General features: G+C 36.5%; 3 protein-coding genes across 4 annotated transcripts; 2 read left to right on the top strand and 1 right to left on the bottom strand.

The window, feature by feature from the left end:
• Positions 1-2198: 2198 nt before the first annotated feature.
• Positions 2199-8672, top strand: LOC145044185 (uncharacterized). The gene is made up of 8 exons (XM_078993027.1): positions 2199-2461; positions 2582-2713; positions 3511-3600; positions 3809-4041; positions 4736-4783; positions 4975-5160; positions 7252-7332; positions 8220-8672. Exons 1-8 carry the CDS (start codon positions 2374-2376, stop codon positions 8376-8378), a joined length of 1017 nt encoding a protein of 338 aa, XP_078849153.1. The 5' UTR covers positions 2199-2373; the 3' UTR covers positions 8379-8672.
• Positions 8673-28767: 20095 nt separating this feature from the next.
• RCK (DNA helicase ROCK-N-ROLLERS) lies at positions 28768-37780 on the top strand. Its single transcript, XM_078988165.1, has 26 exons — positions 28768-28835; positions 29170-29353; positions 29603-29764; positions 29844-30081; positions 30164-30200; positions 30272-30318; positions 30842-30879; positions 31020-31041; positions 31142-31354; positions 31438-31594; positions 31678-31729; positions 32196-32267; positions 32356-32405; positions 32488-32605; positions 32686-32749; positions 32887-32970; positions 33055-33180; positions 33263-33459; positions 34163-34351; positions 34455-34706; positions 34787-34836; positions 35577-35594; positions 35701-35783; positions 35865-36063; positions 36473-36510; positions 36860-37780. The coding sequence occupies exons 1-26, from the start codon at positions 28768-28770 to the stop codon at positions 37426-37428; spliced, it is 3327 nt and encodes a 1108-aa protein (XP_078844291.1). The 3' UTR covers positions 37429-37780.
• A 5494-nt stretch (positions 37781-43274) lies between these two features.
• On the bottom strand, positions 43275-47956 carry CRK42 (cysteine-rich RLK (RECEPTOR-like protein kinase) 42). 2 transcript variants are annotated; one of them, XM_078993025.1, is made up of 6 exons: positions 46935-47950; positions 45498-45611; positions 44961-45311; positions 44609-44843; positions 44061-44205; positions 43275-43966 (listed from the first exon to the last, which is right to left on the bottom strand). In XM_078993025.1, the coding sequence occupies exons 1-6, from the start codon at positions 47770-47772 to the stop codon at positions 43586-43588; spliced, it is 2064 nt and encodes a 687-aa protein (XP_078849151.1). In that variant the 5' UTR covers positions 47773-47950; the 3' UTR covers positions 43275-43585. The 2 variants fall into 2 exon arrangements, with proteins under 2 accessions (XP_078849151.1, XP_078849152.1); XM_078993026.1 differs by lacking the exons at positions 43275-43966; positions 44061-44205 and having other exon boundaries at positions 44605-44843; positions 46935-47956.
• Positions 47957-60948: the final 12992 nt, after the last annotated feature.

The raw sequence follows: 60948 nt of genomic DNA, 5'->3' as shown, positions 1-60948 counted from the left end.
GATGGCGGGCGCAGCCCAATGACGGGCGCAACCCAATGATGGACGGGGCCCACTATATGTTTGATATGTATGGTATGTGGTATTTTAGGGAACTCGCTAAGCTTTGTGGTTACGAATTTCAATTTATGTTTTTAGGTAATTCTGGTTCGAAAATGAAGAGCCCAAAATGATTGCAGTGCATACACCGCCTCGTTCCACATTTTATGATCACTTTGATGTTTTATGATGTAGTTGATACACTTTGTCCCACCATGGTTTTATGATGATGTTTTGGATAATAGTTTTATTAATTTTAGACATGAAAATTTTTGGTCTTACTTTTGGGACGTTACAGCCTCAACCCAACCACAACATGTCGACATAAACATTTAAACAATATCAAGCAAACACAGGTAATCATAACAAATCTACATGCATATCATATTGCTACAACACAACAACATCCTATACCCAACGATACATAACATAATCAAGTAGGGGGACCTTGGTGCCTTAGACCCATATGCCCGAGATCAAAACCGACACCATGAGTGAAAAAGGTCCAGAGAATGCACACAAATAAAATGATGAGACTTGCTTGCTGAATCCACCCTCCAGTTCACATTCTTCTTCTCATCCAAACTCAAAGTTCGGATGTTATAATATCCATTGAACTGATGTGATACATGTACATATACATGTAATGTATATGTCATCAACAACACATGGGTTGGCTTAAAGTTTAGTGAGTAACAATATATTAACCCTTAACATAATGCGCAAAGTGCATAACAACACATTATAAAGTACAAGAATACCAACAAAATGGAATGATACACCACATGGATGCAATAAAATGAATATAACACCATGACAATTGACATAACTGTTTCAACTTGAATCTTAATTAAGCTAAGATTTACTTCAGAATAATCCGTAAGTACCACATTTGTATAAACAAAAGAATGATTCTCAAATTGACACATCATTTGTATACCATATTAAATAATGGTTACAGGTTCTCAAACCGTTACACATATCCTAACCACTACTAGATGTGAGAACTAACAACACATACCAAGAACTAAAGTAAATAATATCTATCACTACAACTTGCAATCATTACCACATGTATTATCTAGTGAAATAGGATGATAAGAATCATAAAAGTCATTAAACATATATGATAATGTATACAACATATATGATATATACTACTAATTACTTTTAGTTACTTACCATAATAACCTTTTTAAAAGTATGAATCTCCCCCCTTTTTTCTTATATACTTCAAGAACCTAAAATTACTAACACTATATGTAGCCACTGAAACCTTTGAACCACCATTTAAAAAATGGAGGGGCAATGAGTAATGTTGTAAGGAAGTGGTTTCCGATGGAGGTGTAGATATGAGACGAAGACCGAACAACAAAGTAGATATCCACTATAGATCGGTGTCAGAACATATCTCACAAGATGATGGTAGGTGGTGGCGATGAAGTAAATCTCACGAGATAGGGTGGAGAAGAAGGCATGGTGCAGGTGTTTTTTTTTTTTTTTTTTTTTTTTTTTTTTTTTTTTAAGTTAGATTTAATTAAAAAAATATAAAATAAATTAAAAATGGCCAACAACAATAGAAACTAAAACTATAAGGACCTCTTGAGCCATCTAGTATACCAAGGACGAGTCTCTTCGTGGTTTAAGTGATCACTAACCACGAATGTAAACACCATCCTCAATGTTTGTGGTAGTTAGTAGTCGTGATCATTTGTGGTGAAAAATCAATTTGTTTCTCTCTCTATCACTCTCTACATTTTAATTAATTAATATTTTTTATTTTAATAATAAAAGTATAAGAGAAATATATTGGTGTATCCCAAACTTTTAATAATCAAATCTAGTGATGATTTAACACCCACTATTATAATGGTTAGTGATGAGTATAACAGATGACTTGACACTACTAATAATCAAATCTAATGATGATTTAACACCTACTATTATAATGGTTAGTGGTGAGTATAACAGTTGATTTGACATAACTACTATAACGGTGATGGTTTGACACCCACTATTATAATTTTAATAGACCCAAATAATTAAAACCTCAATTTGATAAATTTGAAAAAAAAAAACATTTACGAAAGTTTGTCTTGATTTTATTAGAAATCCATTAAAAACAAATACGTATATCCCAAATACGAAGACAACGACTCGGTTACAGCCTAGAGGGCTAAGCCAAGGCTCGATGTTGTATCATGTATGACATGTCACAAACATACGCCGTTACCGCTAGGTCAGTTATCGTCTTCAGCGATTCTCTATGTTTTTGCCGAGATGAATTCATGATACGCAGTGCAAAATTACTTAGCCCTGCTAGTAGTTTAGGAAAAGATGGCGCACACTATAAGGTTTCTTCAGCTAATTAGAGCTGGAACAACGACAAAATCTCTCGCGTCAGTTCTTCCTCCTCGAATTCCCCGTAGGGCATTGATTTTTATTCTGTATTATATTGCCTTATGTTATTGAACATAAAGTTTGAATCTATGTAATCAATTTAGTTGATTCATGTGCTGTTTTTGTTTATTTGTTGCAATTTTAGTAAAATTTCAACCGTTCAAGAGCTTGATGGAAAGTTTCGAGTCAACATCTGGACGATGCACTCGTCCCTCGATCATCGACTGGAAGTTGCACGTGCAGAGATATTTTCATACGACGAAATCGTGTAATATAGGTAAGCTTTTGACTTGTTTGAATTATTGGTTACAACACAATGAATCGAGAGTGATTGGAAAAGGTCAGTTAGGTTTACTTTAAGTTCGGAGATTGTATCACCAAAGTTAAATATCGTAGTAATCGGCAGTGATATATAATCACTGAAGTGATTTTCATCTTTGTGAAGTATGCATTGCTTTTACACTAATCATGTTCTAAATGCCTTAAACCTTCCTTCCTTCCAAACTCAAACTTAACATATTACCTTTTATCTACAAGTTATATGGTTGTGATTCTTTTCTCAAACGATATTGTTAAATGTGAAGTTAAAAAAGAACTTAACTGACCTTCACAGGTCAAATGTGACTCTTCATTTGGGACATATGCAGTACAACTTATTAAACTGTTATGTTAAAATTCAATAGAAGGGATTAATATGTATTGGTCTTTAGAACTCAAGAACAGGGATGCAACAACTTTATGTGATGCTTTTACATTTCTCAAAATGCTTCTTTTAGTTATATTGTTTTTGGAGCTTGTGGTTCTTGATACAAGATTGTTTGTCAGAATAAAGGATTCTTCTTTGCCATGTGATCTTGAAGGCTGGAAGCAATGCCTAACTTTTTTGTTGAGAAATTATTTGTATATGTGCCTGTTATTTTATAAACTGTTAATCAGTCTGTATCCAGATAATATACTTCACAGTGGCATAACATCTCTTGTAGCTTATCATATTTATCAATTTGAATTTAAGTTTTGATGGAACCAAAGGAGTTGTTCTATGCTAATTAGCAGTTTCATCTATGGAATAATCAGGTCATGAATTTAGCATGGGGAGGCTATTAGGTGTATCAGCTGTACTAGGATCTTTCTTCCTTCGGCCACGCTTTGCACATTGTATAGATGGTAAGGAGCTCATTTTCTTCTTGTTTTGTTACATAGAACATGACAAAACACATTGTACTGTGCAAAAGACGAGAATGCCCTCCTCATCTTCATCATAAAAAATACCCCTCAAAAGTTTGTCCAGTCCTGTCGCGTATAATAAATGTAGCCCCCAGAATTTGAAAGACCTGAATGGGTTAAATTATATATATGATACTTGATGTTGAAGGTTATGCGAGTTCAGTAGATGATCATAATAGCATGGGGATGTTGGGTGAATCAGAGAGCGATGATAATCCACATTATTTTATGATATTTGCAAAGAAGCTGATGGTGCCAATTGCTCTACTCTTAATTGTGTGGATGAATTGGAATTATCCGGTTGCTCTTGGAGTTAAAGTGGTGCTCACTCTTCTCAGCACAAAGCCCAGCCCTTTCTCAGTTTATGTATTCATTGAACAGGTCAGTATACTATAGATACATCATAACTCCATCATCATTGCATGAAAGGCTGCATTTGTTATATATCTGAATAAGGGTTTTAAAAGCATATGCGTGACCACAAATTTACAAAAATATATTGGGTATTTTGTATACATACTAAACCCTAAATTCCGAATAGTCATGCAATTTATTTAAAAAAAAAGGAAATTGATGGAAAAAGCAACACACTTTTACTTTATTTTTACCAATATTGGCAATGTATTTTTTTTACTCATGAAAGCAATGTACTTACATTTTTACCAATAATAGCAACATAGTTACATCATTTCACAAATAATAGGTATATGTAACCCATAATAGCAATGCACTTTCATTTCTCAACCAATATTAGCAATATGTAATTACCTATATTGATAGCAAAATGCAAGTATGTAACTATTATGTGTAAAAAACATAAGAATGATGATGCTAATGTGGTAACAACTAGAGTCCATTGCTTTTATCGGTTAAGAAATTTACTTACATGTAAACAATATGTAACAAATAAAGTATAGTACGCCTCCATTATGTGTAAAGAAACACAGTACATTGCTATTATCTATTAATAAATATAACTACATGTTATTATGGGAAAACATATAAGTACATTGCTATTTTGTGTAAAAAATAAAGTGCATTGGCTCTAACTTTTGATTCTCTCACAATGTTTCAGTTGCAACAACAATACAGGGGCCAGCACCCCTTCTTACACAAATTCAAGGTCAGTACACGTTTGTTACACTGAGAATGAGAAGGGCATCTACGTAATCTGCATAGACAAAATATCGAGACTTTTTAACATTTTTTTGTCCCATTGACATTGGCGTTAGTCTGAGTCCGAGAATGGCTGCCAAACACAGTACAACCTGTTCTGTTCTGTTATGTTCTGTTGATCATGAATCTATTTTGCAGTCATTATATGCGAAAAAAGTGGAGGTTGATGATTACACGGTGTTGTGTATCGCAAAGGTTGAAATAGGAGATCAAAAGTATACCCTTCTTGGAATCCTGGGTGGCTGGTGGGTTTTTGAAATGACATCTTTGAGGAGTGCTCTTTCTGGATTTAGGACCAAAACCTTAGAAATACTACAAACTGCTGTAAGTAGTGACTCCTAGTTATTATATAGACTTATAGTAATAAAAAGGTTCATAGTGTGAAATCCGTATTTTGGACATTTAGAAATCCCGATTATTTGCCCACTTTTTACATATATGGAATCGATTTCTTTTTTACAAAAGAACAATACAACCATTGATGGTATTATTCCGGTTGAAATTGCTTTTTAATTTTTTGTTTTTTGTAGCCAAATATATCCAAATTTTAGTGTTTCTATTATCTTTTCTTCTTTTATGTGTTGTGACATTGAGGGCTGACAATGGGTGTCCCTGTCACCTACCCCTAAAAAATAATTGAAGGTAGTGTTTGGTATGAGGTAATCGAAGAGGGAATGAAATGGAGCATTCACCTGAATGAAAATATCCTGTTTTGTTTGGTTTGGTTGACTCAAAGGGACGGTATTGAAGCATTCTCTGTGGAATGTGATTCCTTTCCTTGGGCTGATTTTCATTCCATGGGGGAGGCGGCAAAGGTGGTGGTTGAGTAAGAAACATTATATTAGGGTTAGAACTTATAAGATGTTTCCCAAAACCAGAATGTTATTTTGTTTGTCTTCTAGAAAAATTGGCCATGCAAAACTTTTTATAACTCCAGTCTCTTAAAAAACAAGTAGTCTTTTGTTTTAATGCTTGCCCTCCAGTCGACATGCGTACATAAGAAATCTTTTAAAAAACAAATAGTCTTTTGTTTTAATGTTTGCCCTCCGGCCGACATGCATAAGATATAATGCAAACCTTTTTCTAAAAAGCAAATAACACTCGGAGAGTCTTTTTTGCAAATTTTTTACGTGGATAAATAAATGTTACGTTTATAATGCAAGCTTTCAGAATAACGTGAAATTTGCTTTGAAGTCGTATCTTGTTGTTTTTGATTTTCTATTATAAATTGTTTTTCACTTATAAATAATAAGTAGTGCTCGAGTTGTTTGTTTAATCTATCGTTTAACCGATTTATTAGAAACTAGGTGTGTGTGTATATATATATATATATATATATATATATATATATATATATATATATATATATATATATATAGGGTTAGGTTCATTTGAGACCAACTATATTTTGTGAGACCGTGAGATGCATTTTTTTTATTTTTTTTGTTTTTATTTTTTTATTTTTTTTAGTTAATTCATGTTCCGAAAATAATATTTAAATTTTTTTTTTGATTTTTCCATTTATTTTGCATTTTAAAATTATTTTTAGAATATGTACAGTGTAATATTCTATTTAGAATATTTCACGTATTTTTCAAAAAAAATAGAATTTTTTTTTTATTTTTTTTTAGTTAATTCAAGTTCCGAAAATAATATTTAAAAAAAGAATTTTTAGATTTTTCCATTTATTTTGCATTTTAAAATTATTTTTTAGAATATGTCAGTGTAATATTCTATTTAGAATATTTCACGTATTTTCCCAAAAAAAAAAAAAAAAAAACAGAATTTTTTTTTTTTTTAATTTTTTTTATATTTTTTATATTTTTTTTAGTTAATTCAAGTTCCGAAAATAATATTTAAAAAAAGAATTTTTGGATTTTTCCATTTATTTTGCATTTTAAAATTATTTTTAGATTTGGTCTCACGGTCTCACAAAATTAGAATGGTCTCAAATGAACCTTTTCCGGTTAACATTTTGTTTGGTACCCGACAAGAGAATGTGATCCCTCGAGATATTCGATGGTCCAAGCATAGGAAGTTCAAAAGTCTCTTTGAAATGCGTTTATTGATGTTGAGTGGATATGATTATTTATGTAAATTGTAGCACCTGGTTTCCGGTATGTGAATTTTATTTGAGCATTGCCCTAATTTAGCCTTAGACTCGGCGAGTCATAGGGTCCGACTCGCCGAGTAGGGACGAGACTCAGGACACGTTTTAAGTAGGCGACTCGACGAGTCCATATCCTGGACTCGGCGAGTCACCGCTGCGGGATGAAACCCTAAGTTTCAAGGGTTTGCACCCTATTTAAACTCTCATTCCGCCCCAACTCGTCCCCATTCACCCCCAGAACTCCCCCTACATCGTTTTCCCTTGTTTCCTTGAGAGTTTGAGGTGTTCTTGGTGTGTTCTTGAAGGTTTTGAAGAGTAAGAGGAGTAGATCAAGAAGAGGAGAAGGAGATCAGCCATCCTTGTGTCATTTCAACATTTCCTTTGAGGTATAACCCGTTTTCCCCTTGATTCTATGCTTAAAACTTCATTTGGGTCCTCCTTGGTCATTTCCCCAAGTTTGCATGTTCATTATATGTCGTAATAAGGCGTTTGGCCTTTGGATCTATGCAAGATTGAGCTCCAGGAGCTCAGATCTGTTAGCTTTTTGGCCCCATGAGGCTTGTTAGCCCTAGATCTACCCTTTTGAGACATTTTGAGCCTTATAATCCATATTGGTGAATATCCACACGTAAAGTTGGAAACTTTACGTGTGATTCGTGTCCTAGAAGTCCAGATCTATGAATGGCATGGACTGGAACCGAGCAAATCGGTATATTTAAGGAGTGCATGGCGACGACTCGACGAGTCGCATAGGTGACTCGGCGAGTCTGGTCGCGAGTCACCGATTTGGTCCCTTCTTCATGTATCGAGTTGTGCCTTGAGTCACAGGGGGTGACTCGGTGAGTTGGGAGCTGAACTCACCCATGTTAGGACTCGGCGAGTCAATGCCCTGACTCGGCGAGTCCAAGGCAATCTTCATAGCTCAAGAACAGACTCGGCGAGTTGTTCATACAACTCGGCGAGTCTTAGCATAAAGTGTTCATCGGATGAAGATGAACTCGACGAGTTGTTCATACAACTCGACGAGTAGGACGAAGGTGTTGAATGGCAGTTAGAAGGTGAACTCGTCGAGTCATAGCCTGACTCGACGAGTAGAACCAGGGACCCAGGACATCGGTTTGCTAGGGACTCGGCGAGTGGTGATCCACTCGGCGAGTCGGGTCAACTGAAAGTTGACTCCAGCTTTGGCTTAGAGCTAATCCAGGGGTAAAATGGTCATTTTACCTAAAGGACAGTTAGCAGTGTTTGATTGAGTATGTCGTGGAAATTGCAGCCGGAGGACTCCCGGAGCAGCAGCAGCCAGTTAGTTCCCGATCAGTTCAGCAGCTACTTTGAGGTGAGTTACCTTCCAGTAGCGGTGGGTCTAAGGCCACAATGCCGACCCACCAGTAGGAGTTGTATGATAGATGATTGTCTTTGTGATATCATCTAAGTTCGCTATTACCTGACATGTTATATGCTAGCATGATATGCTGTATGTGATAGTAGTAGAGTTTGGTTGTTCGGACCGAAGGGTAGTCAGACACCCCAGATACGTTTGACAGTATGTGATGATATGTATGCATGCTGGCTTGTTATGTTATATGTGATCGTAGTAGTAGGGGTGAAATAGTACCCGAGGATCGGTTGTTAGGACCGATGGGTAGTCAGCACCCCAGAATGGCTTGACACGGGTAAGACGGCACCCCAGAATGGCCGTATGGGTAGGTCGGCACCCCAGAATGGCTGTACCGGGTAGTCAGGCACCCCAGAATAGCCTGGCAGTATATATGTTATGTGTTTGTATGGTATGCGGTACGTTGGGGGAACTCACTAAGCTTTGTGCTTACGTTTACAGTTTTGTTTTCAGGTACCTCTGCATCGAAGGGGAAGGAGCCGGCGCGGTAGCGGCACGTCATACACACACTCTTCGGTTTCCGCATTTATGAGATTTACTGGGATTGTACTATGATATTTTGATGGGATGTACGGTTTGGCTTTTGAGAACATGGTTGCAATGTGTTATGGTGTGAACAAACAATGTTTCTTTTTATTTAGACAATGTTTTTATTTATTAATGTTTTCTAAAGTAATATCTTAAAAATGAAATTTTCGGACGAAAAAAAATTGGGTCGTTACAAGTTGGTATCAGAGCCCTGGTTTGAGGGATTCGGACGCGCCTTCGGGAGTGTTTGGACTCAAATCGAGGGATTGAAAGATTTTTCCAAAAGAAATTGTTCTTTAAAACCCGGAAAAGAGTCACGAGAAAGAGTAAAGTGTGTGACGTGCGCGACCGGCCGAGCTCAAGTAAGTATTCCCCATAGTACCCATACAAGTTTATGTTATGTTTATCAGCTTTATGAATATTGCATGCTAGAATAGGCTAAGGATCTAGGAGTGATGCCTTATGTGCCTGTTTATTTGTTACAGCTTATCGAATATTGCATGCTAGAATTGAGTAGACAGCAGTAGGGTAGCCTGTTTAGGTTATGCCTGATAGTATGAGCTTAGCATCCTATGTTGAGTGTCGTTTCTTGTTCTAAGAACAGTTTTGGCTTGAGTCTGTTTTTCCTTATCCGAATGCTGCTTGCTTCGTGCTTGGTGGGATTCCGAGTAATGGGAGTGAGCCATTAGGTAAACACGTCACACCACATGTAATCAGGGTTGAATAATCCCAAAGTGTTGGAACTGACCCTATTGAGCAGCTCTTGTTTGAGTCCAACCGTTGTAGGGACGGACCTTTTACTTGAAGGATTATCTAATCCTCATCACATGTGATGGTGTTTAGGTGGTGGCTAACTGGCATTATGAGGAGACCTACAGCAGCTGAGGACCAGTTGTATTGAACTTGAGTTTTCCCTGGGGCAAGCCTAGGATGAGAATAACAGAGAGTAGCAGTAGTAGAGGGAAGTTGGTGGAGTCGAGGAATTCCTCGGAGAAGGTACGGATAGATGTGGAAGGTAGTATGGGCCCGTACTACTGAAAGCAGAGGATCCGTACCCGAGCCGAGGAAGGCCAAGACGAGACCAAGGAACCTGTAAGTAGTTGAGATCCCTCAGAAAGTAGCAGTACCACTAATGATTATTATTGATGTTTTGCAGAATGGTGGTACTTCGACCGAGACCGACAGATGGCGGGTCAGGAGAGGGGTCAGGTTCGGGATCTGGCACCGAGCCGATTGAGGAGAGGCTACGTGAGTTCATCACGTCGGAGATCACTAGGGGCATCCTTGAGACGACCCCCATCATCTTTGGGTCGATCAAGGAAGGGATCGTGGAGATGATGGAGGATCGCCTACGGGCATTCAGGAGCGACTTGGCCTCTAGCCAGTCAGGATCTCGCACACTGTCCTTCAAGGACTTCAGGAGCAGTGGTGCGCCGGATTTCCATGGGGTGAAGGACCCCATTGTCTCCAGGCGGTGGATTGCGGATATCGAGTCCGCCCAGTTGATCAGCTTCTGCCCCGAGGGGTTGAAGGTGAGGTACGCAGCAGGGTGTTTACGGGACCGGGCCCGAGATTGGTGGGAGTCAGTGGGTGACTCGATGGGAGCCTCGGCTATCGAGGCAATGACCTGGTCGGACTTTGTGGCTAGGTTCAGGGCAGAGTTTGCGCCAGCGGTCGAGCTTCAGCAGCTGGCCAGGGAGTTCTTAGACATGAGGCAGACGACAGAGACCGTGGCGGAGATCACCGCCAAGTTTCGGGAGAGGGCTTTATTGGTGCCCCAATATGCAGGTGACGAGGATATGAGGAGGACTCGTTACCATGATATGCTACGAGATGACATTCGGGAGCATGTTAGCTTTTCGGCTTGCCCTACCCTGGACTCCATGATTGCCAGGGCTAGGGAGAGAGAGATAGATTTGGAGCACATCCGGAAACGGAAACTTGAGGATGGGCAGGCATCGGGGGCTTCGGGGAAGAAGCCCAAGGGATCAGATGGGAGGCCGAAAGGCCAGTCGGGACCGAGCCGCTGCAGGAGGTGCGGCAGGCCGCACGAGGGGGCGTGCAGGATGGGATCGTCAGGCTGCTACAAGTGCGGCAAGTTTGGGCATATCAGCAGGGATTGCACTGCTCCTGCGACCGTTATTCAGACATCGGAGTTGCTGTGTTTCCACTGCAACCAGAGGGGCCACAAGAAGGCCAATTGCCCCATGTTGACAGCTTCAGCGCCAGTGAAGGCGCCAGCTCCAGCGACCCTGCGGATCACGGATGGCCGTCAGGGCAAGGCAGAGGCTCCAGTGGTAAGGAGTCGGGCATTTCAGTTGACTGCCGAGGAGGCACGCGCCGCGCCCGATGTGGTGACGGGTATGATTCCTTCCTTCTACCTTTTATTTTACGTTGTTATGATATTGATATGTGCTCCGTGTGCATACATGTGTATTAGGATCGTTCCATGTGAACGGCATCCCGGTTCAGGTATTGTTCGACTCGGGTGCATCCCGATCGTTCGTTTCTCTTGCTCTTAGCAAGAGATTTCATGAGACTTCAGGCGAGTTAGATTGCCCGTTAGAGGTAGAGATTGCCGATGATCGATCGGTGCGAGCATCGATGGTGTTTCGAGATTGTGTCCTGCGACTGTTTGAGGAGTGTTACCTGGTAGACTTGGTTCCCATTCCATTGCGTGGGAACAAGGTGATTATTGGTATGGATTGGTTGAGCCCTAATGGGGCAGTGATAGATTGCGCACAGCAGCTAGTGCGAGTCAAGACCCCAAGCGGGGGAGAGTTAGTGATTCATGGAGAGCGGCCGCAGTGTGGACCCACTGTATGTTCAGCAGCGAGGGCTAGGCGCTACCTTCAGCAGGGATGCGCGGGTTATGTCGCGTACGTGATGGACACCCGGGAGGCGGGTAAGGCGACCGTGAGCGAGGTCCCGGTGGTTCGAGATTTTGCTGATGTTTTTCCGGAGGAACTACCTGGGATACCTCCGGAGCGATAGGTGGAGTTCAGGATTGACCTCGTTCCCGGTGCGGCTCCGATAGCCAAAGCACCGTATCGGTTGGCTCCTCCCGAGATGCAGGAGTTGTCTACGCAGCTGCAGGAGCTGCTGGACAAGGGATTTATTCGGCCGAGCAGTTCGCCCTGGGGAGCCCCGATTCTGTTTGTGAAGAAGAAGGATGGGTCGCATCGGATGTGTATAGATTATCGGGAGCTGAACAAGGTAACGGTGAAGAACCGTTACCCGCTTCCGAGGATTGATGACCTCTTTGACCAGCTTCAGGGCGCATCTTGGTTCTCCAAGATTGATTTGCGTTCGGGTTATCATCAGATGAGGGTCAGGGAGGAGGATATGCAGAAGACCGCGTTTCGGACGCGCTATGGCCATTACGAGTTTGTGGTGATGCCGTTTGGGCTCACCAATGCTCCTGCCGCGTTCATGGACCTCATGAACCGTGTATGCAGACCGATGCTGGACCGGTCTGTGATAGTCTTTATCGATGATATCTTGGTTTATTCCAAGACCCGGGAGGAACATGAGGAGCATTTGAGAGAGGTGTTAGAGACCCTGAGGAGGGAGAGCTTGTATGCCAAGTTCTCCAAGTGTGAGTTTTGGTTGCGCGAGGTGCAATTTCTGGGGCACCTCGTCAACCAGAACGGGATTCTGGTCGATCCGGCCAAGGTCGAGGCCGTGATGAGATGGGAGGTTCCGAAGTCCCCATCTGAGATTCGGAGCTTCCTAGGATTGGCAGGCTACTATCGGAGGTTTATCCAGGATTTCTCCAAGATAGCCGTGCCCCTGACGCGGCTGACGAAGAAAGCCGTGGTCTTTTGGTGGGGACCCGAGCAGCAGGCTGCATTTGAGACGCTGAGACAGAGATTGTGTGAGGCGCCGATCTTAGCCCTGCCAGAGGGAGTAGAGGATTTCGTGGTTTATTGTGATGCGTCCATTTCTGGGTTGGGCGCGGTGCTGATGCAAAGGGGGCATGTCATTGCTTACGCTTCGAGGCAGCTCAAGCCTCACGAGGCGAACTACCCGACGCACGATTTGGAGTTGGGGGCGGTGGTATTTGCCCTCAAGATTTGGCGACATTACCTCTATGGGGTTCGGTGTACCATCTACACGGACCACAAGAGCTTGAGGTACCTCATGGACCAGCCGAATCTGAACATGAGGTAGCGTCGGTGGTTGGATGTGGTGAAGGATTATGATTGCGAGATCCTTTACCACCCGGGAAAGGCCAATGTGGTGGCCGATGCGCTTAGCCGTAAGACGGCGCCGATCAGGGATGCCTGTTTGAGGATGACTGTGGTGACTCCCCTGTTGGAGCAAGTTCGGAAAGCTCAACAGGAGGCTATCAAGGAGGAGCATCGGAAGAGCGAGCGTGTAGTAGGTCAGGTTTCCTCCTTCGATTATGATAGCCGAGGGTTATTGACACTACACCATAGGGTGTGGGTGCCGTATCACGGGGGCGTGCGCCAGATTTTGATGGAGGAGGCGCACAAGTCCCGATTCTCTATTCATCCCGGGGCGACGAAGATGTATAGGGATCTTCGTCTAGACTATTGGTGGCCCTACATGAAGCGGGATGTGGCATGGTACGTCGAGCGGTGCTTGACCTGCAGGAAGGTCAAGGCCGAACATCAGAGGCCGCATGGCAAGATGCAGCCGTTGGACATTCCACTGTGGAAGTGGGAAGATATCACGATGGATTTTATGACGAAGCTTCCCAGGACCGCGCGTGGAGTGGATTCGATTTGGGTCATCGTGGATAGATTGACCAAGAGTGCTCACTTTATTCCGATTCCGGAGAGCATATCGGCCGAGAAATTGGCCGACATCTATATCAGGGAGATTGTGGCACGGCATGGGGTGCCAGTATCGGTGATCTCGGACAGGGATGTGCGTTTTACTTCCAGGTTTTGGAAGAGATTCCATGACGAGTTGGGCACTCGTCTGCATTTCAGCACCGCCTTTCACCCGCAGACAGATGGACAGAGTGAGCGGACCATCCAGACTTTGGAGGACATGTTGCGGGCGTGTGTTCTGGATTTCGGTGGTAGCTGGGATACCTATCTTCCTTTGGCTGAGTTCTCCTACAACAACAGCTATCACGCGAGTATCGACCGCCCTCCCTTCGAGATGTTGTACGGACAGAGGTGTAGGACCCCGATATGCTGGGGTGAGGTTGGCCAGAGAGTTATGGGAAGCACCGAAGTGGTGCTCAAGACGACTGAGAGGATACAGCAGGTCCGGAGCAGGCTTCAGACTGCTCAGAGTCGGCAGAAAAGTTATGCCGACAAGCGTCGATCCGATTTAGAGTTCCAGGTCGGGGATATGGTCCTCCTGAAGGTGTCGCCGTGGAAAGGCGTCATCCGATTCAGGAAGCGGGGCAAGTTGGGCCCGCGATTCATCGGACCGTTCAGGGTCTTAGCCCGGGTGGGCAAGGTAGCATATAGGCTGGATCTGCCAGCCGAGCTTAGCCAGATCCACAGCACTTTCCATGTTTCGCAGTTGCGGAAGTGCCTAGTGGACGATTCTGCAGTAGTACCTTTGGAGGATATTCAGGTTGATGACAGCCTGAACTACATTGAGCGCCCAGTCGCAATCCTCGACAGGAAGTCGAAGGATTTAAGGAACAAGAGGGTGGAGCTAGTGAAGGTGCAATGGCAGCACCGCAAGGGTTCAGAGTGGACTTGGGAGCCGGTAGACGAGATGATGGAGCACTACCCCGAGCTGTTTCAGGACCAGGCAGCAGACTTCGAGGACGAAGTCTAAAATAAGTGGGGGAGATTTGTAGCACCTGGTTTCCGGTATGTGAATTTTATTTGAGCATTGCCCTAATTTAGCCTTAGACTCGGCGAGTCATAGGGTCCGACTCGCCGAGTAGGGACGAGACTCAGGACACGTTTTAAGTAGGCGACTCGACGAGTCCATATCCTGGACTCGGCGAGTCACCGCTGCGGGATGAAACCCTAAGTTTCAAGGGTTTGCACCCTATTTAAACTCTCATTCCACCCCAACTCGTCCCCATTCACCCCCAGAACTCCCCCTACATCGTTTTCCCTTGTTTCCTTGAGAGTTTGAGGTGTTCTTGGTGTGTTCTTGAAGGTTTTGAAGAGTAAGAGGAGTAGATCAAGAAGAGGAGAAGGAGATCAGCCATCCTTGTGTCATTTCAACATTTCCTTTGAGGTATAACCCGTTTTCCCCTTGATTCTATGCTTAAAACTTCATTTGGGTCCTCCTTGGTCATTTCCCCAAGTTTGCATGTTCATTATATGTCGTAATAAGGCGTTTGGCCTTTGGATCTATGCAAGATTGAGCTCCAGGAGCTCAGATCTGTTAGCTTTTTGGCCCCATGAGGCTTGTTAGCCCTAGATCTACCCTTTTGAGACATTTTGAGCCTTATAATCCATATTGGTGAATATCCACACGTAAAGTTGGAAACTTTACGTGTGATTCGTGTCCTAGAAGTCCAGATCTATGAATGGCATGGACTGGAACCGAGCAAATCGGTATATTTAAGGAGTGCATGGCGACGACTCGACGAGTCGCATAGGTGACTCGGCGAGTCTGGTCGCGAGTCACCGATTTGGTCCCTTCTTCATGTATCGAGTTGTGCCTTGAGTCACAGGGGGTGACTCGGTGAGTTGGGAGCTGAACTCACCCATGTTAGGACTCGGCGAGTCAATGCCCTGACTCGGCGAGTCCAAGGCAATCTTCATAGCTCAAGAACAGACTCGGCGAGTTGTTCATACAACTCGGCGAGTCTTAGCATAAAGTGTTCATCGGATGAAGATGAACTCGACGAGTTGTTCATACAACTCGGTGAGTAGGACGAAGGTGTTGAATGGCAGTTAGAAGGTGAACTCGTCGAGTCATAGCCTGACTCGACGAGTAGAACCAGGGACCCAGGACATCGGTTTGCTAGGGACTCGGCGAGTGGTGATCCACTCGGCGAGTCGGGTCAACTGAAAGTTGACTCCAGCTTTGGCTTAGAGCTAATCCAGGGGTAAAATGGTCATTTTACCTAAAGGACAGTTAGCAGTGTTTGATTGAGTATGTCGTGGAAATTGCAGCCGGAGGACTCCCGGAGCAGCAGCAGCCAGTTAGTTCCCGATCAGTTCAGCAGCTACTTTGAGGTGAGTTACCTTCCAGTAGCGGTGGGTCTAAGGCCACAATGCCGACCCACCAGTAGGAGTTGTATGATAGATGATTGTCTTTGTGATATCATCTAAGTTCGCTATTACCTGACATGTTATATGCTAGCATGATATGCTGTATGTGATAGTAGTAGAGTTTGGTTGTTCGGACCGAAGGGTAGTCAGACACCCCAGATACGTCTGACAGTATGTGATGATATGTATGCATGCTGGCTTGTTATGTTATATGTGATCGTAGTAGTAGGGGTGAAATAGTCCCCGAGGATCGGTTGTTAGGACCGATGGGTAGTCAGCACCCCAGAATGGCTTGACACGGGTAAGACGGCACCCCAGAATGGCCGTATGGGTAGGTCGGCACCCCAGAATGGCTGTACCGGGTAGTCAGGCACCCCAGAATAGCCTGGCAGTATATATGTTATGTGTTTGTATGGTATGTGGTACGTTGGGGGAACTCACTAAGCTTTGTGCTTACGTTTACAGTTTTGTTTTCAGGTACCTCTGCATCGAAGGGGAAGGAGCCGGCGCGGTAGCGGCACGTCATACACACACTCTTCGGTTTCCGCATTTATGAGATTTACTGGGATTGTACTCTGATATTTTGATGGGATGTACGGTTTGGCTTTTGAGAACATGGTTGCAATGTGTTATGGTGTGAACAAACAATGTTTCTTTTTATTTAAACAATGTTTTTATTTATTAATGTTTTCTAAAGCAATATCTTAAAAATGAAATTTTCGGACGTAAAAATTGGGTCGTTACATAAATTTTCCATTATGACCCCTATGTATACATATGTAACAATAGATGTAAAATTATGTTCGGAGGATAATAAGCTTTTAGAGAAGTTGCAGCCTACTGTCTGGTAGTCTTATAGTTCTGCATGAATTTCACCTGGAATGTCACCTAATTGTGAGCCTCCGCAAAAGTAGGCACGTCGGGAAGCCAACAAAGGTTCATAACCACCCGACCTACCACCACCTCCGGAAACAGGACCAATAATAGATAAGGACAAAATCATAATGGAGTTATAAAAGCATCTTCAAGAATGTCAAAGGCAGTTGCTAGTACATGATATGCTACACGTTAGGGATAAATGTAGATCCTAATAATAAGGGTAGACAAACATGATAACACTGGGGTTGGGGTTGGAGGTACATTGTTATTTAACTTTGTGGTATACCGTATACATGCTATTGCATCGTTGATTATTTAATAATATGAAACCGTTACATTATTAATTGTAGGGTGACATGGTTACCCGCATGGACCCATTTATCATAGAGGACCGTAGAGACGTTACATGATGATGACTTTTGGACTTATAGGCTTGAGGTACATACATAATTAAATATGTGCTATTATTTGTTGGATTGTTAAAAATACTTAATTATACTTAATATTATCTTTTTCTAAGGTGACACCATTAATCTCATAAAGCACCCTACCATACCAGATGAGAGCCCATTACGAGATGACGGACTTAATCAGATGTTTTCCATACATATGACATACATATGACAGTGCACCTACACATGCATCCATAGAGTTGCCTTAGATCATTAAGCTTCCCCAATCAAATTATCAAATGCCACCATTAGCTCTTAGGCGTACGTAGAGAGACCTATGTTTCCATATGGTTGAAGTCTCCATGGATATATATGAAAAAGAAATACATTGCAATCGTATGCTTAACACCTTTAAATAGTTGTATAGACGATAACATTGGCAATCTATACCAAATCCAAAATGTTTCGCTATATTTTGTTATTCGGTTTCTCACGTATAAACCGAGGATGTAGTTTTAGATGATATAACTATATATGTGGACTTTGATTTGGGTTGGTTGGAGTGTAATGTAAGTTTTTTTTTTTTTTTTTTTTATCTATGCTATCATTACGCGCTAAACATTCAGTTAGGTTACTTACTCTATTGTATACATGTGTTGATTAGGGATGTTAAAAAGTCTCGTGGGGCCCCCATCCCGTTTGGGGATTTTTTTTAAAAAAAAATCAAGGGCACGGACGGGGGCGGGGGCAAGGTTAACCTACGTTTTAATTTCGGGGGTGGGGGCGGGGGTAGGCAATCCCGTCCCGAAACCCCCATGGGGATCCCGTTACTAAATTACACATATATTTACATATACTAATTATATAAATTACGCTCAACGTAATCCTAGACCCAACAACCTATAAATAGAAACCGAGATTAGCCGATTCTCTTGCCATTTTTCTTCCTTTTCTTTAGTTTTTGCCTCGATTTGCGTGCCAATTATATCCCGAAGCCCCGATATCATTCCCGAGCCCCGAAGCAAGTTCCGAAGTCCCGAAGATCCCGAGAAGTGAGATTCCCGAGCTGAAGCCCTGCCCGCAAGGAGCCTGGTTTTTGTGTAGATCTTCCAGATCTACCTAAGAATACTACTTCCACAAGTCGTAGTGTTGTCTGATCATCTTCTAATCAAGTGAGTGTGTGGTCACTTTCTTCTTACACATAAATATTAAGTATTTGCTATGAAATACGTATTATGTGTATATATATTTGTTGTTTATTTGAGATAATTGTGGAATGGATAAATTATATAGGTTTTAATGAGTTAAACCGTATATGTATTTTGTATCTACGAATATGTTGGGTAGAGCATGGGTAGATGAGATTCTTGGTATGGGATAAAAGATGATTTGGATTATAAGATATAAGGGTAAAGAGATAAACTTGTTATAGATTCGGGAGTATGGATTAGATCAAGAGGTTATTTCCAGATTCGGGAATATGGATTAGGTAATGAGGTAAATGTTAGATCCGGGAGTACGGATTATGTATTTTTGAACTAAGTGATCATCCGACAGGGTATCATGTGCATAATCCCTTTCATGTACCAGTTATGGTCCTATATGTGTTAAGATGTGTATATATTACTTAAAACTTTGTGTTAAGTATACTCGTAGTTAGCGTTTCCAAATGGAGATAGTATCGAAAATTGATTATAGGCATCGTAGGCTTGCCTAGTGATGGGTTAAGACTTAAATAGGGATGTTTAGTTCCATTAAGTTTGGACATTGGGTAGCCTCTTATTAAGAGTACGTGTGTTGTGAGATTGATGATCGGTGGAGTACGTCCTACGTATAGAAGTACATTTTATGTACGAAGTCCTTTTCAAAGCTCTGTGTCTTGGGTGCTCCTGGTGCCAGAAGTACTATCATGTACAAAGTCTTTTGAAAATTTTGTGTGTCGGTTACGAGAGCGTACGGGAATACTCTATTAGTATTTCCCCATACTTTTATTTTGAGAGAGCTTTAGAGTCAGCGTTTCTTTTATGAAGTGATCGACCGAGCTTCATATGTCAGCGTTTTCTTTCACGAAGTAATTAAGGGAACTTCGTAGACTGCCTAATAAAGTGTGTCGGTAATAGACCACTGCTAGGTATGTCTGGTGTTATATTGCTGGATAGGGTGCATCTGGGGGGTGAACTACCTCATGTATTCAGACCACAGCCTAGGCATTAGTCGGTGTTTCCATTTTTGATGTTGGATAGGGTGAGTCTGGGGGTTCAGACCACAGCCTAGGCATTAGTAAGCATTTCCATTGCCGGATAGGGTGCGTCTGGGGGCTACATCCCTCACGATATTCAGACCACAGCCTAGGCATTGATAACTACCTTGACTTAATTGTCTTGTTGTTCTTTCTTTTACGAACGAAGGTTCTTGGTGAAACCTATTCCATTCCCCTCATTTGATGTCTTTATTGATCCTCGTTTGCTGCTAGGGAATTTCCAAAGCAGCTTCATCAGTTTGTTGTTCATATCAATTCCTTAGGTTAGATCTCGTAAGATCATAGTATAGGGTCAGTATGTGGGGATCGATGGGATGGGATAGATTGTTTTAGAAATATGATTTATATGTGTTAATACTATTAGTGGTTTTGCAGGATCGAGATGTACATTATTATCACATGGCTTGAACTAAGAGCTTTCGTACTCTGTGTGATATTTGAACTAAGTGTTCATTAGGTGTTTTTGAACTTGGTGTTCATTAGGTATTATTGAACGGAGGGTGTTCAATGGGTGTTCTTGAACTAGGTGTTCATTAATTATTTTGAACTGCATGTTCACCATAGTAATCTAAGAACGATGACAGCACTAGACTTTGTGCCAATTCCTTAGGGAAATTCTTAGGAATGAATCGGAGAAGGGTAATCGGTTCTTAGGGTAAATATCTATGAAATAAATGGAGATAATGGGGGTGGGTATTTGAACTAATTGTTTGATAATTGAATATAATAATTATATTATTGTGGGTTGAAAACCCTATATGCTCACCAGGCTCCCAAGACTGACCCACTCAGTATTCTTTGTATCACAGGTATCGATACGAAGATATATTTCACAGAGAGATTAAAGGAGATGTAAAATCTTTAGTGTAAATAATGTAAGTTTTGTTTATGCTTATGTGTCTGTATCAGAACATGACATCCTGAGATTTTGTTATATAATGAAAATACATTTCGTTAAAGAAATTCTTTGATAAATCTTTATCATAATTTGGGAACAAAATCCGCAACTGTTTTCTTTAAAAGATTACTCTGATTTTTTTAAAACAAAGCATAAACAAATCGCTCTTTTCTGGCCGTGAAATTGGGGATGTCACATTACAAACCCATTGACATGTATTGCGAGTGGACTCTCGAAAACGATACTGTCAATAAACGAGATAAACCTCGGCGACTATGGAGTTAGCACTTGTTGAGTAAACCCAGACAACTATGGAGTTAGCGCCTGACCTTGGTAACTATGGATTTAGTGCCCGTTGAGAAAACCCTGGCAACAATGGATTTCATGTTGATTTCTTAGGAATGAATGAATAAGAAATAGTTGATTCTTAGGGTAGATCCTTAAGAGTAAATAAGATAATGGGGATGGGTAATTGGGTCATTTTTTTTGATGATTATGTTGGATTAGTGTCTAAGTCCATAACTATTTTGGTATGTACTTGACCCGATGGTGCATGGTCCTTTTGGGTTGCCTTCACCAAAGCAACTTGATAGGATGAATTATGGAGAGAAATGATTAAATATGATTTATTAATATATTATGGGAATAATATATTAAAGGAGAAATCATATTGTTTAATTAATATTAGTCAATAATTAATTGGTAATTAGTTTTGTGACTAAAAGAGATTAATTAAACTTAAGGGACTGGAATTGTAATTATAAGATAATTGCAATTAGGGCCATGGATTGCCTTATATTATGAGGTGGACGAATTCTATAGTGGAAGCCCATATGAAATCGTCCAAGGCCTTAAGGAAAGGGCTCCATGGATTGCTTAGGGCTTAAGCATCCAAATTAGGGTTTCCTTGTTAGATAACCCTAATAGCCTCACTATATATAGATCCCTTAAGGCTCAAAAACGTGGCTAAGCCTCCTCTACGGTTTTGTAGACGTTTTTGGAAGCCTCCATCCTCTCTCCTCTTCATCCTCTTGCTTATGGTGTTTGTGAACCATTAGAGGAATGACACTTGCGACTCTAAGCCTTCCAAAGTCAATACAAGGAGATTTGGGATTGTTATTGCTATATAACAATCAAGGTAACATTATAAACCTATTCTCATGTTAATATGATTACTTGAATGCTAGAATTAGGGTTTATAGTCTTGGATAACATAGAGAAACCTAGATCCAAGCATTAGGGTTTGTATGAGCACATAGGATGTTCTTAGGACCAAAAACCATCAGATTAAACATAATAATTATATTATTGTGGGTTGAAAACCCTATGTACTCACCAGGTTTCCCAACCTGACCCACTCAGTTTATTTATATTACATGTATTGATATGAAGTCACATTACACTGAGAGATTAAGGAGATATGAATCACTAGTGTGAATAAATGTAAGTTCTGTTTATGCTTATGTTTATGTGTTGATGATGACATCCCAATGTTTTAAAATGAATAAAATACATTTCTTCGAAAATGGTTTGATAATGTAATTATCATGTTTTTCTGGGAACAAATTCCGCAACATTTTTACTAAAAGAGGTACTCTGATTTTTATAAAGCATAAACAAAAATCGGTTTTTTCTGGCCGTGAAAATGGGGATGTCATAAATGTAGATGTCAGCTAGCTTCTCGGACGAAATGCTCTCCTGGATCGGTATGAAATGAGCACTCTTAGTCAACCGATCCACAATGACCTATATGTAATTTTTAACCTGTAAATATATTTTATTAAAATGTGAATTTGTGTATTAAATTATGTATTCAATGTATTAAGTTGTGAATTGAGTATATTAAACTGTTAATTTTTTTTTTATGAAATTCATTTTTGCTTCTAAAATATAAGATGAAAGAAGCATTATATATATATTTTATTTTCTCTAATTTTGAATAACATGTAAAATTTAAATTGTAAATATTATATAAATTAAAATTTGAAAGAAACACTAGCGTACATATCTAAATGTATAAATATAAGTATTAAGTACAAAATATGGATGTGAATGTATGGTTTTTGTGTATTAAACTGTGAATTTAATATATTAAGTTTTAAGTTTTGTGTATTGACTGTATTAAGCTCTGAATTGATTGTATTAAATTGTGATTTTATTTTTATGAATTTTATGTTAAAATATGAATATTTGTATTAATTTTCTTTTGAGTATCTTTTTGTGAACTAAATATGTAAGAATGTTTCAGTTTTTATAATTGTTGCATTAAACTCTAAATTAGTGAATTAATATGTTTATTAAACTATGAATATGATATTTAAGCTAACAATGCAAGATTTTATTTACATATTTAGTTTGAAATGAATGATGGTTAAAACGTTGACATAGATGGTTGGTGCTGACATGTGGTAGTTTGTGGTAGTGGTAGAGTTTGTGTTTGACTCTCCTAAATTAGTGAATTAGTGATGTTATGATTGTATTAAATTGTAAATTTTGTCTACTAAACTATGAATGTACTATTATAAATTTAGTATTTTGTATAATTTTTGTGTTAAAATATGTATCGCTGTATAAATGCAAATATTAATCTGGAAAAATTACAATTTTGCCTTTTTTATACCAAAAATACAAAAAAAAAATCTGGATTTGAACATGTTTAATAAGTATTGTGTACATATTTCCTTATAAAATGAGGTTCTTATGGTTGTTAATCTTTTGTGGTTCTCATTTGAACCACTCCCTATATATATTAACTACAAAACACTAGGGATGTGAATTTTATATGGCATGTCTATTAAAATTTTCAAATTTTATATGAAGAGAATATATTTTGTTGCATACATTGTTACATTTTGTTATCATTTGAAGTATTTTGCTGCATTTGATATATTTTTTTAAAATTATTTGGTATATCCTAAAACAAAATCACAAGTCTATCACTTCCTTATACGAGTAGGGCATATGCCCCCAAAATATTTAGAATTAAGATTTCTAAATTTGGGCTTAAATTATAACTAGTGACACATAATGGTGTCTTTTTTTTTTCATCAATTTGCACTGCATGTATGAAAAGATTAAAAGAAACACATATCTAAATTAGAATTTACCCCTTCACATCTTCTACTTATTACACAGAGACTTGCATGATTTACTAAAACGATAAAAAAGTTGTTTTTTTATGTGTTTGTTTCACAAAAAAAAAGAAATTCACAAATCTATTTACTTATGCATCGTTTTGTTGTGTTTTTGTACTTATAAGTAGAGATTTAGTCCACGATTGTTAAACAAAAACAAAAAGGTCTGACTGCCGGCGATGGTAATCATAAAGTTGTGGATGGTGGAATTTCACCAGTAGAATCAGAAAGGAACACAATCGTGATAGGTATTTGGGGCAACAAGTTAATGAATTTGGAGAAAATTTCTCCCGATCAAAGTTTGGGGGTATTAACGATGAAAGACATCGCCATTATTGCCTTCCGTTGACTATTAGTTCATTTTCCAGCCACTGGATCGAGAGGTTTCATCAATGGCTAGTGTTCGTCCAAAAATTCTCACACGAAATGTGGTTAGAAGCCTTTAGCGACGACATCTAAAAGTGTCACTGCTACAAATGGGATTTCTTATGTCTTGTTTTGTTGTATTTTAATACTTAGTTCAACAAGTAAAGGTCACAATTTAAATTAGTTTCAGATAAGATTAAACTAGAAAAGGACAAGGTAACCATTATAGTCCCATCTAACTAATTTTGATCCATGCCCGCAATATAAATGATTAAGGAATGCCCCAAACCGACAATATTCATGCATCCGGTCATATTACTCAAGTTCGCTAAATTTTATCAAGGAATGAGAGAGTCATTCCCTCACAATCCACTACCACATCAATTTATCTATCTTACCACATCAATTTATCTATCTTTTTTTTGCATCTTTCCCAACCCACAACACACGGAAAGCATATTTTTTTCAACTCACTAAATTAAAAAAAGTACAAAAAAACTAAGATACAAGTCTTAATTAGCAATATAACTACCGTTGGTACCTCCAAGATGTCACTCCTTCTTCAGTAAGTTGGAAGTGGTGCGTTGTTTAATTGATTTTACTAACCTGCTTCATCCTCTCTATCTACTTTCTCTCTCTCTCTCTCTCTCTCTCTCTCTCTCTCTCTCTCCTCTTCTCTTATACCATGTGTTTTAAGACTTGTATTCTAGTTGTTTTGTATTGTTTTTAATTTAGTGGGTTGAATGAGTTGAAAAAGATAAAATTTTCATGTATTGTGGGTTGAGAAAGATGAAAAAAAAACGATGTGGAAGTGTGTTGAGTGGGTTGGGAGGGAATGACTCCCTCCTAGTGAACCAATGAATCTAAATTCATTAACCTTTCTAACACTAATGCTCGATCCTTTAAACACTGTTAGGCCATCCCCAATGCTCGATCCTCTAATACTAATGCTCGATTCTTTCAATTTGATATTGAACTTCTTTGATAGGTCCTCGATTCATACGTATAGGATGATCAACATAATCTGGCCAATTACTAATTGTATTTCCTTCATTTTCTACGATCATATATATTATGTAATATAATGCATGTATACATTATATCCTTTATGTTTTTAAGTTGCCAAGATCTTGCTGGACCTCGTACGATTGCCCAACGAGATTGAAGAACACCAAATGCTCTCTCCATATCCTTTTTTGCAACCTCTTGCATTTCTTTAAATTTGATCCTTTTTGGGCCAGCCGGATGCGGAAAACTTTTAACCATTGTAGCACATTCAGGATATATACCATTTGCAAGATAATATCCTTTTGTGTATGTTCTTCCATTAACAGTAAAATTGCATTCAAGAGCATAACTTTGTAAGACATCATTGAATAACGGTGACTGGTTAAGTACATTAATGTCATTGTTAGACCCGACAACCCCAAAATATGCATGCCATATCCAAAGGTCTTATGACGCAACTGCTTCCAGCATAATTATTGGACAACCTTGATCACCTCGAGTATATTGACCTTGCCATGCAATAGGGCAATTTTTCCATGGCTAATGCATGCAATTAATACTTCCAAGCATACCACGAAACTCGTGCTTTTCTAGATTTTTTGTACTACATTTTGGATGTCATTAGCATTAGGTTTTCTCAAAAAATGGATTGAATAAAACTCAATCACACATCAACAAAATTTTTGTAGACATTCTATTGAAGTTGATTCACCAATTCATATGTATTCATCAATGAGGTCACCAATTGTGCCATATGCCAATTGGCGTATGGCAGCAGTGCACTTTTGTAAAAGGGAAAGACTATTGTTTCCTAAAGCATCTTTTCTTTGTTGAAAATAAATAGAATGGTTAGAGATACCGTTAACTATTTGAACAAATAGTTCTTGCCTTATTCGAAATCTTTGTCTAAACGTTTGAGGTGGGAAAACAGGATGCTCATCGAAATAGTCTTTCCAAAGACGTTTATGTCCTTCTTCACGATTTCTATATATATATCGTTGACTTTGTCCAGGACGTCTTGAACTTTCAACATCTGACTGTTATGCTTCCAAGCATTTTAGCTCCTTCCATAATTGAAATGTAGAATTACTTGTGAGATGGTTGATTATGAATTCAGAAGCAGAATCATTTGATGATGATGATGACATCGTATAAGAAAGAAATAAGAAATAATTTGAATTGGTAGGTATGAAATAATAAAAAGGTTGTATTCTTTTATAACAAAAATATAGAGTCAAATGAAATTCAAATTATATTCAAATAAAATCCAAATTAAAGTAAAATAAAATCCAAATTATATTCGAATGAAATTGAAATTAAGGTAAAATGAAATTGAAATTAAAGTGAAATGAAATCCAAATTAAAGTTAAATGAAATTGAAATTGGAGTTAAATGAAATCCAAATTAAAGTGAAATGAAATCCAAATTAAAGTTAAATGAAATTGAAATTGGAGTCAAATGAAATTGAAATTAAAGTAAAATGAAATTGAAATTAAAGTCAAATTAAAGTAAAGTGAAATTCAAGTTAAAGTCAAATGAAATTCAAATTAAAGGTCAATGCATACAAAATGTTCAACTTTACAAATAAAGACGAACATATTATATTCTCAGTCACACCTACCAACCATCTGATACACCAATCATTAATCCAAATTATTATACACACTTGTTATCTTCTTATGATCCGAAAAATCCAAACAATCATCCACAACATCCATACCCAAATCTAAACAATCATCTACAATATCCATATCCAAGTCCAACCAATTATCCATAATATCCATACCCAAATCCAAATAATCATTCACAACATTCATACCAAAATGCATACCTAAATTCTACCGGCCCGGATCCTCCCCATATTCCAGAACATGAACCAACACCAACATAAACTTCTACCAACAAACGACAAAAAAATAAAAAAGCCTACTGGAGCAAGGAAGAAGAAATGTTGTTGGCAAAAGCTTGGCTACAAATTTCAGAAGATAGCATTACTGGAAGTCAACAACGTGATAAAGAGTTCCGACGATGAATTAATGCGTACTACGAAAAAAGCAACAGGTCGAATGTTGCAAGAACTCAAGCCAACCTCAAAACGCATTGGGATTACATGAACCCATTTGCAGTTGCATTTAATCAAAATGTATATAGTGTTGAAAAGTCAACACCTCAGTGGATGGTCTAAGGATGATCTCAAAAGTGCAGCTTTTGAGCATTATCATGCTAGATATGGTGCTGATTTTAGGCACAAACATATTTGGAATATCGTTAAAAATGAACATAAATAGAAAGGTTCAAGCACTGTATCTGGGGTATCTATGTCTTCATCAAATATAAAATCTTTCATTAACCTGGATAATGATGAAGTTACAACTCGTCCAGTTGGTAGGAATGCAACAAAAAAAAAAACAACAAAAGGGAAAGCTACCAATTTCACTTCGTCATCTGGTAATAGGCTTGATGAAATACTTGAAAAACATATATAAGAAAATAAAAAAACTTTTGAACGCTACCGAAACTCTTTGGATATGAAGAATGCATTGAAAGAAAGAAATATGAAAAATTAAAGAAGAAAATGTAAAGAATGATGAAATTTCAATCATTTTCATGGATCTTAATATCATGTTAGAAGATGGACATGAATTTTGGAGAAACTGTTGTGATGAGATTAAAATAAAATACAATATGAAGTAAAATTTGTATTTTAGATATTGTACTTTTTATTTAGTATATTATTTGTAACTTTTAATTTCTAAATTATAATCTTTAATTAATATTTAGTAATTGTAATTTTAAATTTCTAATTAATGTAACATTTTAGTTTTATTTATTAATATTATTTATAAAATAAAATTAAAATGGTGATGTAGAAATCCATTTAACTCTTAAAAATTTAACGAAGTTTAGAGTTTAATAAGTTAAATGAAATAGTTAATTGAATGATGATGCGATATGTAAAGATTTAATGCTTAGTAGATTAATGTACCATTTCAATTCCTCCATATTAGGCTAACGAGTAACGCAAACCTGTCTCCCGCCAAAAGTACTCAATTCCACCGACTCCGAATCCGACGAATTATTCAGCGTCTTCCTTAACGCTCGTCTCTCTCTCTCTCTCTCTCTCTCACACACACAAACATGATCGTTCATTCACATAGTTTTCATGATTGAATCATCTCGCTCTTCCTTTGCCTGTTCATGTAAATTCTTCTCAAATTTTCTAATTTCCTTTTGAACTTCCATAATTCCGACTGGCTCCTAGTTTTTAATGGATCAAGCAGGAGAGTTTACGATAAATTTTCAGGAAAACTTGAATCGCATTGGTTACGTGGAGTAGTAGATTTTCTGTTCAGAAATAAACACTAAGAGCTAGTAGTTTTTTATGTTCTAGAGTAATATAATTGAGCTTAATAGCTCTTCAGAGAAATTACAAGCTCTTCGTGAGACTTTTTCAGTCAGATACCATTTCCTTCTGATAATTAAACGTATCTGAAATCAACATCAACTTTTCTAGATTTCGTTCGGTTAGCAAAGGCCAAATCTGCATTATCACATAATTGTGCAAGTCTGTATATCATACCTGCAGTTTTCAGAAGCTAACTCTAAGCTAATTTTTCTCAATTTAAGCTGCTTTATTTTTTTGACTGATCAACTGCTTAAACTTTATTGATGTTTATGCCTATTTATCAGGTCAAGTGCCTATAATGATATAGCCGTGATCTTAATCAATTCAATAACGATTGTTGGTTCATTGGTCCGCTGCAGTTCAATAGCAAATCAGCTCATCTATGGATTCGTATTCACTTAAGTCTGTCTCAGATCTACCTGATCCTCTCCGTGCAACATTTAGTTTCAGGTATGCCTTCAACATTAATGAACTTTGCATTTGAATTTAGTTGTTCGGATGTGTGATCTCTTTTAGCCTGGAACTGTGATTTATGTGTGGCACCGCAAACTATTACACATCGTAGTGAATGGATGCACAATTTCTGATACCTATTAAGTTGATCTCACCAGTTAACTAGTTATCGCAAGTAGTAGTAAGATAATTCAGTGCTGATATAGACCTCGCCCCATATCTACCTCCATGAACACAAAAATAATTATTCGTTCTCTATTTGGTGATAATCTCTCCTGTTTACTAATTACATCCTTTATATCTGATGGACATCGATTCCTTATAATTACAGGTATTTCAACTCGCTGCAGAGTGAATGCTTTTCTGCTTGCTTCCACTCCGACATCAACATGGTTATTTCAGCACCAACTGGAAGTGGGAAGACGGTGCTTTTTGAGTTATGCATCTTACGACTTCTATCTAAGTTCATCACCCAGGAAGGAAGATTTATTCATACGAAGGGAACCCTAAAAACAGTAAGTTACATACCAAGTTTTTCTTTCTCTTGAGTTATTTCCACAATAATCATTTAGTTTTTCAGCCCAATGTCATGGTATCACCATTAGTACTTCATAAGCATATTGCAATTCACACTGATTCATACCCTGCTGTGATTTAGATCTTGGGAATGTGTTGTCTACTTGTCTTCACCCTTTACATTAATATATTTTGTTATGCTTAAGGGTTTTATTTCCCTTTATTTTATTTGGATTTTTGGTGTGAAGATATATATATCCCCATCCAAAGCTTTGGTACAAGAGAAGCTTAGGAGTTGGAATCAGAAGCTTGGGTCATGGGGGATAAATTGCTTGGAGCTGACTGGGGATAATGAACCTTACAATATAAAGAGCATACAAGAGGCAGATATCGTATTGACTACTCCTGAGGTTGTAATTGTATATAGATTTACTTGTGTACTTTCCTTTTTCATCATATTTCATGATACTTACAGATGTTCATCTGCAGAAGTTTGATGCAGTGACTAGATTTGGCATCAAAGATGGTGGCCTAAGTTTTTTTAGCGATATATCACTAGTACTTATTGATGAAGTTCATTTGTTAAATGATCCTCGTGGAGCAGCTTTAGAGGCAATTGTTAGTAGAATCAAAATGATTAGTCGAAGTCCTCAAATGGCTACAAGTCCATTGGCCCATGTGCGTTTCCTAGCTGTTTCTGCAACAATTCCCAATATTGATGACCTAGGTAAAGTTATTTACTTTCTCCATCATGCCTTCAAATTAGTCACACTTTGTTGTAATCTTTTGACCATGTTTGACTCCTGCAGCTGAATGGCTTATGGTTCCTATCCAAGGAATCAAAAGGTATATGTGATATCATTCAATGAATGAGTGTTATAGTTTACTAATGGAATGGCTTTTTACCATTTGTACAGGTTTGGTGAGGAAATGAGACCTGTAAAGCTGACTACTAAAGTTTTTGGTAATCACTCTCATCAAATATTTTTTTTGATTTGTTTGCTTAAGTGCTTTAAATCCATTTATAATTTCATGCAAATACAAATCCAGGTCTGATTGTTTGTTAAGCTACACCACACTTCATAGCTGTCTTTTTTGTTGGTCATTTGCTTAAGGGCTAAATGCAAGAAATAACAACGTTTTTTTAATTTATTTTTTGTATTAGAGCTTCATACTTACATTCCTATATATCCCAACACTGTACTTTCAATTTTATTCTTGTCAACGCATTGTACTTTGAAAAATCTACTCAATTATAGCATTGTAGTTACAGTTTTATTCTTATTAGACCATTCTACTCTGTAAATTATATCCAAGTATACCAGTGAACATTGCTTTGTATTTGGATATAATTTTATAACTGGGTAGATTTTTTAAAGTAGAATGCTTTTATAGGAAAAAAATGAAAGTAGGATGCCATAACACGCAAATCTATATTCGTTGCATATAACCCTTTTGCTTAATGTGGAACTTTTTTTTCCTTGCAGGCTACACCCCAGCCAAAAATGACTTCCTTTTTGAGAAGGCAAGTGCTTCATGCTCTTGTTTTATAAACTTCTCTTTACTCAACCTTTTCACTAAAGATCAGTTCTATCTTTTTCATATAAATAACATGAATACTTACAACTCACTAACCCTTTCCATTTCTTTCTTTCTGTGATTCAGCGGCTTCAAAACTACATCTTTGGTGAGTATATAGTATATACCTCCAAAGATCTTATGCTCATAACTTTTAATAATCAAAACCCTAAATTAACAAAAAAAAAAAAAAAAAAACTGAAATGCAGATCTCCTTATGCAATATTCTAGTGGAAAATCTGCACTGGTATTTTGCTCTACAAGAAAAGGGGCACAAGAAGCAGCACAAAGGCTGGCCCAGACTGTTATGACCCATGGATATTCAAACCCATTCATCAAAAGCATGGATCAGCAAGAAAGGTTGAGGGAAGCTTCACTCTCATGTGGTGACAAACAGATGCAATCTTACATCCTTTATGGTGGTAAGTGAATTACATTATTTACTATCAAAGGAAAAAATAAAAAAATTAGATTACATAAAGTTGGCACAATTTTCATTGCTCAGTTGGTTATCACAATGGTGGACTTTCCCCAAAGGATCGCAGTCTGATTGAAGGTCTCTTTCTCAATGGTGATCTTCGAGTTCTATGCACCACAAACACGCTTGCCCATGGAATTAACCTACCAGCACATACAGTTATAATCAAATCAACACAACACTTGTATGTCTACACCTGCTTTTCTTAATGGGTTCATTTCTAATCATTTAACTCTTTCCATTCTTATTTTCTTTTCTTTTTAACAGCAACAAGGAGAAAGGAACTTACATGGAATATGATCGATCAATGATACTTCAGGTTTGCCACTTATCTGTCCACTTCTTTTCCGCATTAACTCATGTATGGTTAAGCTGGCTCAATGGGTAATCGATGTTTATCTGGATAAAGTGTTGTGTACATAAGGTTTGTTTCTTTTCAGACATTTCTAGACTAAATAAACCATCTAAATCCCTTACATTCCAAAAACAAATTTCACGATATCCATCAATTTAACAATAGCAATCATAAGGTTTGTTTCTTCTCTAGACTAAATAAATCGTTTGAATGAGACTAAATGACCATTTTACCCCTACATTCCACAAAACAAATTTCAGGATATCCATCAATTTAACAATACTAATTAATTATAACATGAGAGGAGTTGGGAGGAAAAAAAAGAAAAACAAATAAGTAAAAGCCTAAAAGGTTAGGTTTGAATGAGACGAAATGACCATTTTACCCATACTAATAATGTATTGATAGCCATCCCTTTTTGGTTGTGCAGATGTGTGGGAGGGCAGGGCGCCCACCATTTGATGATACTGGAATGGTCATAATCATGACAAGAAGAGAAACGGTAAACATACACAAACACAAACACACACACACATATAAGTTGTGCTACCTTTTCTGATAGATGATATGTGTTTTTTATATGAATTTAGGTCCATTTATATGAGAACCTACTAGGTGGATGTGAGTTGGTTGAGTCTCAGTAAGTTTACAAGATCTTTTAGCTGATTTTCAAGTGATTTACAGTCTCTAAAATTTATGTATCTTGTCCATTTTCTGTTCAGATTACTTTCCTGTGTTACTGAACATCTAGTTGCAGAGGTGGTTCAGTTGACTGTTCCAGATATAACAAGGGCAATAGAATGGATCAAATGCTCATATTTGTATGTGAGAATGAAAAAGGTTGTTAATATAATGCTCTAGCAAATATCAACTTATCTTTTGTTATTTGTATATTTCTAAAACCTCCATGTTTATGTTAGAACCCTCAAAACTATGCAATAAAGAAAGAACTATCTGGTATCCATATAGAGAAGCATATGCAAGGTATTTCAGTACAAAAATCAAGTTTTACATTCTTTGCATCTATCTTCAGTTTCTGACTCATTATATATATATATATATATATATATATATATATATATATATATATATATATATATATATATATATATATATTCCAGAGGTCTGTGTTCAAAAAGTCAAAGAGTTATCAGACTACCAATTGATCTTGACTGAGGAAGATGGTTTTATCTTGAAGCCTCTTGGTATCTTTACTCTATAAAACTATTATATATTATACCCCATGCATACATATACATATGATGTATATATATTTCATGTATCTGCAGAACCTGGAAGGTTGATGACAAAGTATTATTTGAAATTTGACACGATGAAACACATTATGAAAGCTCCTGCAAATTGCAGCATAGAAGATGCGCTTAATATTGTTTGTCGTGCAGAGGAAATATCCTGTATGTATTTATTTAACTGGTTATATCAAATGTAAATAAATAATATGATGGAGCTCAGCTGACTTTGTTTCCTGGAATGAAGGGATACAATTAAGGCGGAATGAGAAGAAGCTTCTGAATGACATAAATAATGATAAAGATGGTAGGCTTCGGTTTCATGTTCTTGGAGATAAAGGGAAGAAGAAAAAACGCATACAAACTAGAGAAGAGAAACTATTTATTTTGGTAAATGATTGTTTGACTGGAGATCCTACAGTCCATGATTTATCTCTTACCCAGGTTAGATTTTTCAAATTTCTAAAGGAGTAGTTTACATTTTTGGTTCTGGAATATAGCTGATTTTTTCAAATTTGGCTCTTATTTGAGATTTTGTAACGTGTTTGGTCCATGTTCCAAGTAAAATGACTGATTTGGGACCAAAATTTGCAAAAATCAGCTATACTCGGGGACCAAAGATAATCATTTTACTTGGAAGATGACCGACCATATATGTTACAAGAACCGCAAATAAGGACCGTAGTTGCAAAAAAAACTCTTTTTGGATCAAAATTTCAAATATCAGCTATACTCAGGGACCAAACATGTAATTTACTCTTTATAAAGTTATGAAGTTTTTATCTTGTGTAAATTACATTTTTAGTCACTGAGTACAGTTGATTTTTACAATTTTGGTCCTACAAAGGTTTTACTTGCACTCATGGTCCTTACTTGAGGTTCTTGTAGTAAGGTTTTTGGTCCATATTACCATTAAAATGACTAATTTTTGTCCTTGAGTATAGCCGATTATTGGCAATTTTGGTCCCAAAAATATAGTCATTTTACTTGAAAGATGGACCAAAAACTTTACAAAACCCCAAATAAGGACCAAAATTGCAAGAGAAAGCCTTTTGGGATAAAACTTGAAAAAATCTGCTATACTCAGGGACCAAAATGTAATTTAATTTTTTTTTATCTCTTTCATATAACATTAAATGGCCTACAGGATACGAACTCCGTTTGTTCAAATGGGTGTCGGATTGCAAAATGCATGAAAGAGTATTTTATATATAAAAAGAATTACAAAGGAGCTTTGAATTCAAGCCTTTTAGCAAAATCTTTACATCAAAAACTCTGGGAAGACAGTCCATATCTTCTGAAACAATTACCAGGCATTGGTATGGTGACAGCAAAGGTATTACTCCATCTTTTTTAAAATTTCAAAATCTATACAACAAAATTACAATTTTAACCTTTGTCGTTTGTATACACCACAATTAATCCTTTTTTTTTTTCAGGCCTTACAATCTATGGGAGTAAATTCATTTGAGACACTTTCTGAAGCAGACCCAAGGAAAATAGAGATGGTTACTGGTAGAAAGTTCCCATTTGGAAACCACATTCAGGAATCATTGTTGTCACTTCCACCAAAAGTAGATATGAAAGTTGAGGAGATGACATGTCCAAATTATGGAAAGTCCAAGCTGGTTATGACATTAACCAGACTATCAGAGTCACCACAAACAAATAAACGACATTATGCTGATGTGGTATGTGATTAGGAACATATTTTTGGAATATACTGTAATACTTTTTAAACACTGCTTTTACAGAACTTCTGTTTTCACAGGTTGTTGCTACAGAGGAGGATAACATGATAGTTTTCTATGAGAAAATCAGGTAATAAAACTGGAATTTGAACCACAGTTTAAAGCGATAAATAGCAATATACTTTCATTGATTTGTTTATTATTCACATCTAAATCTAATTTCTTCCTATTACAGCATTGTACTTTGAAAAACCTATCCAGTTATAGCAATACCATTCAAATACTAAGCAAGTTTCACTAATATAACTGGGTGGATTTTTCATAGTATAATGTCTCAATAAGAAAAGGGTTAAATGCAAGATATAGCAACCTACTTTGATTGATTTGTTTATTATAGCATCATACTTTCATTTCTTCGTATTACAACATTGCACTTTGAAAAATCCACCCAATTATAGCATTTTCATTCAAACACAAAGCAATCTGCACTAATATAATTGGATAATATGTTGAAAGTACAATGTCCTAATAAGAAATTTTTTGGAGGCACAATGCTATATTTGATGAGATTTCTCAAAGTGCAGCACCTTCATAAGAAAAAACTGAAAGTACAATGTCTTAACAGAAAGATTTGAAAGTAGGAGGTTATAACTTATAATACACTAATGAATGAAAGCATGTTGTTATTTTTTGCATTTGACCCTAAGAAAAGTTGAAAGTGCAATTTTGTAGTAGAAAGGAATGAAAGTAGGATGCTATCATAGACAAAGACAGAAATTATGTTCATATGATTGCTATGATAATGCTTCAGGCATCTTTGATACATTATGTTGCAATAGTGACTTACTGTTTTCTAACTTGTTTCTGCAGAGTGGAAGAATTCACAAGGTTTTGAAGACGCTTACTTCCACCAAATAATCCTTTTTTAGATATATTCTTAACTTATTTCCAACAATTATTGTTTTTATAATTACGTAATTATCTATGTGCACAGCCCATACAGTGCAACAATACTAGTTACAAGCCATTTGCAAGGGAAGCTAACTGTTAAGGCAGATCTAATCTTCGAAGAATTCAGTGAAGTTTCATCTTCTTAATTCCTTATTTCTGACTTTGATCTATTTTCACTCATTTCAGTGTTGATTTGATTTCATGCAGTTGGTATTGACCTACACCAAAAGGTTATACTAATGAAGGATATCAGCTCGCATATCTATCATAAACATGGAACAAAAAAACTCTCATTGCCTCCATCAACTGATGTCTGCATAATTGACCCTGAAAACAATGATTCACCCCAAGTTCCAGCTGGCAGGTCTCAGAAATCGTTAAAATCCAAAAACGAAGAAGCTTCCATGTATGCTCTTAACCATATAAATCTTATCAGTATTCCATTGGGTTATATGCAACAAAATAGCAACATACTTTCATTTCTTTGTGTATTATAGCATCCTACTTCCATTTCTTTTCACTACAGCATTGGACTTTAAAATTTTTTTTTTAACTAAGGCATTGTACTTTCGAAATATTTTTATATTTGGACATTAAACTTTGAAAAATCTACCCAGTTAAGTTATAACAGTGAAAACCGTTGTCTGGATGACATTGATATAACTGGATAGATTATTCTAAGTACAATGTTTTGATAAGAAGAAATGAAAATGAGATGCTATAATAAACAAAAAAAATCAATCAAAGTACATTGCTATTTATTGCATTTAACGCTATTACATTTACTGATTAATTTTTTTCCTTTTGGTGAGCAGACCCAGTTTCAAACTCTTGGATGAAGATTCAGATGAAGGTAATGTTTCCTTCTTTCCAATACTGTCACAGATATACTTATTTTTGAGACTTGACTTTATAAGCTTAATGAATTAAGCACTTAATCTGACAGCTGGATATGGTTGTTACTTTTGACTTAGTCTAGACAGAATGACTTAATGAGTTAAGCCAAAAAAACATGACTTAATGTGTTCAGACACTAACTCATTTAGACGGTTTAGTCAGTCCAGAAAAAAAAAAGAACAGACCTTATGTAAAGCACATTTTGTTAACACATAAATCATTATCCCTTACTTTTGAAAATCTGTTTTTGTAGTTAATTTATCAAGTTAACAGTGCATACTAATTACTAAATATGGTTTCTATAGGTGAGCCTGTTGTTGAGATTGAGAATGATAATGATGATGATGATTGCAAAATCATTAATGAGAGAACTGTTTTCGATCACATACGTGAAAAGGCCAAAAGCTTACCTTCCTTTACAACCACACCAACTACTGAATACCCTCCATCTCTAGAGACATTAAGTCTCATCAAAAAGCGAACACGCGAGCGACACCTGGCACTCGATGACACTTCAGAATTTTCAGCCAATCCATGTGAAGAAGAATTTCAATCAAATGAGCCAGACAGAAGCAGTAAAAACAACACACTAACTGGAGAGACGATATTTGATCATATAAGAAAGAAAGCCAAAAGCTTCCCTCGAGTTGATGAAATCAAGATGTTGACCACTAAGTCAACCGTTACTAATTTTGACTTATTCGCAGATACAAAGTCAATCATTTTGGATTTGGAACATATGAAACCCCGAGAGGACCATTGTAAGTCTCCAAGTCTAGCAAACAGACAATTATGCTCATTGGCAACAGAAACCCGAAAGAGACAGGTAACAGATCCTTTTCTTGGTTTCAAAAGTGTCTTTTCCTTTCTTTAAATGTTTTTTACACTATAAAACATATAGCCTGATGCCTTAGAATAAGAAACTGCATTGATACATTGTGTCTTCTTGGGTTAGTTTTAGACTTTCGTGTATACTTGGATAACAACTTTTAAGGGGTACTTTAGTACTTACAGACTTACAGTTGTTAAAAGTTTTGAAAATAATAGGCTTTCTATTTTCTATTCTATGATGAGTTTCAACTTTCAAGAATCACTATATTTCACAAAATGGTCCCTATGTTTCACACAATTGCAGAAATGGTCCTTGAGTTTCACAAAAATACAGAAATGGTCTTTGCATTCCACAAAATTTTCAGAAGTGGTCCCTATTAAGGATCATGCACCAAATATCCGTTCATAGTTAAATTAGATTTAAGATTCCAATATTGTTGTAGTCAATGATTGAGTTGCCTTGTATAGTCCTATTAATTCTCCTGTAATTTTGTATATCTGTGCTATTTATTGACGAATAGTATTGAAGGCTATCATCAGAGCCTTTTACATTCAATCACAATAGTCCCTTCCCGATAGCAGAATTGCAGAAATGGTGATGTGTTTCACAAAATTACATAAATAGTCCCCCCGCCTATGGCCTAATAGCAAGGTTTTGAAAACCGGACCGGAGACCGAACCGGGCATCTCACTGGTTCGATGGTTCAAGTGGTCCAACCGGTCGGACCGGTCTTAAAAACCGGAAAAACCGGATGATGTCATAATTATATTTAATTATATAAAAAATACAAAAAATAAAAAAAATAAAAAAATATATTTTTTAAAATTTCCGGTTTTGACCGGTTCAACCGGACCGGTTTTCACCAGTTCACACGAATACCGGTTTTTTGACCTTTAAGAACCGGATCCAGGACCGGTTCCCGGTTGAACCGGCCGGTCCAGTCCGGTTTTCAAAACATGGCCTAATAGGAAAATAACAGAAATGGTCCCTGTGTTTCACAGAGCTTATAGAAATGGTCCCGGTGCAAAAATTTGGACAGATTGGATATAAGTGATAAAGTTGAATGGGTATTTCCTTTTGAAACTTAATTAACTTATAATTTTGAATTTTCTTTTTATCTTTCTACTTTGACGGATTCTATATAAGTGGCATCAATTGAAAATTTAACTGGTCTTGTTTGATTTTATATTATTATATAAGGTCTCCTGTTTAGAAAAATTGAGCACGTTTTAATTTTTTTGACCTTTGAGTATAGTATCCTTGTTTTTATTTATGTTCTGGTTACAAAGGTCTCTCAATTACATTTCAAAAGATGAGATTTTATTTTGTTGGATTGGATATTTTAGTGTGGATTTTAAAAAGTATATTTTAGGCTTCTTTAATTAAAAATCCATTCAAATGATATTATAAAACGTGTAATGGAGGCATTTGTCAACATGAGTATTGAATGCTCGGAGCCAAACATGGACGTGAACCTATAAATCGTTCTAAAACACGAAAATCAACCGACATGTATTTTAGTTGGTAAGAGTTTTGAGAAATTGGAAGTTCTATTATACTTAAAGATATTTGGTCTGAGATATTAGATTAGAATCATTAGATCTTTTATTAGTTGTGGTTGCCTTTTTTTATATAGACACAAAGCTTGAGTATGTATGGGCCATGTATCACATTCACATCTCAACTTCTCAAGCCAACGCTCATGATTTGGCTTGTCTTGTAGAACAAAAATTAACGATTGACAAAAGAGCACAAAAAATGTAAATTTCATTTCGGAGAAAAATAAAAGGGATAAAATATGATATTTAAGAAAATTACCATGCTTTCTTGCTAATCACAAAAAGACAATCAATTTCATATTAAAAAAAAAAAAAACAAATTGATTCCCATCACAAAAGAAACCTTAAAAAAAACTAAAGAAAAAAGTTATTTCGAAATAAGTTTTTTTTTTTTTTTTTTTTTTTTTTTTTTTTTTTTAATGATAGGAAGCAATTTCGATTTTTCTTTTAAAATTCACAACTAACCGGTGTTCAATAAAAAAGTGGTTAGTTCGCTAAAAGTCACACTATAAATATTAAATATTAAAATGGGCATTCTTGTAATTATACTGACACATATTGTTCTATATATATTTTTTAACTCTATAAAATAGTGTTGGTCGATTGGGTCTAAAGTAAGGGAGTAACCAATAGTAAAAGTGAGTTTTGGTCCACCTACACAAAATTAAGGTTATATATATATATATATATATATATATATATATATATATATATATATATATATATATATATATATATATATATATATATATATATATATTAAATAAAAGGATTTTGGGTTGTAATATAACCTATTTCATTTAAAGCTGGAAATTAGTATAAGCGAATACACTGTTGTTTATGTCGATTAAACTTCATTTTAAATTATTTTAATGATGTAAGATAACATAATGTGCAACTTAAAATAAACAATTTAGTTAAGAATGCATATATAATTATATTTTGTTATCGTTTGAAGAATTTTGTCACTTATTCATATTTTGTATATTATTTGACATACCCTAAAATAAAATCCTGACTACGCCACTGATCTAAAGAGATGTCCGTGGTCATGGAGGCACGTATGGACTTGGATTTGTTTGAAACTTCATGTAGGTTGTATGGGTTCTTTCCAATTTAAATTAATATTTTTATTTGGAGATTGATGCTGGATAGACTTCCTACGATGAGTAATTTGGATAAAAAAAGACATATAACTTGATTCTCTTGAGGAGATAGAGGATGTGAATTATTTGTTCCTTAATTATATGTTAGCTCGACAGCTTTGGCTAAAATTGGCATCTTGAGTGAATATGTGGATTGTTGTCAACTGAGGTTGCATAGGGTCACTATCGACTCGGTTTTACACGAATGGTCCCTATGGTTTAGGGTAATTTGCACGTTTGGTCCCTAATTTATTTTTTTAACTCGGAAAATCCCTACTGTTTGTTTTTGTTACGCGCTTGGTCCCTTTCTTACCTAAAAAGACTATTTTGCCCTTGATTTTCTAATTTCTTTAAATAAACACACCCCCAACCTTACTCCCTCATCTTACCTTACCTACCTTATCATTTTTTTTCTATTTAAATAATCATCGTTTTAGGTAAGATAGGGACCAGACACGTAACAAAAACAAATTGTAGGGACCAAGTGTGTAACAAAAACAAACAATAGGGACCTTCCGAGTTAAAAAAATAAATTAGGGACCAGACGTGCAAATTACCCAAAACCATAGGGACCATTCGTGTAATTTACTCTTTACTTTAATATGGGTGTCGTGGACATATAAAAAAATATGTTTCTTTTCGGAACCAATAAGTACAAGAAAGAGTTTTTATTTGATTCAATTATTTATTTTTCGTTCGATTGGATAAAAATAAGAAATTTAGAAGGAATTGAAATAAGTGGGTGTTAAATCCTCTGATAAACTAATTGTTTTTGCTTTGCTATCTTTTTGCTAATTTGACTTTTATTGCTTCGGCCGTTTAAAAAAAATGTTATAAAATAGTAGAGATTCAGATACGATAGTATATTTCGATTGACAAAAACTTATTGATTTTACTTGATTTACAGTAAATCCGAAGTAAAATAAAATCTGAAATAACTTGAAATTTCGAAGGAATTTTAATTATGTTGGCTATACCTTTTCGTGGGGTAGCTGCAAACTTCATAACTTGTCTTAAATCCCTTAGGATTTTATATGAGTTTATTTCATTTATAATCTCGTGAATTGTCGCTGTAAACATAAAATCCGGTTATTCATTCTTTTCCCATTGCTTCTTTGACCTTTTTTATAACTTAGGATTAAAAAGTTGTTCCTTTTGAAAGGTAAAAGCGTTTTTTTTTTTTTTTTTCTTTTTTTCTTTTGAAGAATTGCATATGTATTATAGTGTATAGAATATAGATGGATGGCCACCAACCGAGAATTGATTTCTAAAATTAATTCAAAAAGGTTTTGTGGGGCAGGGCGGTGTGGTTGATGACTTCCCTTTGAAAATTTGATAATTGATAAATACTTAGATGGCGACCCTGCCGAATATTTATATGCCATAATGGCTTTTGTTGTACCATCTATTGATTTACTTAAAATAGGGTGATTTTGTTGTCTTAACTATTAAAACAAACTAGTTTAGACAAAATTCGAATCGAACGAATTAAAGATCATAAAAGTATATTGGAAAATTTAAATACTTTTTAAATTGTTTATTTAAAAGAATCTCTGTAGATCTACCATGCTTGTTTTATATTACATTTTAGTGCAATATAACAATGTTTTTTTGGAGTATATTGTATTCCTATTATTCGTTATTGGGTATTTCTTCATATTGTTCGGTTTTAAGTGTATAATTTTCATATTTTTTTTATTAAATTAAACGGTTAACACTGTTTTTTAGGAAATGAACTATTCAATGTTTTCCGGAGAACAAACTCAAAAAGTTTGTAGATATTTATTTTTCTATTTCCACTTACTATATCAATATAAATAGCATCTTTTTTAGTTTTGCACTTTTGGTCGGAGTTTTAAATTTTATAATTAATTTGGTCCAAATTTTAAATTTTGTTATGAATATTGTCCCAACGTTTATTATAAATTCTCGCTAAAATTAGTTCTTTTTTCAAATAAACTTTTTAAGACTTTTTGTACATACTTTAAAACCCATTTTACACTTTTTATGAGTGAGTTTTTTCAAGTTTTTAAATTTTTTTATAATATTTCTAAATCTTTCTTTACAAATTCTTACATTTTTTTAGAAAAAAATTGAATATGACCAGTCACTTTCTTTACTGAATAACTTTTAACTAGTAAAACAAACAAAATAGAAAATTTATAAAAAATAATTTGTTTTGATTGGTAAAAACTTTTGATTTAAACCATATAAAACAATGGATATTTATAAAATTGACCCAATATTATTAATGAGCAAAAAGATTAACATTTAGCGGTATTCGATTTTGTTTTTTCTCTTTGAGGTCGAGGGTTTAAGTCTTACTGTGGACATAGGTAGAATAATTTAGGAGTAGTTTAGTAATTATTTATATTTGTCATTCCCAAAAAATAATAATAATAATAATTTCGACTATATCCGTTTTAGTTATATCTCCCTGTCCACCTGTACATTTCTCTTTGTTTAAACTGAACCACATAAATAATAACTAGGGTATAAGATTAGGCATTTGAATCAAATGAGACAAATAAGCGTCTATCATATTTAAAAGAAGATAATTTGATACAAATTATACAATCATCCCAATAAATGTGAAATGGTCCATGAGATGAATCATATGTGAGCCCAATATATCATTTTCTAGAACCTAATGACATAACTTATTGCCATGTGACATCAATTCTTATTTTTGTTTTCCCATATCAATCGCTTTCATTAAACCAACAATAGTAGCATTCTTCCCTATCAAACAAAAACACATTTTAGAACCCATTTTAGACTCTAGACTAATATTTATTTTACTATATTATCTATAAAAATACAATGCTTACTTTCTACAATGTCTTCTAGAAGTTCAATATGTTGTTTTTTAGTAGATAATAAAGACATTTATTTAGATTCAGTAAGATTTTGACATTTTGTCTTTATTAAGGAGTATAAATGTTAGGGTTTTGCAATGAAAAACATTTTATTAAATGTTACAACAAATAATAAGACATAAAATTTAACATGAGGATGATAAAGATGTGCTTTGTCCAGAAACAAACAAGAAAATTTTATTAAATTCGTAATTAGATTTACAATTACATCTAGATCTCCAATTTTGACGTATGTTTTTTATTGACCCAAAAAACTACACAGGAGTAGGAGTAATAAAACAATCAGGTCCAAGACAAACACAAGCTTGGAAACTCAATTTGATATATAAAAATTTTCACCAAGCTTTTTAATAGCTTATTTTCTTAATCAAATCCACAAAAATTCACTTACAAACTACAATATAATATTAGATATTTAAAAAAAAAAAAAAAAAAAAATTAAAAAAACAAAACAAAACAAAAAAACGTGAAGCTAAACTCTTGTAAAATATGCACAAAATCCCCCCTCCCCCAAAAACCCTTCACAAAGAGAAATCAGTTATCCCTCTCCTGCCACATAGGCATACCGACGGCAAAAGAAGCCCGATTCCGTTCAGCCTAACTCCATAAAAACAACCTAACTCGAGCTCAACTCGTCAATTCTTAAAGGCCACTCTGAGCTTGGAGCCGTGGAAGATTGTGATGTGGTGGTATACGATATCCCCAATTTAGTTAACGGGCTAGAATTCGAAGTCGAGCTGCTTAGCCCTTGAGATTGAGACACTAGTGCTCGAGCATTCAAAAATGGCGGTTGATGTGGGACTGGAATCTCCCGATCTTCGCCTTTTGTGGTCAAAAACTCCACCACTTCATCCATTGATGGCCTTAGAGTTGCAGATGCTTGTGTGCACAAAAGCCCGATTTGTAAAACTTCTAATGCCTCGTGTTCTGGGAAATCACCCTGGAGTAATGGATCGATTGCTTCTGCTACAACACCTTCTTTGTATAGCTTCCAAACCTATACAATTAACAAGCTAGCGGGTTTAATACGATGTTGATTGTTGAGTAAAAAAAAACAAAAGTTGAAAATTTGATCGTTTTTCGAGTCTTACAGTTTGCAAAAGTGAACTCGATTCTTCTACGAAAGCGTTGTTTCTTTTCCCGCATGCGATTTCGAGAACTACGACCCCGAAACTAAAAACATCTGCCTTTTCTGTAAGTTGACCTCGAACGATGTATTCGGGTGCCATATAGCCTCTGAAAATCATGCAAAATTAACGTTATTCACATTTTGAATCGTTATTTCCTCCACAATAGTCTATATATAAAGGCATATGAGACTTTGTAGCTGTTGTGGGATTTTAAAGGTATATGAGTATCTAGCTTATGTGGGATAAAATGCAAATGATACTTTGTCTAGTTGATGTGAGACTTTTAACATGAACTATTGTGATAGTTGAAAGTGTAAAAAAAAATACTATCATTTGCAAAAATGACTGAGTTTAGACCAAAAGAAAATGGGACTCTAATATGATATTACTTTTGTATTTTGATTTCCAAAATTGCTATTTTTGCAACAGTTGTTTTTCCAAGAAAAAGTATAATTTGAAATGAAAACCATAAAACAACAAATTTGAAACAAAAATGGTTAAAATCTTACAAAGTTCCAGCAATGCCAGTGGTAAGATGACTCCGATCAGCCCCGAAAGTCCTCACGAGACCAAAATCGGCAATTTTTGCATTGAAATCTTTGTCAAGAAGAATGTTGCTACTTTTGATGTCCCGGTGGATTATTCTAACGTGACAACCTCCATGAAGATACGCTAGACCTTCGGCTGTTCCAAGAATCACACCCATCCGTTGCTTCCAGCTCAGAATCTGTAACTTATCCTTGTCTACACAAACCAAAAAAAAAACAGGTTAAGTTGTAAAATGGATAATATGATGAAAATACAAGTGCTTTTCTTTGTTTTTCCAATTAAAGTAAATGTAAAGAAAGAAATTATATTTACCAAAGAGGAAATGATCAAGGCTCTTGTTTGGAACATACTCATAGACCAAAAGACTTTCAGGTCCTTCGATACTACAACCCAAAAGCTTCACGAGGTTCTTGTGTTGAATTGCACTAATTAAGTTGACTTCATTAAAGAACTCATCCACCCATTGTCTTGTATTGAAAAACAACCGTTTTACAGCAACAACGTCTCCATTAGGAAGAGTTCCTTTGTATACGGATCCCGCTCCTCCTTGGCCTAATTTGTTAGAAATGTCAAAGTAATTTGTTGCCTTTTCAAGTGTTTCATATTTGTATTTCAATCCCGCTTTGTTGAATGAATTCGATAGCATCCCCATGTTTTTCCGCTCTGTAAAGTCAAAGTCAAGATTTCCGTTATTTGGTCAATCATATATTCTACTTTTGGAGTAAATTCCAAAAAATGTGACAAGAACCCAAATAAAAAGTACCAAAATTGCTAGAGAAATTTTTGGGACCAAAATTGCAAAATTGCAAAAAACAGCTATACTTAGGAACCAATTCACAAACAATTTACCTTCTCTACGCTTTGATATTCTTATATATGCTGTATAACCCGCAAATGATGAGATCATAAGAAAGGCTACTCCAGCCAACACAACAGCTACTTTAGCCCCTGGACTAGAAAGTCCTGAAATAGAGAACCACAAGTTAAAATTACCATCATACCCCTCTAACCATAGGCCAAAATAAAAACATTATACCCCTTGGAAATCACAAAGTTTCCCTTTACGACAACTTTTAAATTTCAGTTTTACTGATTTACCCATCACATGGGGTCATTTTTTGTTTTATGTTGAGGGTATTTACATCATTTTGCAACTATCATGGGACAAAGAATAACGTGTTTAAAAACTTCCTCCACAACCCTTTCAAACCCAAAAGTCATCTTTTCGTAAACTACAAATTATTTTGAATCATTAAATTCATTATCAAGGTTAACGTAGAAAACACCTTTACAATTAAAAACTACACCTAATAATCATTAGATTGATCAATAATCAATTTTTATTCATACTTTGATGTTTGAATGTCAAATTGGTATACCAAACACTAACTAAAAAAAGACACAAAAATTAGACCAAAACGATAAAGTCAACAAAAAAAACTTTAAGATTATCTTCCAAGTAGGTTAATCTAAGGAAACATCCAAATTCTAGTGGGATTTTAGAATAAAAAATCAAACAATAGGAAACATCATTGCACATGAAGGTTCAAAGAATAACCAGACCAACTAATAAACCAAATTTAGAGTTTGACTTTTGGTCAATAAGATTACAAATTAAAGTTCAACTTTTTTTTCAAGATTCGATATGGTTTGATCTACAAAGGGTAAAGGGTAAAGAAATTTTACGACAATAAATGCTTTAGAACAAAAAACCGAAGATAAGCATATCGATTTAAGGTTTCGAAGTTACAATAATTGACTTTTGACTTTGAATTTGGGATGTTGGGATCGACATCCTAAAAAGTCAGAAACGAGCGAAGCCATTATTTTTGAAAAATGAAAAGAGAGATTGAACAATCTAGAGAATCTTAATCAAAGGCTTGAATCAACATCAACAAATGGTAATAAAATAATAACATAAAAATAAATTAGGAACATATAATAATTCATTATGTTTATAATTTGCTTATTATATTCCTCAGAATCAACGCGAAACCATGAAATCTTTAAAAAAATGTTATAAAAATCATCCATTAATTTCAAGAAACATAAAATCCCATTAATTCAAGAAACTATTTTGGTTCTGAGTTGGACATTGAACCGATTACATGGTTCGGTTTATTTCAATTCAATAATTATAACAAAAAAAAAAAAAAACATGTTTTTCTTAAAAATCATGGCCAACGAAACCTAAATTTCAACCGTAATCAAACGAAATCTTTAACATAACAAAGAAAACCCAGAAAATTAAAATGATCGTGTAAAGAAAGGGAGCAAGTGAAATACCAGAACTACCCCCATCTGCTTGTGGATCATTGTCGTAGAACTTCTCCGTGGAATACCTAAAGTAACACCCTGCATTCATACTCCTTCCTTCTCTACTCGGCAAACAGCTCGTGGCTTCCGATTTTGCTTTATTCATACAAATCCTACACTCTTCCGTAGTCAAACTCTCCCAACACTGCGCCAATCCATAAACACCATTCAATTCCATAACCCCAAACCCACTGTTGTTCACTGCCGATTGCGTAAGATTTTCAACCAAATCCACAACACTCTGATTGAATTCCGGAAACCCACCTTTAAAATCACTCCAATTATTACTATTGGGCAAGCTCGAAGTACAGTTTTTAGTATCAGTTGCAGGATCAACAGCCTCTTGAAAAAAACTATAATTATCGTAACGAAGAAAGCATCCGTCGAGGAAAACCCGGCCGGAGGTTCCAGGAAGGCAGATAGGGAGGGCCGTACGGCTGACGGCGTAACAAACCAGACAATCGGTGCGAGAAAGATCTTCGTGGCATTGAATTAACGCGAAAAAAGGAGGTGAATTGGGATTAGTGTTGTTTGTGACAGCGAAGTTGTTATTGGAGGTGTTGAGATTGCTTGATAATCCTTCCATTGATTGTACGAATGTGGGGATGAAGCTCGCTGATGTTGCTCGGCCGGCGCCGCAGAGAGTGCCGCTGGCGCTGCTTACACGGGGATCGGAATTGACGGTGGGAAATGAAACGTTTAGGAAGAAAAGGAACAGACATGTGGGAAAACTGAGGGAGAAAAACATGGGTTTGATGTTTAATTGATGAAGATGTTGTGTTTCAGATCTTGATTTCCCGGTGGCCATGGTTTTTGTGAGGGGTGTTGATCATGTGGGTGTTTATTTGGGATGAATAATACTATAAATTGAGGAAGAAGGTGAGTAAAATGAAAAAATAGGGAGAGAGTCAAAGGGGTAGAGACGATTTCACACGGTTTTTTTTTTGGTGCGCTTCTTTGATTCTCTCTCTTGAGCCACCAAAGCATTCAAAATTCAGAGATGTTCAAATCAGAGACATTCTTTAGTCTTTTTACTGTATTTTTCGTTGAAAAAAGGGCGACCTTTTGTTTTCTTTTTTGTTTTTATATATAATCACAAGGAGATTGCTATTCAATGGGGCTATTCAATTTGATCCGAATGAATTTATGACCTGATCTAAGCAAAGTGAAAAATTGACAAAATCGAAAATAAATATGTCTTGCTAGGTGAGTTGCGGTTTGTTTAATATATTTGTTGTTTCAAAAAACAAAAACAAAATCAAAAATAAATATTTGTAGATAAGGGTCTAATGTATCACCTGAAACAAGTGCATAATTTTGGTAAGTATATATTACTTGTATTTTCCCTAATTAGGACAATTAAGAGATAAGAAAATGTATATAAGCGTTCAATTGACAGTTAATTAAATGAAAGGGTGCTAACTGTCAAAAGAGAGACTAAAAGTGAAAGATAATTTAATAAAAAAATAAAAAAATGCTCCCAATGAAACTTTAGGGGTTAAAGAGGTACCTATTAAAGTAGTAAACTTTAAAAGAATAGGGTGGATTTTGTTAATAGCTGAAATACGAGGGATCAATAGTAAAACTTATGATAAAAAACGATTCAACGACTTTTCAAGATATATTGATGCACATCCTCGAAGGATTTGTGTATAAAAAGAAAAATCAAAGCTATAGCTATCAAAGGTTTTCTATGTCAGCAATATTAGGTATTCCCTTTTTTTCTTAGTGTGGGTTTCAAGACATAAATGAAATTAAGGGTAATTAAGCATTAGATTAGATTTTTCATTTAAAAAAAAAACAAAAAAAACAAATCAAATGTTAATCTGTCGTGGGCTTTATGACGTGAGCCTAGCGATTGAGGAGTGGAATTTCACACATGAAATTAAAATACGAACACTAACATACCTGAAAGATAATTTAAATAAAATTAAAATAATTCTCCCAATGAAACCTTAGAGCTTCTCCAACCATTCTGTATTTTTCTGTTTTGCAGGGTTAAATTGTTCCAATTGTCCGTTATTTTGGCCGGCATTTTTATGTTATGCTACAGTAACACACAAATATAGTGGGTTGCTATTCATCCATGCATTTTAATGATATTAATAAAATGTTAATTCTATAAAAAAACTTGTGGTGTAAACCCATTACTTTTTAATGATATTAATAAAATATTAATTCTATGAATAACTTGTGGGTGTAAACCCGTTATTTTTTAGGAAAAACATTATTTTATTAATAAAATATACTATATATGTTTTTGATATAAATTTTAAAGTAAGGTTGGAATGGAACCTTCATTTTTGTGTTGAAACAATGCCATTTTAAAGTTTTAAAGTAAGGTTGGAATGAAACCTCCATTTTCGTATTGAAACATCACCATTTTAAAGTTTTTGGAGGGTTGGTTGGAGTTGTTCTTAAAGGTTAAAGTGGAGTAAACATTTAATAGATTAAAAAAAGAAAGATAGGGTAGATTCTATTAATAGCTCAAAGATGAGGGATCAATAATAAAACTTATGATAAAAAACGGTTCACTAACTTTCCAACTCTCCTCACTAGGATATCTTGATGCACATCCTCGAACGATTTGTGTATAAAAAACAAGAGAAATTAAATATCCTCCGAGTATTTCTTCCTACAAATCTTCCTACCCAATTGAATTGTGATATGTGTATCATTTAATGCTCATTTAATGATATTTTAATACATTAATATGACACATGTCATCTTTTAATTGGATAGAAGGATTTCTAGGAACAAAAGTAGGAGGATATTTAATTTCTCAAAAAACAAATCAACGCTATCAAATGTTTTCGATGTCACCGGTAATAGGTATTATTTATTTATTTACTTTTTTTAGGTATAAAATAGTGAAATTAAAAGTAGTTTAATAGATTTTCTTTTTCGTTCAAAAAAAAAAAAACAATCGGTGATGTGAGCCTAATAATTAAGTAGTAAAATTTTCGAACGATCCAAAGTATAAAGTCCAATACACCCAAAACATTGCTAGTGTTTTGTAATTGATCATCTACGTAGACCATGAGACGGATTGATGTAGACCGTCTGTTGCTACATATCATTGTCAACAAGTTTGACCGACTTTGCTGTCATAAAAGTGGCTTTGTGTAAGCCTTCACATTTTCATGCAACTTCTTGTTTTCACAACAATTATATGAACTTGAGTTATCCTTAATTACTTTGTTCTCAATAAATAAGAAGTGAAATCCATGTGTATATGAACCTAAATCACGACTTAATTGACGTTGTCCTTGATTCGATGCATCGTGTGAAGTGTCAAGTGCGTCTAAATCGTGTCATATCTATCTTATATTGAATCAATTTTAAATTTTCAATATGAATCTCTTTTTAATAATTGTATTGTTATTTAATAACTAAAAAAATAAAAACCTCATACCCCTTCCCTTCTACCCTCCCTTCCCGTTTTAGCATTTCATGTCTCCCCATTCTCTGTAATTAGATTGTCAACGATGGACTACCACCCACGGCTGAGGAACACCCTGATCTTGTCGGAAATCGAACCTTTGCCCCGTTTACCGGTTTATCAGTTTGTCACTGGAAAACTCACAAGTAACTGAACCCTATCCTCTCACTCCCCTCTTCTCTCACCGAAAACATCTCTGAAAAATTACTGTCTTTCATATCATCCATCTCATCTATCGACAGAACCCTAGCCAATGCCTTTTTTGAGTTGTGGTTCGATTTCTGAAAATCAGTCTACACTGTGAAAATTATGTTAAATATCGGTTCTGAAAATCGATTTCCACAAGTCACTAGAGATTTCTGAAATCTATTTATTGTCTCTACTTCGGCGAACACTGGACACCCCCGTCACCTACCATAAGCAAACTGAAATGTACACAACTCTACTTAATCGAAGGAAGAAGGTGAAGAAAATCGTTGAAAGCAATGTCAAAATGTTGGTGGTGAATGCTCTCATTCAAAAATATTTGTGAATAACGCAATGAAAATTCTTGAGGTTTGATTTTCCATGTCATGGGGTTTTTGTTTTCTAGATGTAGTAATTTTCCAAGAGAAAAAAATACAAGAAATGAAATAATATTCCCTAATTCTCTGCTTCATTCTTTATCAATAATAAGTTGCAGGTTTGTTAGAGTTTTAGTTTGTTCAGTTGATTTTGGGTTTGATTTAGGTTAGAGGGTTAAAATCATCTTTAAGTCCACTTGTAATCTGTTGTAGTTTTGATAGGTTTTTGAGGTTTGTTGTTATTGATTTTTTTCTCATTTGATATAGCTCATAAAATTGATTTAATTTTTCATTTTTTATATAGGCAAAAGGTTAATTATCTTATGAAGATTCTTTTCATTGTACATTATATTTTCGTTATTTTACAGGTTTTGGTGAAGAGTGTTGGATTGAGTGTCTAAGCTCATAACTATAATTTGTATAAACTTGAATTGATAGTAGTACAGTCCTTTTGGTTGCCCTCAAACCTATCAATTGAATAAAATAACTTTTAGAGAGAGATATTCATTTATTAATTTATTATATGGCTAATAAATTAATTAGAAATCAAATAAATAATTTGTTAATATATTATGAGAATGATATATAGATTAGAAATAGTATTATTTAATTAATAATCAATCAGAAATTAATTTGAATTAATTTTGGGAATAATTTGATTTATTAAAAGTACAGGGGTTATAGTGTCATTGTTGAATGGTTGAGCAAGAGGCATTTTAGAATCCTCATATGCCTTTAGAGGGTTAGGCCAAAATTTTGACATATCTCCTCTCTCTTTATCTTCAAGTTCATTGGTTGCTACGGTTTGGGTGTGAACCATCAGAGGCACGACACTTGTGGTGATTGCTTCCAAGAGTTTTTCAAGAAGTTTTGATTGGTTATTTACTACAATAACTAAAAGGTAAGTAAAACCTGTTAGAAAATCGGGGTATAGATATACTTGGATCAATGAGAGTTATGAAACACTTTCAGATTAAAGCATTTCGAGGGTACACTCAAAATCTCTAATCGGATGAAACTCATTGTTTTCTAGAACGAAGAATGAAGAAGATGTTATGAAATCTATACCCAAAAATGATTTCGAAATTGATCATATAACATGAACTAGCTTCCTGTCTTAAAACTGCCATATGGTAGTTGCAGGAAAACAACTTTTTGTCTAAAAATTGTCACAATACATGTCACAAACTAACATATAATTGGGTCTATAAATAGATCACAAAATTGAGTGTATTTAAAGAAAATATGGGTCTATAAATGGACTCCGCCAAGGATTTCCGCCTCTTGGACCCCGCTCCAAGGGGTGCTGCCCCCGGATCCCTGTCAATTTAGGGGCTTCAGCCCTAAATAGCAGTATACTTTCAACAAAGACAAAATTAAACAAATGTGTTGTAACATCCTGACTCCCAAGTATAATACTTAATTAATTTATATTCATGCTGTCAGATCAACTCAACGAGTTAGAGGCCCCAACTCACCGAGTAGAGAGATAAATGGTCGCATGATTTTTAGAGTCTACTCGACGAGTTGGTGGTGGACCCCAACTCAAAGAGTAGGAGCTGAGTGTGAAAACTTTAATTTTCAGGGTTTGTGTCCTATTTAAAGGACCTTAATCCTTCATTTCTGCCTCCCTTATCATCTTGACACACTAAGAGAAACCCTAAGCGAGTTGCAGTCATTTGTGAGAGTGAGAAAGGCTAAGATTATGTGTTATAATTCATTTTTGAAAGGGGATTGAAGAGCAAAAAGGCTTGGAATGAGAAGAAGCCTTTGGATCCGGTGTTCTTTCAGTGCTAGCTACTATTTGGAGGTAAAAAGCTTTCATCTTGATCATTGTTTGCTTAGATCTCTCCATTAGGAAGATTATGGTCATTTCCATCTTTTCTTTGGGTCCTTAAGTTGTTTGAGCTTGCCATGGAGTTGGGACTTCACATCTAGACAGTGTGAGGTCCCTTGGGCCTAAAGATTCAAGCTTTATCAAGCTACTGGCCAGCTTTCATGCCTTAAACCCTCTTTATAGCTTGCTTTGGCATTTTGAGCCCTAGATACCATGCATGGACGTAAAGCTTGCAGCTTTATGTGATACTTCAGTCTTAGAAGGCTAGATCTAAAGTACGAGGTCTTAGTTCTGCTTAAAACATATGAATGAGAAAATGGATGGAAGGGACTCGACGAGTGGATGAGCTAAATCGACGAGTTGGCTAGGGTTTTCCCCGATAGTCTGGACGCGTTACAACTCGGCGAGTTGGTGAGACAACTCGACAAATTGAGTTGGATTTCCCCGATACTTTAGAGAAAACAAAGGAACTCTACCATTCGTATAGATGCACTCGACGAGTTGGGTCAATATGGACTGTTGACTCGAGTGTTGACTTCTGTTGTCTTTTAGGGTTTGGTCAAGACATGGATTATGGAGACCATGGAGGGGGAAAATGGTCTTTCACCATTTTCAAGAGTAAGAGAAGGGGTTAGCCTAACCTTTTAGGGTTGTGGTTATAAAGTGTTAATTAGATATGATTATGATATGTAGGTGGAGTCTAGACCGTTCGTGGAGTACGAGACTTACTTGCTTACTTACGAGGAGAGTATTCTTACTATACTTACCTGAGTGGTAATACTATGTGACCGGAGGGTCTTATTTGAGTTATCGACTGAAGGGTCTTATGTGCTTATACTGAGTTATGTGATATTATGCATTTTGTCTTTGTGATTTATGTTATATATTATTTTCTGCCTTACTGAGTTAGGACCAGAGAGTCCAAACCAAGTTGTGAGGCCGGAGGGTCTTCACTGTGATACAGTACCAAAGGGTCCAACCTGAGCTGTGAGAACGGAGGGTCTTCACTGAGACACATTACCGGAGGGTCCGTACCGAGCCATGAGACCGGAGGGTCCTCACCGAGACACATGACCGGAGTGTCCATGTCGAGGTATAGCCATGTGAGACTTATTATTTGTGTATGTGGTATTTTTGGGTAACTCACTAAGCTTCGTGCTTACAATGTTGTGTGATATGTGTTTCAGGAACCTCTCAGGATCGTGGGAAGGTGCCGACTTGATTGAATCAAGTCGGTGCCTTGTGTTTTGACAACTTATACAATTTGTGGTTTTTGAGAAATGTGATATTGGGTTTTATGTCATTTTAAAAATGAAAATTTTATTTGAAAATTTAGAGTGTTACATGTGCACTCCGCACCATACCGGTTTGTTCAATAATTATCAAAGTGACATTGATCAACAACTTAACCGCATTACACTTAAATAATACCAGTGATATAAAATCACCAACAAACCCTACTTTTGTTTTGTTATATTCAAAATTATCTAGGGTTTATAGGTTTTTGATGTTCAATAGAATATTACTTTAATAGAGTTATGAAATAGATCCTTAGGTTGCGTGTTGTGACATCCTCAAATTTACGGTCATTTTAAAAAATTTATTTGTGCTTATTTAAAAAAAAGAGTATTCATTTTAAAGAATGATATTGCGGAATTTGTTCCTAGAAAACATGATAAATATATTATCAAAGCATTTTCGAAGAAATGTATTTTGTTTATATTAAAACTTTGGGGTGTCATTGTCAATACCGAAACATAAGCATAAACAGACCTTACATTCATTTACACTAATCATTTACATCTCTTTTAATCTCTTAGTGTAATGTGTCTTCGTATCGATACCAGTGATACAAATAAACTAAGTGGGTCAGGTTGGGAAACCTGGTGAGTACATAGGGTTTTCAACCCATAATAATATAGTTAATTTGTTTCTTTACATATTTCATGTCAAACATTTAACCCGATTACCCATCCCCATTTTCTTCATTTAATCTTCCCTAAAGATTTATCCTAAGGGTCATCTCCTACATCGAATTTATCTCTCATTTCCTTAAGTCGCATTTCCTTATATGTTTGTTTCTAAGGATCATCGCCTACATCACATAGACAGTACTGATTCAGGGATTACTCCCCCAATACGTATCTAGTAAGGGTTAGAGTATCATCACGTGAATACATAGTTACAAAATCGCCTGAACTCGTAATTCATCACCTACAGGTTATGAGCATGTCGGTGTTTCCACATGACTTGTTTAGATTAGTTAGTGGTCGTCATCTATACTTTGGTAGATTACGACATCGCAACATCGCAGGTTAAGATTATGGCATCACTTAATCATCGCTTATCTTACATCACCTATTCATTATCGCATATTTATCGTCACCTTTCTATCGTCATCTGTCTCTCATCACCCGTCGATACCCAATACATATTTGTAAGTATAAAAATACATATACATTTTAAATCAAGTAAAACATGTGTATTTTGTTCATCCAACATAGATATCAAGAACACAGATAATATGCACACATAGCACGTAATTTATATTAAATACTTCATATCTATGTGTAAGATGAAAGTAACTATGTACTCACTTGTTAAAGTGATTGACTTGAAATTCGGCTAGCGCTTCGCTTTTAATAATCGTTTTTTTCTTCGACGAAACCTAGCATTATTATTGTTAACTTTTAGTCTAATATTTATTGCAACTAATTAACTCAGGGTCTATGAGCGATACTGTTTTATAAGTGTTCAATAATAATTTCCAACTACTGTGTACAGACAGGGGTCCGACATGAAACACTGGAGGGTAGGAACATTTTGGCATTTAAGTTGTTATGAAATCCAACAACCCTATGCAACCCTTCAAACCAGATTCCCCGTATCGTGAGCAGTTAAAAGGTATTATAACACTTTGTATATTTTATAATACTTACATATATTGTTTATAAGTTCATAATAATGATAATGAACTTAAACATAAGCTATACTTAAAGTAGGCTAAGCTTAACTTACTTATAATGAAGTTTAGTGAAGAACCGGGCTCTGTGCGGGCAGAAGTTCTGAGCCGAAAGTTCTTCTTCTCAGAGCCTTCTAGCGCTTCGGGACTCACCTATAACACTTAGGAAGTGCTAGGGAATGGAAAGGGGCTTTGGGGGTGTTTGAGAAAGAGTGGGATAAGAATGGTGTGAATAAAATGAGAGATTTGTGCCTCTATTTATAGGCTAAGAAATGGCTCAACATGGTGTGTTTATGATCCCTACATGATTCGTTGGTGTTCTAAGTGTCACCTTCTAGTGGCAAGGCGTATGGAAGAAACAGTGGCTCAGATCGCGCCACGTGTCACTCGCTGATCACTCCAAAGACTAATTATCTTCTAAAAACTTTAACGTTCGCATACAAGCTCAGTTTTTGACGTTATTTATATCCACGTGTATCTAAAACTTTCGTTTAGACTATGTCGGCTAATTTTGAAATTATTTTTAAATTTATACTTTAACAGACTTAGATAGTTAAAGTCTATTAAAAATTCTTAAGTTTGTCATCAGATGTCCATTTTCGACTGTCTTTATATCTTTGAGCTCCTATTAACAAGATCTTCGATTCTTGTTTAGATTGTTTCAGCTAAAAATCGATCTATCTAAAATACGATTTCCGGGCTGTGCAGTACTATGCTAAATCTTAGAAAAATCATAACTTCATCAAACGAAGTCAGATTTAGACGTTCTTTTGATGTACATTCTTGGTTTAACATATACTAGTAGTTACGTTTAGATCGCTAAGGCTAAAAAATCGTTTATCAAAAATTCACATTTTACGTTACGCGGTGTCGTGTCGGTTTAGCCGTAAACCTTTGATGGGTCATAACTTTTTCGTTATAACTCGGATTTCAACGTTCTTTATATGTATGGAACCCTTGTGACATATACTATAACTTGGTTAAGATCATTTATTCTAAATAGTCTTCTATCAAAAATTTATGTTTAACGCTTATTATCTTTAAATTGACTAGCCCGAATTTGTGGTGGTTACAATTATCTCCCCCTTAGGATGATTACGTCCCTGAATCATCAACGAGACATGGCTTGTATAATGAGTCCATACATTATCTTTTCATCCTAGGTAAGAAGTGTAACTCCTATGTTCCTTCAAATGAGTACCTAACTATGTGAGACTTTCAATCATAACCTTCGAATTACAGAATCAATCCTTATTGGAGACTCCTTCTTCTTCTTAACAAACTTAAGATAAGTTATCTCCTTCGATTACCATAATAGACCGATGGGTCATGTTCTAATGACCTCTCATCGTATGATGCAACACTTAGACTTAGGTCTTTTGGAGTCAAATTCCAGAATGGAAGTTTCCTTTCTTCGTGTAATGATGTGGTATAATCACATTAAAGCATGTAGCACTTCTAGTTATAAGCTTCTTACTTTAACAATGATCACAATACTTTTATTGATTGCTTCGATTATCTTTCACTTAAATCTTTTGGCTTAAGTCATGCTACATCGATCTTGGTTCTTTAAACCATGTAACATACTCATCTTAGTCGAACTCAATTGGATATAACCACTAGGTTTGGAACAACAATCATCTTCTTAGTCGTTATCGAAACGATGGTAATGACAGACATGAACAAAACAAAATCAATTACTAGCGCCTTGTTAACCATCTGAGTTTCCCTGATCCAAGTGTGAAACATCTGGTTCCTGATACGCACTTAAATATTAATTCTTTCATTTATATAAAGCAACTTGACGAGTTGGTAACCCAAACTCGTCGAGTAGAGTCTAGAAAGGGATGCAGGTTTTAAGCAATCTACTCGACAAGTTGAGAGCCTCAACTCCGCGAGTAGGTCTACCATAATGAAACCCTAATTTCAGCGTTTTGCACCCTATTTAAGAATCTTAATCTCCATTTAATGGCCTCATTTCCAGTCTCCAAGTCCCAAACCCTAATCCACAAAACCCTAGTGCCTTGTATGAGCTTGTGAGTTGTTTTTGAGTGATTATTGTGTGTTTTGAATCTTGTTGAAGAAGAAGGAGCTTGGGGGTTCAGAAGGAAGCTAGTAGATCCGGAAACAACATCTCATCCTGTTCATTTTCTGGTAAGCAAGTCTCAAACTTGCTTAGTAGCTTGTTAGATCTCCTTGTGATCATTTTATGGGGTTTTTGGTCTAAGAAACATGATCTTCGAGACATGGAGACCCCAAGTGTGTATACCTTCAGATCTATGATCTTGAGGGGCTCACACGGCATAAAGGTGCAAATTTTATGGTCGTGGATGCCCCATGCAAGCTATAAGTTGTCATTTTGTTCTTCTAAGCTCCAAAAGGCCATGCATGGGAAGAAAAGTAGGAACTTTACGTGTTCATGGAGTGGTGAATATGCCTTAGTTTGGAGTATGGATGGCTTGTGGACCAAGATCTAGGTCCTAAAGGGTTAGGGTTTGAGCTAAACCCATGAAGAAGGGCTATTAACGGGTAAAGTTGGAAACCTTACCCTTAAAAGGACGTTTTCAGTATGCATGAGGGATAAGAAGCTTAGATCTGAAGAGTAGGGACTTAATCCATTTACAAGGTGCATCTTGGTTCTCCAAGAATGATCTACGATCAGGTTATCACCAGATACGAGTCATAGACGACGATGTTCAAAAGATAGCTTTTAGGAATCGCTATGGTCACTATGAGTTTGTGGTGATGCCGTTTGGGCTCACCAATACTCCTGTCACATTCATGGACCTCATGAATCGTGTGTGCAGATCGATGCTGGATCGATTTGTGATAGTCTTCATCGATGATATATGGGTTTATTCCAAGACTCAGGAGCAGCATCAGGAGCACCTGAGGGAGGTGCTGGAGACTCTGAGGAGGGAGAGACTTTTCGCAAAGTTCTCAAAGTGTGAGTTTTGGTTTCACGAGGTGTAGTTTCTTGGGAACCTTGTCAACCAGAAGGTTATTTTGGTCAATCCAGACAAAATAGAAGTCGTGATGCAGTGGCAGGTTTCGAGGTCTCCAACTGAAATTCGGAGTTTCCTTGGTCTAGCGGGTTATTACCGGAGATTCATCCAAGATTTCTCGAAGATCGTTGTTCCTTTGACCCAATTGACCAAGAAGTCGGTGACATTCTGCTGGGGGCCTGAGCAGCAGGTAGCCTTCGGGACTCTCAGACGACGGTTATGCGACGCACTAATTCTTACTTTGCTAGAGGGCGTCAATGACTTTGTGGTTTACTGTGATGCTTCAATTACGGACATGGGTGCGGTTTGGATGCAACGAGGTCACGTGATAGCTTACTCATCGTGGCAGTTGAAGCCTCACGAGGCGAACCATCTGATGCATGATTTGGAGCTCGGGGCGATGGTTTTCGCCCTCAAGATTTGGCGGCATTACCTCTGTGGGGTTCGTTGTACCATTTACACGAACCACAAGAGCTTGAGGTACGTCATGGATCAGCCGAATCTGAACATAAGGCAACGTCAGTGGTTAGATGTGGTGAAGTATTACGATTGTGAGATCCTTTACCACCTGGGCAAGGCTAATGTGGTGGCCGATGCCCTGAGTCGTAAGGTGGTGGCAGCCCCGATTCGAGACATATGTCCGAGAATGACAGTGATTACTCTATTGCTAGAGCAGATCCGGGAGGTACAGGTTGAGGGCCTGAAGGAGGAGTGCCAGAAATGTGAGCGGATCATAGGCCAGGTGGCCTCCTTTAATTATGACAACCATAGGTTGTTGAACCTGCATGGGAGCGTCTGGGTTTCGTACTGGGGCAGAGTACGACAAATTTTGATGGATGAGACCCACAATTTGAGGTTCTCCAACCATCCCAGGGGGACGAAGATGTATCAGGATCTTCGCCCTGATTACTGGTGGCCTTGCATGAAGCCGGACGTAGCATGGTATGTAGAGCGGTGCTTGACTTGCAGGAATGTCAAGGATGAAAACCATCGCCCACACGATAAGATACATCCATTAGACATTCCTGTGTGGAAATGGGAAGTATCACTGTGAACTTCATCACAAAAATTCCCAGGACCGCACATGGAGTAGATTCGATATGGTTCATCGTGGATCGGTTGACCAAGAGCACTCACTTCATCCCGATCCAGGAGAGTATATCGGCTGAGAAGCTGGCCTAGACCTACATACGTGAGGTAGTGGTACGATACGGAGTTCTTGTTTCGGTTGTGTCATACTGGGATATTCGTTTCACTTCTATATTTTGGAAGCGGTTCCACAAAGAGATGGGTACTCGTCTCCACTTCAACACCGCTTTCCACCTTTAAAAAAATGGACAGAGTGAGATAATGATTCAGACTATTGAGGACATGTTGTGCGCATGTGTTTTGGATTTCGGTGGCAGTTGGGATATATCTTTTGTTAGTGGAATTTTCGTATAACAACAGTTACCACGCCAGCATAGACCGGCCTCCTTTTGAGATTCTCTACGAGCGGATGTGTAGGACGAGGTTAGTCAGAGAGTCATGGGGAGTATTGAGGTAGTACTCAAGACTACTGAGAGGATCCAACAGGTCTGGATCACGCTCCAGAATGCTTAGAGTTGGCAGAAGAGCTATGCCAACAAGCGACATTCATACTTGGAGTTTCAGGTTGGCGACATGGTCCTTCTGAAGGTGTCTCCTTTGAAGGGTGTCACCCGGTTCAGGAAGCAGGGTAAGATAATCCCCAGATACATCAGTCCATTCAGGGTTTTTCGCTCAGGTGGGTCGAGTTGCTTACCGTTTGGATCTTCCAGTAGAGTTCATCTAGATCCACAACACTTTCCATGTTTCTCAATTAAGGAAGTGCTTAGTGGATGACTCAGCGGTTGTACCCCTAGAAGATATTCAGGCTGATGATAGCCTAAATTACATCGAGAGACCGGTAGCTATTCTCGACAAGAAGACAAAGGAGCTAAGGAACACGAGGGTTGAGTTAGTAAAGGTGGAGTGGCAGCACTGCAAGGGCTCGGAGTGGACTTGGGAGCCCGAGGAGGAAATGTGGGAGCACTACCCAAAGTTGTATCCCGACGCAACAGACTTTGAGGACAAACTCTAAGACAAGTAGGGGAGAATTAAAATGTTTGGTTCCTGGTACGCACTTCAATACTAATTCTTTCCTTTTTGTAAAAC

Source organism: Lactuca saligna, chromosome 4 (assembly GCF_052625555.1).
Source record: "Lactuca saligna cultivar CGN05327 chromosome 4, ASM5262555v1, whole genome shotgun sequence".
NCBI classification, from domain to species: domain Eukaryota; kingdom Viridiplantae; phylum Streptophyta; class Magnoliopsida; order Asterales; family Asteraceae; genus Lactuca; species Lactuca saligna.
Note: the sequence above shows the minus strand (reverse complement) of the source record. Positions and strands in the feature narration are given on the sequence as shown.

What these genes read in the sequence shown, in the direction of transcription:
- LOC145044185 (XM_078993027.1), top strand. Translation starts at nt 2,374, where the DNA reads ATGGCGCACACTATAAGGTTTCTTCAGCTAATTAGAGCTGGAACAACG. An exon ending in TCTTCCTCCTCGAATTCCCC is followed by an intron (nt 2,462 to 2,581) that starts GTAGGGCATTGA and finishes TTGCAATTTTAG; the next exon opens with TAAAATTTCAACCGTTCAAG. An exon ending in TAGAAATACTACAAACTGCT is followed by an intron (nt 5,161 to 7,251) that starts GTAAGTAGTGAC and finishes GTGTTCTTGAAG; the next exon opens with GTTTTGAAGAGTAAGAGGAG.
- RCK (XM_078988165.1), top strand. Translation starts at nt 28,768, where the DNA reads ATGGATTCGTATTCACTTAAGTCTGTCTCAGATCTACCTGATCCTCTC. An exon ending in TATAGAGAAGCATATGCAAG is followed by an intron (nt 32,750 to 32,886) that starts GTATTTCAGTAC and finishes TATATATTCCAG; the next exon opens with AGGTCTGTGTTCAAAAAGTC. An exon ending in TCTAATCTTCGAAGAATTCA is followed by an intron (nt 35,784 to 35,864) that starts GTGAAGTTTCAT and finishes GATTTCATGCAG; the next exon opens with TTGGTATTGACCTACACCAA.
- CRK42 (XM_078993025.1), bottom strand. Translation starts at nt 47,772, where the DNA reads ATGGCCACCGGGAAATCAAGATCTGAAACACAACATCTTCATCAATTA. An exon ending in CCTTGATCATTTCCTCTTTG is followed by an intron (nt 44,844 to 44,960) that starts GTAAATATAATT and finishes TGGTTTGTGTAG; the next exon opens with ACAAGGATAAGTTACAGATT. An exon ending in CGAGTTCACTTTTGCAAACT is followed by an intron (nt 43,967 to 44,060) that starts GTAAGACTCGAA and finishes TTAATTGTATAG; the next exon opens with GTTTGGAAGCTATACAAAGA.